The sequence below is a fragment of the Zingiber officinale genome, chromosome 9A, assembly GCF_018446385.1.
Source record: "Zingiber officinale cultivar Zhangliang chromosome 9A, Zo_v1.1, whole genome shotgun sequence".
In the NCBI taxonomy this organism is placed as follows: Eukaryota; Viridiplantae; Streptophyta; class Magnoliopsida; order Zingiberales; family Zingiberaceae; genus Zingiber; species Zingiber officinale.
The window spans coordinates 76,220,678-76,292,766 of NC_056002.1; the positions used below are offsets into that span (position 1 = coordinate 76,220,678).

General features: G+C 38.2%; 1 non-coding gene across 1 annotated transcript; it reads left to right on the forward strand.

Annotated features, from left to right (window-relative positions):
* The first annotated feature begins 8,773 nt into the window (after positions 1-8,773).
* LOC122022064 lies at positions 8,774-8,879 on the forward strand. The gene has a single exon (XR_006122810.1). It is a non-coding gene; the product is annotated as a small nucleolar RNA R71 (small nucleolar RNA).
* Positions 8,880-72,089: the final 63,210 nt, after the last annotated feature.

Consider the following 72,089-nt stretch of genomic DNA (forward strand, 5'->3'; position numbering starts at 1 on the left):
AGTGAGAGAGAGAGAGAGTGAGACAGAGAGAGAGAGAGAGAGATGATGTCAGTTAAGTGATGAATGTGGATTGTTGAAGGTTCCTCGGGAGTGGAGCAGACTCCCCTCTCTAATCCGAGCAAGAGAGGTGGAGATGACCTTGATAGATCGCATAGTCATGATACAATTTTAATTCAAATTAATTACTAACCTAACTATACTAATACAATATATGATAACTCAGATCATAATTCACAAGGAATGTAGTCGGTGATTTCTAATCTTAGGATCAAGTTATTTGTCAATGGGGATATGGGTTTTAAGTTGTGAATTCTTAAGGTGAACAATGAAAGAAACCCTAATCTAACCTAAATTATCATAGCAACAAATTAAAGAACTCAAGACATTTAACGAAACCTAGTATTATCTAATCTACATGCATTGAATTGAAAATAAAGGAAATTATAGTATAAATGAAAATGACTTATGACATTTGAAAAACACGACATCTAAACTATCCTAATCACTACAATCTAGGAAACAAACAAGAACAATAATGTTATAGAACACCTAGCTACAAATCAACAAAATTAAAACTCAAATAGGTTAAAATTCAAATGCATAAGAGATAAAACCAAGCATCCTATTAACAACTCAATTTCATGAAAAGGAGACTACACATTGCAAGAAAAGTGATCTCCAGATCAGAATTGAAAGCATACAGATCAAGCAACAATGATGAAGAAGAAGCTCAGATGGTTGAATGAGAGGTTAACAATGATTTGGTGAAGAGGGGAGGATGTTGTTATCCAATCAATCGAAGAAGGTAAACCCCTTTCCTCTCCTCAATGGATGAAAGCTATGGAAGATGAAACGCTGCCAAAAGGAACCAAGGTGTGGCTGAATTAGTAGAAGAAGGCCTAATCGGAGGGATTGACATTGAGAGGATTGAGGAATAAGGAATTGTGTTCATGATAGAGATGGGATTAGGTAAGGGAATCCCCTTGAACCTAGTGGAAGAATATCTTGGTGTCGCATAATGTGAATGAAGGTAGATTGTTGGAGTTCAGTGGTAGCACGCGAATTAAGTAGGATATCTTCTGAGCTTCTCGGGTGGTGGCTGAAGAATTGATGGACTAGAAAAAAAAATCTCTAGACCTCAGTGGATAAAGGAGATGAGATATAATGGCCAGTATCGATGGAGATGGTCGGAAAACTAAGGAGTTCAAGATACCTCAACCACGAACTCCTCTTGACTTCAGGTGGAAAGCTAAGGAGTTCAAGATATCTGAGTGAAGTGATGTACTTCCCTTGTTAAATCTCATTAATGATAGTAAATCTCTAACAACATGAGATAGTAACTGCGTGGCTTATAGTACCCAAACAAATTATTCCTTCACCATTAGTCTCGACGAATCTTAAAGATGGTTGGTTCGGGGGTTACAAGGTTACCACTCTTACTCAGTCATTGAGTATAGCGTTATAAGTGACCAATGAGTACATGTCACAAAGTATGTCAAATATCATCATTCTAGGTACTCAAATATCCACCATAAGGGAATGATAATCCAAAGTCTAAAGGGTCAAATAACCTCTTGACTGAGAGTCAACCCATTAAGAGGGCATCTCCATAACTCTCATATTCATGCTCGTAAATGTCCTCCGACAAATATCGACAAAAGGTTGACCACTCTGATCTAAGATATAGAGTTCAGGACCTTGGGTAAAAGATTAAGTAGTCAAGTTCTTGTGCTACTTGATGGAGATAATGTTAGTTGAGTTGACTAACCGTTGTCTTGTAACCCATCATACTATGATTGCTCCAGTTGAGGTTCAGGAACCTCTAGTGATGAGCCATGCACACAAGGGTAGAGGAGAACTATCATTATATAGCTTGTTGAAATAACTGTTAATCGACACTATGCCCCTCGATGATCATCATCTGTTATTTCCACTTAGTAACAGTTGGATTTTATTTGTGTTAATCAATTAAAACCACCTTCTCTACATCATTATGGGTCATATATCTCTATGTACCATCAAGGTTATCCAACCATATTCCATCAGTCCATGAGTTAGGATCTCCCATGGAATAGCGTTAGGCGAGTCGACTAATCATCGTCTTATTAACCATTATGCTTCTACTCCTTATTTCAGGTTCAAATACTCCTGACAATGGGGTATGCTAAAAGAGGTAAAGAAGTACTCTCTTTTAAACACACCTCAAAGTAATCACCAAGTGATTTCTTGTTCCCAAAAGTTGTCTTCTTCATTTTCCTTCACGTGGTGCCTAGTCACAAAAGAATAAGAAACAAACTTCATTTCTGCACCAGTACAAGTTATATATCCAAATATACTCCCCAAAATATACACCCTAGTAATATTTGTTGTATAATACTGCAGTAAAATAATAAATAAATAATAAGGTTATTTGAGAAATAATATTATTAGATTTTTCAGGATTTTTTACAAATTTTTTGGGATTTAAACGGAGTCCATATAACTCGTTTTGAGGGGATGAATCGGTGAGGCTAGGTGGAAGCCTGTTTGGAACACCATTTAAGTGGGAGTTGATTAAGGAGTAAACATAGACTTTAATTAAAGCTAACGTAAGGTTAGATTAATTATCCTAGATATAAAACCTAGCTTTCCCCTTTTCCACTATCATTTTCGCGATTCCTCATTGTAACGCCCTGCCCCTTCCTGCTTAAGCTGACGGGGGTTACTTATCTTTTCTTCTTAAAAACAACGGAAGTCTTATCTATAGTATATTTTTTTTCTTTAAACTTTTCCTTTACTTTATGGATAATAATAAACACATTTCTTTGATCAATTGTAATTTTGTAAAAAAAACTTATGTTTTCATTTAAATATTTCATAGTATTGATATTTTTTTTATTTATTATCATCAATATATTATTTTCATTATATCTAATTATTTAAATTATCAACTAAATATTAGGATTTTTATAGTCAAAAAGTTGAATAATTACAATTTAAAGCATATTTTATATTAAAATTAATAATTTTAGTAAAAAAAAAAGTGATGCTAGTTTTACACTAAATTATATGTAACAAATATTTTTATTATAAAAGGTGATTACGCTCATCTTATTAGCCCCTTACAATCGGTCCCTAAGTTATATAAAGGGAGGTAAATCACGAGTTTAATTTATAGCCTGCTGCCAAGTGGTTAGGGGGTGGAAGGGTTTTTTTTTCAAAAGGATATGCACCCTCGGAGAATTGGTCCTTTGCCCCGTACCTAGTCTACCCCCCTTTTGCCAAATGGGAATCTCGTGGGGACTATAATTAACAAATCTTGACACTTATAAGTATTGTTATAATTTGTTAATTGAATAGTTTCATATTTACTTGTTCATTGCATCTTTTATTATTGCTTTATTTTATTTAATATTAATATAAACTATAATATAGTTTAGTATTTTCTGAAGATTACTAATAAAAATTTCAATAATTTTTCAAATGATAAATTTATTTTTAATTTAAATGCTTTTATAGAATGTATATTCATTTTTGATAGACTCAATATTTCTATTAATTTTTTAAAAAATAATTCGAAGTATATTATCTCAGATCTCTTAAATATGATTCATGCACATACCTCAATTAGATATTTTTAAAAGTAGTTTATTTAAGATATATTTATTTCTTATAGATATGACTAATCATATTGTCTAGGGGGATCCAAGCAAAGCCAACAATGCATGTTACGATTTCCAATTAATTGATTCCTTGGGAAAAATATGTCTTGTCCTTTTTCTGCAATTTCAGCAAGTTGGTTAACTGCATATTAGTAAATAGAAATGAGTACTCTTAGTATTTGTAATTTGATAATCATACACACAAAAATAAATATTTTGTATAAAAACTTTGAGATTTTAATTTAGGAACAATAAAGATAAGGTGATTATCTAAATATGTAATGTCACTTAGTTTCATTGCATCTTTCACTCCAATGCCTTGAGATTTATGCTTTCAAACACTGTATAAAAATAATATTAATAACTTACATAATAATTCAAAAAATCAATTCCTATCGAAGATGATGTAGGAGCAAGCTCTCTAGATGTTGTCGGAATAATAAAAATGGATAACATAAAGAGGATTGCTAAGCTAATTTTCCTTGTGTCCATTATCATGTCTCTAATATTAAGATGGATGTGAAACACAAACAACTATTAAAGATGGATAAAATAAATGGATAGCTTTTAAATTTATTTGAATAATTGTTGAAGTTCCGCAAGTGTACGAAAATGTTGTAAGTAATAGTAAAAGATATCGTATCCATAGGGACTTGAATAAGCACTGAAGATGTTTCAATGCGAATTAGGCAAACTATTCAATTGGTTTTCAAAAGCTAAGTATGACTATGAAATGTAAACATGAAATGAAAGAATAAGAAACAAGAATAAGGGTGACGATAAAGGGAATGTACTAGGAGTTTTCGTTTCTTTGTATGGATTATTCCATGTAAATGATCTACCTAATCTTATTCCTCAATTGTCCATCATTTGTAGAAGGTTGACAGTTCTCTCTTGCAATAGACAACCGACCTAGGATTGAAATCTATACCTAAATGTGATCAATTAGGAATGAACTTATGTTGTCCTTACACGGGCTTGCCTGTCACATGCGTCCCTCGCATAATCAACATATGAATTCATCACTCATCAACCGAATCAAGATATAAAGATTACTGCACACAATCTATCCTACCTCCTTGAATTATCCTATTTCACCCCCAAGATCGTTCCTCAAACGTCCTTACACGAGCATATTCCTGTCAGGAACGTCCCTCGAAATATCGAATGAGATACAATATCTACAAGATCCACAAGATATCCAAACATCCAATCAAGCATGGTAATTAAGCCCTAATCACAACAATCCATACAAGATAGAGTGAATACAAACAGGGCAAAATCATAGAAATAGGAAATTGGCACATCCACAAGAGTTTTACATCAAATCATCCTTACAATTACTCCCTCCATCCTATAACAAGAAATCTACTCCATAAAATAAGGAAAGAAACCCGAAGAAAAGAAGATTACAAGCATTCTTAATCCCCTCAAATCCAAGAAAAGAGAGAAAGAAAACTTATCTACAAAGAAGAACATCTTCGGATCCAATCCTTGCTTTCCCGGAGTCGATTCGGTGAAGATCCTCCCTTAGATCGCCGGAAATCCCTCCAAGAATGGTAAGGAACGCCCCAAATCTTGTTTCCCCCCAAAAGGGGAAAGATCCCCTCTCAAATCATGAAGGAGGCTTTATATAGAGGTGAGATTTGGGCGCCACACGACCCCGAGGCACAGCCGTGTGAGGTTCACACGACCAAAGCCATTCCCTTCTCTGCCATCCTTACACGGCCATGTGTGGTACACGACCATGACATGCATCTTCAATGATCCCCCTTGCATGGCCATGTAGATCTACACGGTCTGGACTGTTTCTGCCTCTGGAAACCTGGCACGACAGTGTGGTGTACACGGCCAGAGCCCTCTTGCTCACTGGAAACCTTGCACGGCGCGTGTGGTGTACACGGCTAGGGCTTCCCTAGTCTCTGGAAATCTTACATGACCGTGTGGTGTACGCGGCCTGGCTCCATTTGGCTTCAAATCTTGGCACGACCGTGTGAGGTTCACACGACCGTGGCAATTTCCTCCTCTGCTGTAGCCACACGCCCAAGGATCTCCACACGACCTGGGCAACCCCCCATGGTAGGGCCGTGTGAGGTTAAGGAATGCCACCTTCCTCTCTAGTTTCGCTTGCAGATTTGGCCTCGAACATGAATCTTTCACCAAATTTGACTCCTGTGTACAGAAAATGCACAAAAGTAGATCTCCGAACAAAAAGAGTAAATATGCTAAAAGAAAAGCTGGAAGTACAAAAATACGTAGACAAAGCAAGTGCAAAGTATGTGAATGTGAGTCCAAACATGCATAAAAGGTGTATATAATCTACGCACATCACACCCCCAGACTTAAACCTTTGCTTGCCCTCAAGCAAAATGCCGCAATCATGATTCATGTATTCAACAATGTATCATAATCCTTAATGCACTCTCCTAACTCTATCCACAAGTTTCATTAATGAGCATGATCATAGAAATAAACCTAGTATAGCTTAAGCATAAGTCTCTTGTGCACAGTACAAATAAGTAACTCAAAACTCTTCAAGTTTCAATCTTTGTCCTAGTCAAGTCGTCATCCAATTTGAGTTCTTAATGTTTCCGGTGATAGACACTTACCTGCCACACACTTGGTTCATATTTCTCAATCAACCCAAGGTCTCAAAGGCGTGCTCGATATCAGGAGAACCATAGAAGTCATTTCCCAGTAACCTAACTAGGTCTCAAAGGGGTGACTTTCTAGTTTCCACTCACGACAACTATTTTTTAAACACATGAGAGTTTATAGGCACATAAGTTGGGATATTTTGATTTTTCCAAATGAGTTTTTCATGATTCGAGCCTCATCCAGTAACCAAAATGAAGTTTGAGAAATCACCATGGAAACCATGTACTAAACAAATAGGATGAATCATGACTATTTCAATGATATCAACTATTCAAGCATCAAGTCAAAGTGTAGTGAAAGTAAGATCCTTAAGGTTAGGCCAAGACTAAAACTTATTTCTAATTGATACTTAGCTCAAATCATGCTACTCAAGATAGAGAAAAGAAGTACACTAAAAATACTATCATCATTTACAATATCATGAATCAAGATAAAGAACGTGCTAACAATTTACTTTAAGACAAGAAAACATAAAAATGGAGTTTGATGTTCTCAAGATGTATGCCACAAAAAATCAAAACAAAATGCAAGACATAAGCAAAAACAAAAACAAACAAAGCAAATCAAATGCATCCCCCCAGACTTAAACTTTTCATTGTCCCAATGAAAACTAAAAACAATGTGGAGAAGATTTTAAGAGAAGTTACCAAGTGATGAGCTCCAAATGGTTGACATTCATGTTTTTAAAGATACTCCTCCATCCAATACTCACATTCCTCCACAACTTTGAATTCTACAACAATAAGATAGACAAGAAAAATTAAGTAGAGGATACATGTTTATTATAAAGAGAGAACTAAAGACATAAAGGAAAATAAGGAAAAAAACTTGGGTTGCCTCCCAAGAAGCACTTGTTTATGGTCATTAGCTATACCACCTCATTAAATGCATCTAAATCTTGCTCTTGGAGGGGTAAGATATTTCAACACCCTCCTACCAAGGGCTCTTATTATGGAGGGAGCTTTCAATATAGGAGTTAAAAAGTGAAGTATTACTCTCTCCATCTTTGTCTTCTTTAAAGTTCTTTCGGGTGGTCGAAGACGGTTCAGATTGAGCTTCCAATTATTAGCCCAAGTGAAATCTGCACATGCAAAGAAAATACAAATATCCCACAAACAAATTAGATAAGATAGAGCCATAACCTTATTAAGAAAAACAGAATAAGAAATAAAAACTAAATCACATCCAACAAAGTCAATGATAGGTACCTCTATAAAATTTTTCAAAAGATCACAAGAAATACTAACCTTACTTTGCTGAGAGATACCTGAAATTTCTAAACATGTAGAAGTGAATTCCTCTGAATCAAATGATGATTTTGGCTCTGGCTCAGGTGTTTGTGATATCAAAGATGGTGATTCTTGAGACTCAACCATATCTGCATGAGTCCCTACACATTGGTCCACAACATGCTCAATCCTTGCAAATCTTACAGCATCTAAGGATTGTGTGGGAAAAGGAGGTGATTCTTGAGATGCTGCTTCCACAACACAACTCCCTACACATTGTTCCATATCAACATCATCAACACAAACATTAAAAAACAAACCAACATCAATATCCTCAATAGGAGAATCAACTATAGGTGGATCAATAACTTCACTTGCAGTTTTAAGTTGATCTACCACATCACATTCATCATCTGAAAATTTAATTTCACAATTTCAAATAAAACCTGGAGGTAGATCTAAAAACTCATTATCCACTGCATTATCATCACAATCCTCATCTGAAGAGTCTTCAGGTACACACTATGAAATCTACACTCAACCTTACCAGTATCACAAAATTTTTTAAAGTCATTGTTCTCATTGACCCCCACTAACCTTTATGGAAAAGGAACCCTTAGCGAAGGTCTTGGGGAAGGTACTTCTAACTTCCCATATTCCCTTTTAGCTTGTGGAGGAGATTCAACTTGCTTATCTAGTGTTGGTATGATCAATCGTTGAGGAAAAGGTACTTGTGGCACTTGGGAACCTCCTGGAATAATGGAATTGAGTTCATGTGATTTTCTATTGTTCTTCTCCTCAATTATAAACATGTCCTTCTTCAGAAATTCTTCATGATTCTTGCCAATTCACAACTTAAGATCATTATCATTTTCACTAGATCTTGTCTGCGAAGGAGGGGAATCTTCTTTAAATCATTTTGAAACAATACTTTCAATCTTTGCCCCCAAATGTTTGAACTCCTCATTCTATGACTTGTGAATTTCAACATTCTTGGGTGGTTGAACTGCATTTTGTTTGACAGGCTCTCTTGTATTTATGACTTTCACTTCTTGAATATTTAAGGGAGATTCCATCCAACTTTTGCTCAACCATCCATGGAGGTTCAATGCCACTTGATCAATTAATATATAAGCTTCTTCTATACTTTTGTCCATAAAAGAACCTCCAACTGATGAATCTAACAAGCACTTATTTGAAAAAGAAATTCCCCTATAGAATATGTGTAAAATCAGCCATTTCTCCAAACCATGATGAGGGCACTGTCTTTGGAGACTCTTGAATTTGTCCTATGCTTCAAATAATGATTCTCCATATGCCTGAGCAAAATTCGTAAAGGAATTCCTCATATACACTATTCTGCTTGGAGGAAAAAAATGATTCAGAAATAGCTTCTCCAATTGTTCCCAACTTGTGATACTTTGAGAATAGAGAGAATATAACCATCCTTGCTTTATCCTTGATACTAAAAGGAAATGCCATCAATCGAACTACATCTGCTGACACTCTTTCACATTTCACCATATCACAAATCTCTAAAAATGTTTCAAGATGCAGATAAGGATTTTCTGATACTTCTCCTCCAAATTTGTGACCTTGTATCATGAAAATTTGTTAGGTCTAGTTGCAAAATCGCTTTAATTTGAGAACCCGAAACCCCATGCCACTGGATCTGTGCGAATATTAAAATTTTCATGTACGGGTTTTCTAATCCTAGATCTACTTTGGATCTACATGTTTAGGAGTTTATACCTTTGATGTGAAGCCCTTCACTTATCCCGCTCGTCCAAGAAGATGCCAGATCTCAAGGGTGTCAAGTGAACACCTCTCTATGTGTATCCACATGAACAATTAGGTGGAGAAGAAACCTTAGAGTGTGCTAGCACTCTTTGAGGGTTTCGGCCAAGGAGGAGGAGAGGGAGAGAAGAAGAAGCAAGGAGGAATAATGATGATCGATTATGAAAATAAGAGTAAAAAATGGCTTAAGTATTTTCATCTAATGAAAATACTTAATGCTCATTAACACCATTAATGAGCCTCATTAATGAGCCTTAATGAATATTTAATGAATATTCATTCTTCATTAAATGGACATTTTGAAACTAATTCAAAATTTGAATCTAAAATTCAAATTGAATTCCATTTATCATTGAATTCAAAAATCAATGAATATCATCATTAAGCCTCACTTGAGTCTAACTCAAGTCTAGCCTCACTTGAGTCTAACTCAATCAAGTCTTACTCAATTAATCTAATTTGTATTACTCTTAATCCAATTCGGTTCATCACATGAACCTAATCCTCTTGGTTCATCATATGGACCAAATCTTCATCTAATTGTCCTTTGTGTGTGACCCTATAGGTTATTGTAACGTTGACAATGCTCCTAAACTCATTTAGAAGTAATGAGTAGTATCTAGCAACACATCATTACTACCCAAGTTACAAGAATGTTGAGATCCAACATCACCTTATGACTACTAATTATGACTCTTCCCAATATATGACAATGTCCTTCTATCCTTGACATCTAGATTGATCAATGTGAGGCATAGACTGTGTCATCCTCTAATAAATCTAAATCTTGAACTCCAAGTAGACTCACTCTAATCAAATGAGCTCAATATCTCATATTGACTCATTTGGGCATGACCATGCACTTAGTGGTCTCACTCTATCAAGAATAAAGATGTCACTCCCGTCATATAGGAGGGATAGATCTCATCTACATCACTCATATCCCTCCGCATAATTTGTTACATACCCAGTAATCGCCTTTATAGTCCACCCAGTTACGGGTGACGTTTGACGAATCCAAAGTATGCAACTCCTTATGTAGAGAACCATGGTGACTTCAGGTCCAAGGACTCGTAGTCATACTAATAGCCATATGAGAAAGTATATCACACTCATATAATGATCCATGATACTTTCTCATGGCGAGTCATTCAGTATACATTCTCCAATGCATACTCATGTGTCAACTTGATATCTCTATATCCATGACTTGTGAGATCAAGTCATCGAGTTGACCTACATGCTAGTCTCATCGCATTAACATTGTCCCTGAATGTTAATACTTGACAAGGAATGATTAAGAATAGCGTTCCCTATATCATCTTACTATCGATTCAACCAATCGATTGACATAGGTAAGAACTTTCTAGTCAAAGACGCTATTATACTTAGTTATTTGGCACCAATACAAATAAGTATAATAAACAAAACAAAAGCCTTTATATATATAGGAATATGATACAATGAGTCCATACAATAATCATCATATGATTGGCACTAGGACTCTAAATAACAATCTCCCACTAGCACTAGTGCTAATCAGTGTAGGCTCTAAGGCCCAATGACCTAGTGTGACCATCATGTTTTCTCTATGCCAAAGCCTTGGTCAAGGGATCAGTGATGTTAGCCTCTATGGGTGTTAGTTAGAGCCCTAGAGCCAATCATTTGATGATTGTATTATGGACTTGTTGTATCATATTCTTATATAATTGAAAGGTATTTGTTTTTGGTTATTATACTTACTTGTATTGGTGCCAAATAAACTAAGTATAATAGCGTTCTTGAGTAGAAGGTTCTCACCTATATCAATCGGTTAGTTGAACCGATAGTGAGATGATATAGGGAACACTACTCTTAATCATTCCTAGTCGAGTATTAACATTTAGGGACAATGTTAATGCAATAAGACTAGCATGTAGGTCAACTCGATGACTTGATCTCACAAGTCATGGATATAGAGATATCAAGTTGACACATGGGTATGCATTGGAGAATGTATACTGAATGACCCGCCATGATAAAGTATCATGGATCGTTATATGAGTGTCATATACTTTCTCATGTGGCTATTAGTATGACTACTAGTCCTTAGACCTGAAGTCACCATGGATCCCTACATAAGGAGTTATGCACTTTGGTTTCGTCAAACGTCACCCGTAATTGGGTGGACTATAAAGGCGATTACTGGGTATGTAACGAATTATGCAGAGGGATGTGAGTGATGTAGATGAGATCTATCCCTCCTATATGACGTGAGCGACATCGATATTCTTGATAGAGTGAGACCACGAAGTGCATGACCATGCCCAAACGAGTCAATATGAGATATTGAGCTCATTTGATTTAGTGAATCTACTTGGAGTTCAAGATTTTGATTGATCAGAGGATGACACGGTCTATGCCTCACATTGATCAATTTAGATGTCTAGGATAAAAGGACACTTGTCATATTTTGTGAGGAGTCACAATTAGTAGTCACAAGGTGATGTTGGATCTCGACATTCTTGTAACTTGGGTAGTGATGATGTGTTGCTAGATACCGCTCATTACTTATGCTTCTAAATGGGTTTAGGGGCATTGCCAACGTTACAAGAACTTATAGGGTCACACACTAAGGACAATTAAATGGAGATTAGGTTCATATGATGAACCAAGAGGATTAGATTCATTTGATGAATCAAATTGGATTAAGAGTAATCCTAATTGGGCTAATTGAGTTGGACTCAAGTTGGTTCATGGGTTCAATGAGTCTAATTTAGATTATGACTCATCGAATCAATTTAATTAAATGAATTAGATTCATTATATAAAATTGGCTTGAATTAAATGGTTGGATTAGATCAACCATGAGAGAGATTAAGTCAAGTTTGACTTGACTTGAGAGGAAGATGAAGAGTCAAGTTTGACTTTACTTTATGCCACCTCATTGGTGAGTTGGCATTGAGTGGGCCAATGATGATGCTCCACATCATCATGGTTGCTTAAGTGGGATGCCACCTCATGGGAGTTACCAAGAGTTGTGACTCTTGGCATTCCATGGAGGTTACACATCCTCTTAATGTGGACGGCCACATCAATTGGAGGAATAAGTTTCATTTTGTGAGTTATTCTCATTCATTCCTTCATCTTCTTCCTTGCTCCAATTCTTCTCTCCCTCTCCTCTCCATTGTCGAGACCTTCTTGGAGTGCTAGCACACTCAAAGGTTCTCCCTCCATCGAGTTGTTCGTGTGGATACGCATAGAGAATTGTCTACCTTAACAACTTGAGATTCGACATCTCCTTGGACGAGCGGGATACGAAAAGGGCACGCATCGAAGGTATAAGCTCTTCTTCTTTGTAGATCTACTATAGATCGAGGTTTAGAAACTCGTACTCGTAAATTTTTCGAAAGTTTTTAATTCGCACGGATCCGTGGCTGGGGGTTTCGGGGCCAAAGCCTTGGTCAAGGGATCTGCGATGTTAACCTCTGTAAGTACTCTGCAAATCTTCACATCTCCTCTATCGATGATCTCTCGAATGAGATGGAAGCGCCGTAGTATGTGTTTGGTCTGCTGGGGTGAGAGAGGTTCCTTAGCCTGTGCAATTGCTCCATTGTTGTCACAATAGAGCTCTATCGGATCGGCTATGCTAGGAACCACCCCAAGCTCAGTAATGAACTTGCAGATCCAAACTGCCTCCTTTGCTGCTTCTGATGCAGCAATATACTCGGCCTCTTTTGTAGAATCAGCCACTGTGTCCTGATTCGAACACTTCCACCTCACAACACCACCATTTATTCAAGACACGAACTCAGACTACCATCGATAATCATCCTGGTCAGTTTGGAAGCTAGCATCATTGTAACCCTTTATAGCTAGCTCGTCATCGCCTCCATATATCAAGAAATATTCTTTAGTCTTTCTCAAGTACTTAAGAATATTCTTGACCGCTATCCAATGACTTTCACCAAGATCTGACTGGTATCTGCTCGTCATGCTCAAAGCATACGAGACATCAGGACGAGTACATAGCATGGCGTACATGATAGATCCTATGGCTGAAGCATAAGGATCTTATCCATGCGGTCTCTCTCCTCTCTAGAAGAGGGACTTTGAGTCTTCAAAAGACTCACACCATGTGACATCGGCAGAAATCCTTTCTTGGAATTCTGCATGGCAAACCGTAGTAATACCTTGTCAACATATGTACTCTGACTTAGGACAAGCAATCTCTTAGATTTATCTCTATAGATCTTTATGCCTAGAATACAGGCTACTTCACCTAAGTCCTTCAGTGAGAAACAATTCCCCAGCCAAGTCTTGACAGACTGCAGCAAAGGAATGTCATTCCCAATGAGTAGTATGTCATTCACATACAATACAAGGAAAACAACTGTGTTCTCAACAACATTCTCGTAGACACAAGGTTCATCTTCATTCTTGATGAAACCAAACTGTTTGATTGCATCATCGAATCGAAGATTCTAGCTCTGAGAAGCTTGCTTTATGTTGGATTTTTCGGGCCGCGAAAACCACTTTTCGCGTCGCGGAAACCCCGAATCACCCAAAGCCGTAGATCCGTGCAAGGAAAACCGAACGAAATACAAATACGAGTTTCAAAATCTTTAGATCTACTCCTAGATCTATGTGTTGAGAACTTTACCCTTGTTGCGTGCCCTTTCGCGTTCCCGCTCTTCCAAGGAGTTGCCAGATCTCAAGACCGTCAAGCGCCGGTCCTCTAGAAGTATCCACACGGACACGTAGGTGGAGAAACCTCACACAAAAGGTGTGCTAGCACCTTGGTGAGATTCGGCCAAGCAAAGAGTCGAGGGAGAGGGAGAGCTTGAGAGAAGAAGAAAGGAGTAAATGAGGAGTTGAATCAAAAATTCATTTCCTTCCCTTCACTAAAGTGGCCGGCCACATTTGGTTGTGTAACACCCATTTCCACTTAATTACAATTAAGTGGAGGCCATTAAGAGGTGTCTTGTAACTCCCATGAGGTGGCACACCATGAAGATGTGGACCATTACCATTGTTCCACCTCTTGCCACCTCACTAATGATGTGGCAAATGAGTAACCTACACTCATTTAATGTGGCCGGCCACATTAAATGCAATGGAGGCTTGTAACCTCCATGAGGTGGCAAACCATGATGATGTGGAGCAACACCATTGGTCCACATCTCGCCACCTCACTCATGATGTGGCAAAGAGTCAAGTCAAACTTGATTCTACTTCTTCCTCTCTAGTCAAGTCAAACTTGACTCAATCTCTCTCATGGTTGATCTAATCTAACCATTTGATTCAAGTCAACTTAATATAATAAATCTAATTCATTAAATTAAATTGATCTAATGAGTCATAATCTAAATTAGACTCATTAAATACATGAATCAACTTGAGTCTAACTCAATTAGCCCAATTTGGATTACTCTTAATCCAATTTGATTCATCAAATGAATCTAATCCTCTTGGTTCATCATATGAACCAAATCTCCATCTAAATGTCCTAAGTGTGTGACCCTATAGGTTCTTGTAACGTTGGCAATGCCCTAAACCCATTTAGGAGCATAAGTAATGAGCGGTATCTAGCAACACATCATTACTCCCCAAGTTACAAGAATGTCGAGATCCGACATCACCTTGTGACTACTAATTGTGACTCCTCACAATATATGACATTGTCCTTCTATCCTAGACATCTAGATTGATCAATATGAGGCATAGACTGTGTCATCCTCTAATCAATCTAAATCTTGAACTCCAAGTAGACTCACTCAATCAAATGAGCTCAACATCTCATGTTGACTCACTTGGGCATGGCCATGCACTTCGTGGTCTAACTCTATCAAGAATATTGATGTCGCTCCCGTCATATGGGAGGGATAGATCCCATCTACATCACTCACATCCCTCTGCATAATTTGTTACATACCCAGTAATCGCCTTTATAGTCCACCCTATTACGGGTGACGTTTGACGAAACCAAAGTACATAACTCCTTATGTAGGGATCCATGGTGACTTCAGGTCAAAGGACTAATAGTCATACTAATAGCCACATGAGAAAGTATATGACACTCATATAACGATCCATGATACTTTCTCATGGCGGGTCATTCAGTATACATTCTCTAATGCATACCCATGTGTCAGCTTGATATCTTTATATCCATGACTTGTGAGATCAAGTCATCGAGCTGATCTACATGCTAGTCTTATTGTATTAACATTGTCCCTGAATGTTAATACTCGACTAGGAATGATTTAGAGTAGTGTTCCCTATATCATCTCACTATCGGTTCAACCAATCGATTGATATAGGTAAGAACCTTCTACTCAAGGACGTTACTATACTTATTTTATCTGGCACTAATACAAATAAGCATAATAACCAAAAACCAAATGCCTTAATATATATACAAGAATATGATACAATGAGTCCAAACAATTATCAAATGATTGGCTCTTGGGCTCTAACTAACACTTTACTCCATAAATGGACCTATGCAGCTTGCATACTCTGTGAGTATGCTGTGGATCTACAAAACCCTCAGGTTGTGTCATGTACACATTCTCGAGCAGGTTTCCATTCAAAAACATGATTTTGACATCCATCTGCCAGATCTCATAATCGTGGTACGCTGCAATAGCAAGCATAATCCGAATGGACTTAAACATTGCTACTGGAGAAAAGGTTTCATCATAGTCAATACAAAGAATTTGCTTGAAACCTTTAGCTACCAGATGACCCTTATATATAAGTCCATCCATGTCAGTCTTTCTCTTAAAGACCCACTTACACCCAATGGGTTTCATCCTTTCAGGTGGATCAACCAAAGTCCATACTTTGTTGGTGTACATGGATTCCATTTCGGATCTCATGGCTTCTAGCCATGACTCAGAATCTGGTCTCATCACAGCTTCCTGATAAGAGGTAGGCTCATCCTCAATGATCACAACGTCATCATGGTCAGACAAGAGAAATGAATATCTCTCAGGCTGACGACGTACCCTATCAAACCTGCAAAGATGTAGGTCTACTTTAACTGGTTGCTATTCCTCAACTCCTTGTGGGACAACATCATCCACAACACTTTGTGGTTCCAGTTCAACTTCCATCGAGGCTTCTGTGCTATGGTCAATATCTTAAACTTCTTCAAGATCGAACGTACTCCCACTAGTTTTTCTAGAAACAAAATCCCTTTCTAGAAATACCCCAATCTTTGTCACAACTACCTTGTGTTGACTGGGAATGTAGAAGTAATATCCCTTAGTTCTTTGGGATATCCGATAAAATAACACTTATCGAATTTAGGTCCCAGTTTGTCTGAGACTTGACATCTAATGTAAGGCTCACAGCCCCAAATCCTCATAAAAGACACCTGAGTATCTCTCCCAGTCCATATCCTATATGGTGTCTTTATCACAGCCTTGGATAGAACACAGTTGAGTATAAAGGTTGTTGTGTCCAGAGCATAGCCCCAAAGAGATATTGGAAGATCTGTGTGACTCATCATAGACCGTACCATATCTAATATGGTACGATTCCTCATTTCGGATGCACCATTCCACTGTGGTGTTCCAGGAGGAGTGAGTTGGGATAGAATCCCACACTCAGCTAAATAGTCACAAAACTCATGACTAAGGTATTCACCACCTCGATCTGATCGAAGTATCTTAATACTCTTGCCAAGCTAGTTTTGCACTTCATTCTTGAATTCTTTAAACTTTTCAAAGGATTCAGACTTATGTGTCATCTGATACACATAACCATATCTACTAAGTTATCAGTAAATGTAATGAAGTACCTATAACCACCTCTAGCAGCGATATTGAAAGGTCCACATACATAACTATGTATAAGTCCTAACAAGTCAGTCACTCTCTCGCTGTGTCCACTAAAGGGAGTCGTGTTTATCTTGCCCAGTAGGCATGACTCATATGTCTCATATGATTCAAAATCAAATTAGTCCAGTAAACCATCTTATGGAGCTGGGATAAGCGTTTGTCATTTATATGACCTAAGCGACAGTGCCAGAGATAGATTTGGTTCATTTCATTTGATTTGAACCTTTTGGCATTTATGTTATAGATGGGGTTCTCTAAGTCTAGAATATAGAGTCTATTAATCAGAGGTGCACTACAATAGAACATATCATTTAAATAAATTTAACAACATTTGTTCTTTATTATAAATGAAAAGTATTTCTTGTCCAAACAAGAAACTAATATAATACTCTTAGTAAGAGCTGGCACATAACAACAATTATCTAATTTTAGTACAAGCCCAGAGGGCAGAGATAGAGAATAAGTCCCTACAGCAACAGCAGCAACTCGTGCTCCATTGCTTACGCGTAGGTCCACCTCGCCCTTCGTCAATGCTCTGCTATTTCTCAGCGCCTGCACATTAGTACAAATGTGAGAAGCACATCCAGTATCTAATACCCATGATGAATAAATAGATAGATTGACTTCTGTAACATATTTACCTAAAGTGGAAGTCTCACTTCTCTTTTTCTTAAGATCTTCCAAGTACACTTTGCAGTTCCTCTTCCAGTGCTCGGTCTGACTACAGTGGTAGCAAGTAGCATCCTTGGCAACCCCTCCTTTGGGTTTCAATGCCTTGCCTTTCCCCTTGGCTTGGGACTTTCCCATGCCTTTAGGCTTACCCTTGCCTTTGTGCCTTTGCTCCATCAGAATGGAGTTAGGCTTAACCTTCTTAAGGTTGAGCTCAACGGTTCTCAACATGCTAAGCAGCTCGGGCAGTGGCTTGTCAATTTCGTTCATGTTGTAATTCTTGACAAATTGACTGTAGCTCTCTGGCAAGGACTGCAAGATCAAGTCAGTGGCCAACTCTTGGCCAAGGGGAAATCCCAACCTTTGTAGGTTTTCTATGTACCCAATCATCTTGAGTACATATGGACGTACGGGAGTCCCATCTTGCATCTTGTACAGAAAAGTGCCTTAGAGATCTCGAATCTCTCGTGCCTTGCTTGTCCTTGATATAGTTGACGAAGATGTTCAACCATATCATAAGCACCCATCAGCTCGTGTTGCTTCTGAAGCTCAGAGTTCATGGTCGCGAGCATGAGACAGGACACATCTAATGCGTCATCTTGATGCTTCTTGGAAGCATCTCGGTCAACTCGCGTGGCAGTGGCAGGAGGTGCCTCAGGAATAGGCTACTCCAAGACGTACAGTTTTCGTTCCTGTGTAGGAATTATTCTCAGATTCCTATACCAGTCCAGGAAGTTAGCTCCATTGAGCTTGTCCTTATCGAGGATAGAACGCAGGGAGAAGGAGTTCGTGTTTGACGACATGACAATCTACAACAAAAAATGCTGTAAATAAATATCAAATTACAATTATCATTTAATTAGGCCTTTAATTAAACGATACTCCCACTGAATTATAGAACTTTAGTAGAATCAAGTCAGGGATGTGGTCAAACCACACTTACTAAAAGCCTAGCTTTTGTATAAACATTTATAAGAATCACATTGGTCATGTGTCTACATTTATATATACCAAATGTAGATGTTCAATTATTTTATATTGTAGATAACATAGTGTGTCGTGTCACACACAGAAGATCGTGTTATCGGTTCTTTATAAATTAAAAACAGTAGCTCACGACCAAGATGGAAAGGAACAAAACATTGGAAGGTCGTAGTGTAATTATTAGTTTATCTTAACTATATAATTACACTAGTACACTTAGAGTGTATTGAGCAGGACCATTTATGGGTCGTTTCTTCCTTAAAAGGTTTTGCCTAGGCGGTGGTAGTTGCTCCCATATCCAAGAAGGTTATGTGCCTCGCCATGCAGTCCTGGAAGCCAATTTTGAAAATTAATATTTATGGAATTAATAACTTAGGTAGATTTGAATCAATAGTGTTAAGTTCCGCTTGCGATTCAAATCTAAACCATTAAGAACAGATAAGTTAAATTTGGAATCAATGATGGTATGTTCCGTCTGTGATTCCTAATTTAATTTCTAAAGAACACAATAGGTTATTTAAGGAAAGGTTCGACACTTGCACAAAAAATTTTTGTATAGTGGAACCGGTACGTTTTCCTAGGACTAACCAACAATTGGCATCAGAGCTAGGGTTTGCCTCTATGTGTTTGGTTTTCAAATTAGGTTATGCACATGTCATACATAATTTAGGCAGGATAATAGTAGGATGTGCTAACTTTGTGGTTGCAGGCTCCAACTATTATGGCTTATAGATGTTGTGTGTGATTGGACCCTTGGACATGTCAAGGGCAATATTTTGTGTGTGCATGATTGTATATAACTAATACAGCAGGAGCTGTATTAGACCTAGGATTTTTAGAATTTTATTTTCGATCTAGATTACATGCACATTCCATCGTGGAATATAGGATCGATATATGTAAAATTTTATTTTTGTCGTGAATCGGATTCTTGCAAGGCGTGGTACTTTTGGAGCACTAGAGGCGCAGCGGAATAAGAAGCAAGATGGATGCGATGACTCGACCCGATGGCGGTGGCTAAAGAAGGAAGCAGCTAGGGTTGGAGCACACGGAAGACAGTGATATATAGAAAAGGCCATAATAGTTGGAAAAATAATTTCCATATTTATTACTGTTATTTATTGTGATGTGTGTGTGCATGTAATGTATGCTAGCATAGGTTAAAATTCCTCACTATAAATAACTAAGTGGGAGAGGGATTAGTATATAAATCCCACAGTCTCCATTACTGATTTGTAAGAGATGCAACAAGCTTGCGCGTTGGCTCTAAGTGCCTCCCTCCACAACGGATGGGTTTTTTTGCAGATCACTAGATCAAACTTCCTTTATGTATGGTTATAGGAAATTATTTAGGATGTCTGTGATCTTCTCCAACTGAAGGGGCACGATTCTATTTAATGGACTAAGTATCAAGTAATGGTATACACTTAGACACATTTAATAGTATCCTCCCCAACGGAGTCACTGCTATTGTAACGCCCCGCCCCTCCTACTAAGGCCACGGGGGTTACTTTACCATACTTACTTACTAATTACAGCGGAAGTCTTATTCGTAAAATTTTAAAACTTTTCTTTAGCTTTTAAATTCACCATGACAAATCATCTAACATATAAACCACACAGCATACTTAACATATTTTTGAAACATGATACTCAAATACATAATAAAATGTCATGGAGTTATGAAGTAGTGACATAAAGCTAGGCATAATTCTTATTTTTTTATGAAAGCAGGACTTTTCTTTTTCGTTAGCCAAATCACTGTCACACACATCCTTCTAGCCCCTCCTGCTGCTCCCCTAGTTCATCCATCCCTTGCCCTTATCTGTAGTACAAGAAAGTAAGCTGTGAGCACTCATGGCTCAGTAAGTTCCTTTCCTACTCACAAAAACCGTATAGCATATTAAGAACACAAGTCATATCATATGGAGTTAATTTCATCATATCCTGTAGCATATCATGACATGATCACAACATAAACATAAGATTTCATGGTATCACACAACATAAACATCATACATGTCATAAGCATCATCATAAATATCATGGCATCATCTTGTCATAAACATAAGGTATCATGGCATCACCTAAGGTGTATGCAAGGTGAACTCTTAAACATGCATCATGAAAACATATGCAACATGTCTTTTAAAACTTATAACATACATACTTAAACATAATCTCAACATGATTAGGGCCCCGGCTTGTACCACATACATAAATGCGCGTGTCCTATGTAGGTCCAAGGTATCAAGTCTTGAACCCTACAAGGCATACATACTAGGCCCGTTTCTTAGTCCATCGACCTAGGGGCACTTAGGAGCCCATCCCTAACGAGGCCCGTTTCTTAGTCCATCGACCCCGGGGCGCTTATGGAGCCCACCCTTGGTACAAGCCTTAAAAATAAAGTAGCATGTCATAATAATATAATTCTTAGCATAACTTTCATGTCATATTCATATCATGAAGAGTGCTCTTGATCCCACTTGTAGGGAGGCAACTCTTAGGCATACTTAAAGCATGTGAAATTGAGCACATAGCATATCATGAATTTGGGCACACAGCATATCATGATCACATGCATAATTAAGCGCACAACACATCATGAATTTGAGCACACAGCATATCATGATCATAAGCATATTTAAGCACACAATATATCATAATCATAAGCATAATTAAGCACACAACACATCATAAATTTGAGCACACAGCATATCATGAATTTGAGCACACAGCATATCATGGTCATAAGCATAATTAAGCACACATCACATCATAAATTTGAGCACACAACATATCATGAATTTAGGCATATAGCACATTGTTACTCATAAGTCCTAATCACATAAATGAGTATAGATACATAGCATATTCTTATCATGTCATAAAGCATTGCATGTGAGGCACATAAAAGATCATAATTAGGTTTCTACCCTAATACCATGTGATGGCCGAAACATGCTAATTTGTGACCTAGTTTAGTAAGCAACATGAAAGCATATGAACCCCAAGCCTTTATCATATCTTACATCATAAGGAATACTTTGAACATGTTTGGTTTGGGTTCTTAGATTCCTAGGTCTCTACTTTCATCATAGCCGAAACTTGTAGGACTTGATGCTAGGGTTCAAGTGTCCTAAAAGCATGAGAACCTTAAACAACTTTCATAGCAAACATTCCAAGGAATAACATGAGCATAGTTGAGTTAGGTTCTAGGGTTCCTAGGCCCTTAAACAAGATGTGGCCGAATGGTATAGGTCTTAAAACCAAGGTTCAAGTGTCCTAAAAGCATGAGAACCTTAAACATATTTCATAGCAAACCTTTTAAGGACTAACATGAGCATAGTTGAGTTAGGTTCTAGGTTTCCTAGGCCCTTAAACATGATATGGCCGAATGGTGTAGGACTCAAAACCAAAGTTCAAGTGTCCTAAAAAGCATGAGAACCTACACAATTTCATGGTATCATTTATACGGAAATAACATAAGCAATTTGGTTCAAGTTCTAATCATCCTAGGTCTTGGAACCTTAAGTGGCCGAAGGTTATAGACATGTAATCATCATTCTATGCAACAAATAAGCATAAAAGCAACAAGTCAACTTCATATCATTTCATCAAGAAGGTCATGAGCATCTTAGACTTGTTATAAATTTTCCCTAGGCTTCACATCTTAATATGGCCGAATCTTCTTGCATATGAAATAGGGTTTATATTTTCATACAATCATGGCACATCATAATTACCCTATCTTAGAGAAACATAGCATGCTTAGTTTTAGATTTAAAGCCCTCCTAGGCTTTTAGTTTTATCATGGCTAAATACCCATGTGAATGAAAATTAAGTTAAATCAACATACAATTGGGAACAAATATGTTAACCACACTATTATCATAGAGCACATATTATGAGTACAAGAGATCATGCTTAATTTAGTTTTGAAGCTCTTCTAGTTCTTTTGTTCATGCTTGGCTGAAATATTAAGTTCATTAACCTATAACCCTTTTAGCGTAAAAACATAAGGATAAACTCCAACCATAATATACATGTCACAAGAAGTATATTGAGCACATCTATTTAGGTCTTTAAACTTAGATTCTTTCTTTTGAACTTGGTTAAAAAAAACTTGGATTTTCATGAAACAATACCTAGGTTGCTAAGCAAATCTATTTACATGAAAATTCCCTATAAGCTATTGTACCACAGGTGAGGGGAACTTACATCCTTTCGCATGTGGTTTCTCTTAGAGAAAAAATGTTCTAGTTGCTAAAGAAAGGAAGAAGTTTCTTCTTCTTGTGCCTCCTTTGGTTTCCTTTGCTTGGAAGGGCTAGAACTTGAAGATTTCTTCTCGGAAATTAGCTTTCTTGGAGAAGAACTTAACTTAGTGTTCGGATCAAGGAGAGGGAAGACCCCTTGCTCTCGGTGGAGAAGAGAGAAGGGAGAAGGAGGAGGAAGAAGGAGAAAAAATGAGAGATTTCTTTTCTCATTCTCTATTTATTCATCATGAGGGGAATTTATGCCTTCATTAATCCTTCCCTTAATTCATGTTGGGTTTTTCGGGCCGCGAAAACCGCTTTTCGCGTCGCGGAAATCCCGAATCACCCAAAGCCGTAGATCCGTGCAAGGAAAAACCGAATGAAATACAAGTACGAGTTTCAAAACTTTAGATCTACTCCTAGATCTACATGTTAAGAATTTTACCCTTGAAGCGTGCCCTCGCAAATCCCGCTCATCCAACGGTACGCCGGATCTCGAGAGTGTCAACGTAGACACTCCTCTAATGATATCCACACGAACAAGGAGTGTCTCTCACACTCAAAGGATGGAGAAGAGAGCCCCAAGTGTGCTAGCACTTCCTAGAGCTCTCGGATGGGATTTGAAAGGAAGAAATAGAGAGGATGCAAAAAAATCTCTTACACTCAAGAAGTAGTATCCTCCTTTGTGACCTTCACCCTTCCTTTGTATTGGAACCCACTCAACCACCTTCTCTTTTCATCAAAAGCTCTCGGCAACCACAAGAGAAGAGAAGGAAGAAGCAAGGAAGAAGATGAAAAACAATTACCACACATCAATACACACTAAATGAAAACCATTTCACCCTTTGGTGTGGCCGGCCACACACATAACTCCCTCATTTAATGTGGCCGGCCACATTAAATCGAATGGGGGGTGTTGTAACCTCCATGAGGTGGCACACCTCATGAGGTGGAGATGATGTGGCAAGGTTAGTCATGCCATGTAGGATGATTCAACCTTCATGATGTGGCAATGCATCAAGTCAAACTTGATGTTTCAACTTCCATTTGGTCAAGTCATATTGACCAATTCTCTTCCTTGTTGAGTCAAATCCAACCTTTGATTCAAGTCCATTCCAATTTAATGAATCTCAATTCATTAATATAAATTGACTTAATGAATCAAATTTAAATTAGACTCATTCAACAATTGAATCTAATTGAGTCTAACTCAATAAGTCTAATTTGAATTAATTCGATTCTAATCCTTGGTGCATCATATGAACCTAATCTCCATCCACTTGTTCTTTGTGTGTGACCCAATAGGTTCTTGTAACGTTGGCAATGTTTCTAAAATCCTTTAAAAACATAAGCAATGAGCGGCATCTAGCAATACATCATTGCTACCCAAGTTACAAGAATGTTGAGATCCAACATCACCTTGTGACTATTAATTGTGACTTCTCACAATATATGACAAGTGTCCTTCTATCCTAGATATTTAGATTGATCAATGTGAGGCATAGACCGTGTCATCCTCTGACCAATCTAAATCTTGAACTCCAAGTAGACTCACTCAATCAAATGAGCTCAATATCTCATATTGACTCATTTGGGTATGGCCATACACTTCGTGGTCTTACTCTATCAAGAATATCGATGTCACTCCTGTCATATAGGAGGGATAGATCTCATCTACATCACTCACATCCCTCTGCATAATTCGTTGCATACCCAGTAATCGCCTTTATAGTCCACCCAGTTACGGGTGATGTTTGACGAAAGCAAAGTACATAACTCCTTATGTAGGGATCCATGGTGACTTTAGGTCTAAGGACTAATAGTCATACTAATAGCCACATGAGAAAGTATATGACACTCATATAACGATCCATGATACTTTCTCATGGCGGGTCATTCAGTATACATTCTCCAATGCATACCCATGTGTCAACTTGATATCTCCATATCCATGACTTGTGAGATTAAGTCATCGAGTTGACCTACATGCTAGTCTTTTTGCATTAACATTGTCCCTGAACGTTAATACTCGACTAGGAATGATTTAGAGTAGTGTTCCCTATATCATCTCACTATCGGTTCAACTAACTGATTGATATAGGTGAGAACCATCTACTCAAGGACATTATTATACTTAGTTTATTTGGCACCAATACAAGTAAGTATAATAACCAAAATCCAAATGCTTTATTTATATAGAATATGATACAATACGTCCAAAATACAATCATCAAATGATTGACTCTAGGGCTTTAGCTAACTATCTCCCACTAGCACTAGTGCCAATCAGTGCAGGCTCTAAGCCCAAATGACCTAGTGTGACCATCATGCTTCTTCTGTGCCAAAGCCTTGGTCAAGGGATCTGCGATGTTAGCCTCTGTAGGTACTCTGCAAATCTTCACATCTCCTCTCTCGATGATCTCTCAAATGAGATGGAAGCGCCGTAGTATGTGTTTGGTCCGCTGGTGTGAGCGAGGTTCCTTCGCCTGTGCTATAGCTCCATTGTTGTCACAATAGAGCTCAATAGGGACAGCAATGCTAGGAACCACCCCAAGTTCAGTGATGAACTTGCGGATCGAAACTGCCTCCTTTGCTGCCTCTGATGCAACAATGTACTCGGCTTCTGTTGTACAATCAGCTATTGTATCCTGCTTCGAACTCTTCCAGCTGACAGCACCACCATTAATGCAAAATACGAACCCCGACTGCGATCTATAGTCATCTTGGTCTGTCTGGAAGCTAGCATCACTGTAACCCTTTACAGCTAGCTCATCACTGCCTCCATATATCAAGAAATATTATTTAGTCCTTCTTAAGTACTTAAGAATATTCTTGACCGCTATCCAGTGACTTTCACCTGGATCTGACTGGTGTCTGCTCGTCATGCTCAAAGCATACGAGACATCAGGTCGAGTACATAGCATGGCGTACATGATTGATACTATGGCTGAGGCATATGGGATCTGATCCATGCGGTCTCTCTCCTCTCTAGAAGAGGGACCTTGAGTCTTCGAAAGACTCACGCCATGTGACATCAGCAAAAATCCCTTCTTGGAGTTCTGCATGGCAAACCGTAGGAGTACCTTGTCAATGTATGTACTCTGACATAAGCCAAGCAATCTCTTAGATATATCTTTATAGATCTGTATCCCTAGAATACGAGATGCCTCACCTAAGTCCTTCATTGAGAAGCAACTCCTTAGCCAGGTCTTGACAGACTGAAACATAGGGATGTCCTTCCCAATGAGTAGTATGTCATCCACATACAATATGAGGAAGACAACTATATCCCCTACAACCTTCTTGTAGACACAAGGCTCATCTTCATTCTTGATGAAACCAAATTGTTTGATTGCATCATCGAAACGAAGATTCCAGCTCCAAGAAGCTTGCTTTAGTCGATAAATGGACCTATGCAGCTTGCATACTCTGCTAGTATGCTGTGGATCTACAAAACCCTCAGGTTGTGTCATGTACACATCCTCGAGCAGGTTTCCATTCAGAAATGTGGTTTTGACATCCATCTGCCATATCTCATAGTCATGGTAGGCTGGAATAGCAAGCATGATCCGAATGGACTTAAACATCGCTACTGGAGAAAAGGTTTCATTATAGTCAATACCATGGATCTGCTTGAAACCTTTAGCTACCAAGCGACCCTTATAGATAAGTCCATCCATGTCAGTCTTTCTCTTAAATACCCACTTGCACCCTATGGGTTTTACCCCTTCAGGTGGATCAATCAAAGTCCATACTTGGTTGGTGTACATGGATTCCATCTCGGATCTCATGGCCTCTAGCCATTTCTCGAAATCTGGTCTCATCACAGCTTCCTGATAGGTGGTAGGCTCATCCTCTATGAGCACAATCTCATCATGGTCAGACAAGAGAAATGAGTATCTCTCAGGCTGACGACGTACCCTATCAGACCTGCGAAGAGGTATGTCTACTTGAACCGGTTGTTGTTCCTCAACTCCTTGTAAAACAACATCTTCCACAACACTTTGTGTTTCTAGTTCAACTTCCATCGAGGCATCAGTGCTATTGTTCGCATCTTGAACTTCTTCAAGATCGAACGCGCTCCCACTAGTCTTTCAAGAAACAAAGTCCCTTTCTAGAAAAACCCCAGTCTTTGCCACAACTACCTTGTGCTGACTGGGAATGTAGAAGTAATATCCCTTAGTTTCCTTGGGATATCCAATGAAAAAGCACTTGTCGGATTTGAGTCCTAATTTGTCTGAGACTTGACGTCGTACGTAAGCCTCACAACCCCAAATCCTCATGAAAGACACCTGGGCATCTCTCCCAGTCCATATCCTATATGGTGTCTTTATCATGGCCTTTGATGGAACTCGGTTGAGTATGAAAGCTACCGTGTCTAGAGCATATCTCCATAGATATGTCGGAAGATCTGTGTGACTCATCATAGATCGTACCATATCTAATAAGGTACGATTCCTCCGTTCGGAGACACCATTCCACTGTGGTGTTCCAAGAGGAGTGAGTTGGGATAGAATCCCACATTCAGCTAGATAGTCACGGAACTCATGGCTAAGGTATTCTCCACCTTGATCGGATCGAAGTATCTTAATACTCTTGCCAAGCTGGTTCTGTACTTCATTCTTGAATTCTTTAAACTTTTCAAAGGATTTAGACTTATGTGTCATTAAGTACACAAAACCGTATCTACTGAAATCATTAGTAAATGTGATGAAGTACCTATAACCGCCTCTAGCAGCAACATTGAAAGGGCCACATACATCACTATGTATGAGTCCTAACAAATCAGTTGCTCTCTCGCTGTGCCCACTAAAGGGAGTCTTGGTCATCTTGCCTCGTAGCCATGACTCGCATACCTCATATGATTCAAAATCAAATGAGTCCAGCAAACCATCCTTATGGAGCTGGGATAAGCGCTTGTCATTTATATGACCTAAGCGACAGTGCCAGAGATAGGTGTGGTTCATATCGTTCGATTTGAACCTCTTGGTACTAACGTTATAGATAGAGCTCTCAAGGTCTAGAATATAGAGTCCGTTCATCAGAGGTGCACTACAATAGAACATATCATTTAAATAGACAGAACAACATTTGTTCTTTATTATAAATGAGAATCCTTTCTTGTCCAAACAAGAAACTGATATAATGTTCTTAGTCAATGCAGGCACATAACAACATTCGTCTAACTCAAGTATAAGCCCAGAGGGCAGAGATAGAAAATAAGTCCCTACAGCAATAGCAGCAACCTGTGCTCCATTGCCTACTCGTAGGTCTATCTCGCCCTTTGTCAATGCTCTGCTATTTCTCAGTGCTTGTACATTAGTACAAATGTGCGAAGCACATCCGGTATCTAATACCCACGATGAAGAAATAGAGAGGTTGACTTCTATAACATTTATACCTGAAGTAGAAATCTTATTTCTCTTCTTGTTAAGATCTTCCAGGTATCCTATGAAGTTCCTCTTCCAGTGCCCTGCTTGTCCTTGATATAGTTGACGAAGATGTTCAACCATATCGTAAGCACACATCAACTCATGTTGCTTCTGAAGCTCAGAGTTCATGGTTGCGAGCATTAGACAGGACACATCTAATGCGTCATCTTGATGCTTCTTGTAAGCATCCCGGTCAGCTCGCGTGGCAGGAGGAGCCTCCGGAATGGGCTGCTCCAGAACGTACAGTTTACGTTCCTGAGTGAGAACTATTCTCAGGTTCCTGTACCAGTCCAGGAAATTTGCTCCGTTGAGCTTGTCCTTCTTAAGGACAGAACGCAGGGAGAAAGAGTTCGTATTCGACGTCATGGTTATCTACAACAGAAAATTTGTAGAAATAAATATCATATTCTTTTAAAATCATTTAATTTGGCCTTTAATTAAATGATGATCCCACTGAATTATATAATTCTTGTGGGACAAGATCCACATCATACTAACCCTTGAGTTAGCTTTGGCTAATACGCCCAAGGCTTAGTATGATCGGTAGGTAACGATTACCAATTACATCTCTATGCAACTCTTGTTTATAAAATCAATATCCGCATTTATATTAAAACTCGAGTTAGCTTTGGCTAATACGCCCGAGAGATAATATAGATGTGATTTTGACCTATCTTTTCTAACCGTTGGAGGAATGCCTATAGTTGACTCGATCTAACCGAGTAACTAGGAATACTCAATCTAATTGAGTTTGTATTCACCCATGCGTTGATAGGCGGGACCAAGATTGTCCCTCCGTACCCTACCAAGATAATATGTATTGCTCTGCTTTGGCAGATTCAACAATACATGTGATCGAGGTAGTGATAGGTATCACGACACGGTTAGGAGATGTGCGTAGATTATATACTCTTTTATGCATGTTTTTATGCACATTTACATACTTTGAGCATGCTTGATCTATGCACTTTTATACTTTCAGCTTTCCTTTTAGCATATTTACTCTTTTGGTTTGGAGATCTGCTTTTTGTGCATTTTCTGTACACAGGAGTCAAAATTGGTGAAGATTATGTGTCCTCGGGCAAGCTTGGAAGGAATTGAAGGGAGATAGCACCAGGCCGTGTACCACACACGGCCGTGTAGTCTTAACAGGAAGGGAAGAGGACATGGCCGTGTGAATCTCACACGGTCGTGTCTTGATTTGAAGAAATTAGAGCAGATGCCTTACATGGCCGTGTAGATCTACACGACCGTGTGAGGTTTCTAGAGGCCAAGCAGGTGGTGGCCGTGTGCACCACAAGACCGTGTGACATTTCTAGAGAACAGAAGGGTCCTGGCCGTGTGAGTCACACAGCCGTGCAGCTTTGGCAGAGAAGGAACTGGACATGGCCGTGTGAATCTCACACGGCCGTGTCATGGGGTTGTGTGGCGCCCGATTTCCTCCTCTATTTAAACCCTCCTTCATGAATTGAAAGGGGATCTCTCCCCCTTTGGGAGAAGGCAAGATTTGGTGGTATCCTCCCATTCTTGGGAGGATTTCTAGGCGATTCGAAGGGAGTTCTTGACGATTTCGACTCCGGAGCGAGGATTGGATCCGAAGACGAGGCTTCTTCGTAGATAAGTTTTCTCTTTCCCTCTTTTCTTGGTTTCTTGGATTGGGGATTTAAGAAATGCTTGTAATCTTTATTTCTTCGGGTATTCTTCCTCGATTCATGGAGTAGATCTTGTATTCTAGGATTAAGGGAGTATTTGTATGATGGATTGATGTAATCTCTTATGGATTTGCCAATTTCTTATTTCAATGACATTGTCTTGCTTGTATCAATTGGATCTTGAATGATTAATGGTGATTTGTGCTTAATTCTCATTCTTGATTGATTGTTTGGATTTCTTGTGGACTTTGTAAAGATAAACTCTCACTCGATCATCCGAGGGATCCATGTGACAGGTGCAAGCCCGTGTAAGGACGTTTGAGAGATAATCTTGAAGAGGAAATAGGAATATTCAAGAGAGTAGGATGGATCTTGTGATTAGTTTCTTGTATCTTAATAGATTAATAAGTTGTGGGTTTCTATGTTGATATCCGAGGAAGGCATAGTAATAGGTGCGCTTCTGTGTAAGGACAACGTAGGTTCACGTCTAATTGATCATATTTAGATACATTTCTCAGTCCTTAGCCGGTTATCTATTGCAAAAAAGAACCGGCAACTTTCTACAAGTGTTTGGCAATTGAGGGATAAGAATTGGTGAACCATTTACATTCAAGAAATCTTACAAAGAAACTGAAACTCCTAGAATCTTCCTTTATCATAACCCAAAACACTAAACTCTTGTTTGTTGATCTTTAATATTAGATTTGTTTACCTTCACTTTGCATTTGAAACAATTGGATAGTTGTTTAGCTAATTCACATTGAGACATTTCTAGTGCTTATTCCAGTCCCTGTGGATACGATAATCTTTTATATTACTTGCGACATTTCCGTACACTTGCGGAGCGTAACAAGTTTTTAGCGCCGTTGCCGGGGATTGCGCTATAATATTAGGAATTATCAATTGAGTTAGACTAAACATAACATTTATTTTCCTTTCACATTGCATAGTTGTAACTAATCATTAGATTTCTGTTTTTACTTTCTTGTATAACTTTTACTTCTTGTTAATTCTTTTTGTACAAATTCAATTATGCATTTTTGATTCTTTTATTTTTCTTTTTCTATTGAATTGTCATTTGCTATCTTGTTCTTGTGTATGCGAAAATCTAACTTTGCAGGGGAATTCTTTCATTTTGACCCTGAGATTGACAGAACTTTCCATAAAAGAAGAATTCTGCAATGGCAAATAGAAGAACAAGAATATCTAAACATGGTGTGCAAGTCACTAGGAGATTATGGAGCTCCGAAGTCTGCAAAACAAATGGGAGCAATTGTTTACCCTAACATACAAGCAAGAAATTTTATACTCAAACCATCTTTTGTTTCCATGGTTCAGAAAACTTAGTTTGGAGGATTGGAGATTGAGAACCCTTATTCCCATTTGATGGAGTTTTATAGATATTGTTATACTTTGAAATATGAAGAAGTTTCATCCGATATTGTTCAGCTGCTTGCTTTTCCTTTTAGTCTGAAGGATGCTACAAAAAGATGATATAATTCTCTAAAGTCTCAAAGTATCAAAACATGGGATGAGTTAGAGCAAAAATTCCTTGACCAATATTTCCCTCCAAGGAAAACTACTTATTTGAGAAGTCAAATTTTAAATTTTAAGCAATTGGATGGAGAAAAATTATACCAAGCCTGGGAAAGATATTCTTCTCTTCTGCAGTTATGTCCACATCATGGAATTGAGAAATGGTTAATTATGCATTTGTTCTATGTTGGGCTTTCTTTCTCAAATAAGAATCAACTGGATTTAGCATTTGGAGGATCATTTTTGAAAAAAAAGTCTAGAAGAAACTTATAAGATAGTTGGCAGAATTACGCAAAATTCCAATTATTGGGCAGAGCAAGATAGCTCATTCTTAACAATGGATATCATTAGAGAAAAGGATGATGTTGAAAAAGGGCTTATCTTGAATCAAAACGATTTCCAAACATTATTTCCTTGGTGCTGTGAATCATTATCAAAAATGTTTGGTGAAAAAGCATTTTCAACAGAAAAGGGGGTATGTCTTGGTGATCATAAGGAGGATGATCTGTCTTTAGATAATGAAGAGTTTTTAGAATAAAGCTTGGCTAAGGAGGAGACTATGTTGATAGAACAAGAGCCAGTTTTACCAGAAATAGTACCACCTCAACTTGAATTTAAACCATTACCACCAAATCTTAAGTATGAATTTCTTGGGCCGAATTCTACTTATCCAGTTATAATTAATGCTCATTTAAATGAGTTTGAAACAAAGAGACTGTTGGATGAGTTAAGGTTGCATAGAAATGCCATTGGATATACAATTGATGATATAAAAGGGATTAGTCCATCTCTCTGTATGCATAGAATTTTACTTGAAGAGGGGTACAAGAACTCAATTGAGCATCAAAGGAGACTAAATCCAAATTTAAAAGAGGTAGTAAAGAAGGAAGTGATTAAACTTCTTGATGCAGGGATTATTTACCCAATTTCGGATAGTGAATGGGTGAGTCCAGTCCACGTGGTTCCAAAGAAAGGAGGAATGACTGTTATCAAGAATAAAGAAGTTAAGATAATTTCAACACGAACAGTAACAGGGTGGCGAATGTGCATTGATTATCGGAAGTTGAATAAAGAAACAAGGAAGGATCATTTCCCTTTACCATTTATTGATGAAATGCTTGAAAGATTAGCTAAACATTCCTACTTTTGTTACTTGGACGGATATTCTGGATTTTTTCAAATTCCAATTCATCCTCAAGACCAGGAGAAGACTACTTTTACTTGTCCTTATGGTACCTTTGCTTTTCGTTGGATGCCATTTGGGTTTTGTTATGCTCCAGCCACTTTTCAGAGATGCATGATGGCAATTTTTTCAGATTTAATAGAAAAAATTATGGAGGTTTTCATGGATGACTTCTCAGTTTATGGAAATGACTTTGATTCTTGTTTGTCAAATCTTTCTACTATTCTAAAAAGGTGTGAAGATACAAACCTAGTGTTGAACTGGGAAAAATGTCACTTTATGGTTAAGGAAGGAATAGTTTTGGGGCATAAAATTTCAGAGCATGGTATTGAGGTAGATCAAGCAAAAGTGGAGGTAATAGACTTTCATGGATGACTTCTCATGGATGACTTCTCAGTTTATGGAAATGACTTTGATTCTTGTTTGTCAAATCTTTCTACTATTCTAAAAAGGTGTGAAGATACAAACCTAGTGTTGAACTGGGAAAAATGTCACTTTATGGTTAAGGAAGGAATAGTTTTGGGGCATAAAATTTCATGGATGACTTCTCAGTTTATGGAAATGACTTTGATTCTTGTTTGTCAAATCTTTCTACTATTCTAAAAAGGTGTGATGATACAAACCTAGTGTTGAACTGGGAAAAATGTCACTTTATGGTTAAGGAAGGAATATTTTTGGGGCATAAAATTTCAGAGCATGGTATTGAGGTAGATCAAGCAAAAGTGGAGGTAATAGACAAATTCCCCCACCCATCAATGTAAAAGGAGTTAGGAGTTTTTTAGGACATGCTGGTTTCTATAGACGTTTTATTAAGGACTTTTCAAAGATTTCCATGCCATTAACTAATCTGTTGATTAAAGATGTTGAGTTTTGTTTTGATAGCGAATGTATTGAAGCGTTCAATAAAATCAAGAGTGCTCTTACAATAGCTCCAGTCATTCAAGCACCTGATTGGGATCTTCCTTTTGAAATAATGTGTGATGCTAGTGATTTTGCTGTAGGAGCAGTTTTGGGACAACGAAGAAATAAGATTTTACATGCGATCCATTATGCAAGTAAAACACTTGATGCAGCCCAAGTAAACTATTCTACTATAGAAAAAGAATTATTGGCAGTGGTATTTGCTATTGATAAATTTAGATCCTATCTAGTAGGATCAAGAGTAATAGTATATACTGATCATGCAGCTATTCGGTGTCTACTTGGAAAGAAAGACGCTAAACCTAGGTTAATCAGGTGGATTTTACTTTTGCAAGAGTTCAACCTTGAGATTAGGGATAAGAAAGGAGTTGAAAATGTAGTAGCGGATCATTTGTCTAGAATATCTCAAAAGTCAGAAAATGAGGTGGATTTTGATTTACCTATTGATGACATATTCTCGGATGAACACTTATTAGCTTTATCAAGTGTGAAAACTCCTTGGTACGCAGATTTTGTGAATTTCCTTGCTAGTGGAGTGTTACCTCCGGATTTTTCTCATCAACAAAGGAAATAGTTTTTTTTCAGAAGTTAAGAATTATGATTGGGATGAACCTCTCCTGTATAAGAAGTGCAATGATGTGATTTATCGAAGATGTATACCTGAAGAAAAAGTTAGAGATATCTTGTTTCATTGCCATTCTTCGTCCTATGGAGGACATTTGGGTAGTTCAAAAACGATTACGAAAATTCTTCAAGCAGGATTTTATTGGCCAACCTTATTCAGGGATGCTAAGTTGTTTGTTCAGTCTTGTGATCAATGTCAGAGAACTGGGAATATAACTAAAAGAAAAGCAACGATGTTAAATTACATTCTTGAGGTTGAGTTATTTGATGTTTGGGGAATTGATTTCATGGGACCTTTCCCTCTTTCATATGGGAATAGGTATATTCTTGTGGCGGTAGATTATGTGTCCAAATGGGTAGAAGTTGTGGCATCTCCTACGTGTGATGCGAAAACAGTTATCAAATTATTTAGGAGTATTATCTTTCCAAGATTTGGGGTGCCAAAGGCAATCATTAGTGATGGAGGATCACATTTGATAGAGAAACAGTTTGAAAACTTACTTAGAAGATATGGAGTGAAGCATAAAGTAGCAACACCTTATCATCCTCAAACTAATGGGCAAGCTGAGATATCTAACCGGGAAATTAAGTCCATATTGGAAAAGACTGTATCCACTTCAAGAAAGGATTGGGCATTGAAATTAGATGATGCTTTATGGGCATATCGAACTGCTTATAAAACTCCTATTGGGATGACCCCATTTCGATTAGTTTATAGTAAGCCTTGCCATCTTACAGTTGAACTAGAACATAAGGCTTATTGGGCAATTGCAAATTTGAATATGGATTTAAAGGAAGCAGGGGAGAAAAGGAAGCTTCAGTTGAACGAACTTGATGAATTAAGGATGGATGCATATGAGCATGCTAAATCTTACAAAGAAAGGACGAAAAAATGGCACGATCAACACATTCTTCGTAAAGACTTTAATGTAGGAGATTTGGTTTTGTTGTTCAATTCAAAATTAAAACTTTTTCCTAGGAAGCTTAAGTCAAGGTGGACGGGTCCATATGAGGTAAAGAAGGTTTATCCTTTTGGAGCTGTAGATATTTGGAATAAAGATTTTGGGATAATTAAGGTAAATGGTCAACGTTTGAAAAAATATATTCATGGTACGAAAATAGAAGAGGTATAAAGGTTGTATTTTTCTGAACCTCGCCCTCCGGATTGAATTCTTTTAGCTAGTATAAATTCATTTTGTTGGTTTTTACTTGTTTTTAATTTTGTTTTCCGGTTAAGCCATGACATTCAAGGGAGGTGTTTGGGCCGTGTCATCTATGTTGGAGAATCGGTGGCCGGCTTGAAGGGGGGTTGGATAGACGGCACCCCCAAATCGTTAGCTTCCTACACTATTGTTAGCTTGCGCAGTGGAAATACAAATACTAAAGCAATGAATACGAAAGCTAAAGAAAGAAAAGAACTAGCAAACCAATACACGTTCGTTTAACGTGGTTCGGAGATGATGCTCCTACTCCACGGCTGTACGTAAGGTGGACGATCCCGATCCTTCGGTGGATTAGCCCCCGGAAACTCCGGCTATCACAAGTCACTCCTTGTGGGTGGAGAAACCTCACCACAACACACCAAGACCTCTTGGATTCCACAAACACTTGAGCACTTGTAGACTACTAATTAGACCTTAACCAAGTCTAATTTCGTCGCCTTGGCCGGCCATACCAAGCTCCTTCTTATAGAGCTTGGAACAAATCAGAACCTGATTTGCCCGTTACCAGTCGACTGGTCCTTGCACCAGTCGACTGATGCCAGCCCAACGGCTATCTCAACGGCTCTCTGCTACAGTGCATCAGTCGACTGGTCCATACACCAGTCGACTGCTACAGTACGCTACAGTAACTGCTACAGTACCGCTACAGTAAACCCTAAAACTAGGATTTTACTCCGAGTACAATCTCTCATGCACTCGTACCCTCACAACTCATTTGACTCTTCTTTGCAGCCTTGACCTCTTGCCTTCAAGCCTACTTCCTTTGGCTCTCGTCCCTCGGATGCATCCAAGCCCGCGGCTCGTCCGCAATGCCATCCTTCGCGTATGCCTCGAAGTCGCTTCCCTCGGCCCTTGTCCTTGCTGCCTTGTCCATGGTCCCTCGGATGCTCCATCCTTCACCGGACCCGAAGCCGTCAACCTGAGTCATATGTGTCACCTGCAGTCCTGCACAACTCAAGTACACATATCAAATAACAAGGGTAAACCTAACTTAAACCCTTTGCCCAAACACCAAAACACATGGTCCCGCGGACCATTGGGATTGCTCCAACAATCTCCCCCTTTTTGGTGTTTGGCAATACGTTTAAGTTAGGGAAAACAAATAGCAAATAAACATGCTAATACAATGGACTTACGATGCCAAGGCTACACACTTGGACTTACTCCGCCGAATGGACTTACATTGCCAAGGCTACACACTTGGTAACCGCCGAATCAATGCACCAAGCATTGGAACCTATCACAAGGCTCCCCCTACACCTACGCTCCCCATTGAGCTAGGATTTTACCACGGGCTTTTTAAGAACCTATCCCAAGGCTCCCCCTGCACCTAAACTCCCACAATGAGCTAGGATTTTACCACGGGCTTTTTTAAGAACCTATCCCAAGGCTCCCCCTATACAAAGGCACTTAAGGTTTTCCCTATTTAAACCTTACTTCTCCCCCTTTGCCTAACATCCAAAAAGTTCTCCAACAATATCCCAATTGTTGAAAACTTATCATCTAACTGACCCTAAACTCATGTATTAATCCCCCTTGGATCCCATACATCTAGGTGAGTTGACATGGTCAAGAACAGCGCTGAAAAATACTTTCAGGCTGGTATCAGTCGACTGCCCCAAGTGCCAGTCGACTGCCCCCTTCGACACAACCTTACAGAACCATTCTGTGGTCGAAAAACACTGTTACCAGTCGACTGGTATCGACAAAATGAGCTTACAGAGACATTCTGTGCTCAAAAACACTGTTACCAGTCGACTGGTATCTGTACCAGTCGACTGGCACCCTATTTCTGAAAAAATCAGCCTTTTCAGGCCAACTTCAGAAATGCACCAGAAATTCCCTAGACCTCCAAAAATTCCCAAATTTTGTGGAGAGGTCTATTGTACCCTTGTATACTTGGGAAAAATACATTACAAAATGTATCTATTACCAATCCCAAGATTGACACAAAATCCAAAACTAACTAAATGGTTCAATTGAACCTTGACCTAAAGTCCTAGTTTTGGCTTCCTTTTGATGTATTTGCCCATACCAACCCACAATGCATTCCTAGCATTGGTTTATATGGAATCTATACATCCAAAACCAATTATCATGCTATATGACCCCAAATGTCATATTTCTTGCATGAAACACAAACCATGTGTGCCAAATCCCTAAGTTTGAGACTCAAATCCATCTCCAAACCTTTTGGCACACTCCATAGCTCCTCTAGACTCCCAAGTAGTACCCACCTGAGATCCATTGGCCATGAGTCCCAAATTGACTCTTAGAGCTCCCCCTAGAGCTCTTAGCCTTAGCCACCTCCCTAGGTGACTCATCTATTGTGACTAGGCCACATCGGTGCACCTCCGGTGACACTTGGCCTACAAACGTAACTTTCTTAACCTTGGACACCTTGTCCTTGGTTAATTTCTTCTTACCATTAAATGACTTTCCCTTGCCATTTATTGACTTCTCCTTGCTATAGTCATATGCAACCCTAGCATAAGACTTTCCCTTAGCTTTGGAGGACTCTCCCTTGCCATGATCATGTGCCACCCTAGCACATGGTCTCCTTTTGACCTTGGAGACACTAGATCGGTATCCCAAACCCGATCTATCATTGTTGGGTTTTTGACTCCCCAAAACCATACTTAATCCCTTAGATCCAATAGTGAATCTCTTAAGGAATTTCTCTAAACCATCAAGCTTTGCCTTCAAAGCTTGATTCTCCCTTTCTAGGTTCCTAACCCTAGAGTCAACATGTCCACCTTGGGCATTCCTAGACCTACCCTTTCTAGGCATATGTCTCCCCTTCTTGGGATTAATGCCTTGGGTCTCCTTAGGTCTACCATTTCTAAATTTATCATGCATAGATTTCCTAGGGTTATGATCCACATTTACCCTACTCTTATCATGATATCTAAATCCAAAATTCTTCATTGCTATATAATGATAATCATTATTTTTCCTAGCATGCATGGGAACATAAGAATTTTTTCTAACATGCATGGAGGAGTTTAAATTTGAATTAAACTTCAAGTTAGGATATACCTCCCTTACCCTTGAAGCTCCCCCTTGATTTGAGCTCCTCTTCTTCTTCTCCCATTTCTTTAAATGTGCAAGCTTCTTAAGCTCCTTCTTCTTTGGGCATTTGGTGTGGAAGTGACCCTTCATTCCACATGTGAAGCATACAATGTGCATCCTCTTCTTTTGGGTTTCTTCATTCCTACCACCCATGTTAGCATTTAAAATAACTTGATTGGGTTTAGGAATTACCTTCTTCTTACCCAATGGACACCTACTCTTGTAGTGTCCCTTCTCATTGCACCCGAAACAAATGATGTGATCTTTTGCCTTTGCTTCGGTGGAGGTGCTCACTAGGTTGACTTCTTCCAAGATTTCTTCTTCTTCTTCTTCACTTGTCTTGGATTCTTCTTCAACCATTGAGGATGTAGATGCTATATCTTCCTCATCCACACTTGTGGATGACCTTTCTTCATCCTTTTCCTCAAATGTGACCAAATTTACTTCCTCTTCTTCTTTTGATGTTGAATTGGTCTCCACATCTGATTGGTCCTTCTTCTCCTCTTGGACCACTTCATCACTTTCTTCGAATTTTCTTTCTTCTTGTGTAGGCATGAATTCCTCCCATGGAAACTTCTTCACTTTGCTCCATAACTCATGGGCGTTCTCGTATTTACCTACACCACTTATCACATTAGGAGGCAATAAATCAATTAAAATTGCTATTACCTTTGAGTTTGCCTCCGATCGTGAGGTTTGCTCCTTCGTCCAATGTCGTGTTCGAAGCTTCTTTCCTTTCTTGTCCTTTGGGACTTTGAACGGTTCATTTACCACCATCATGGTGTCCCAATCCGTGTTGAAGAAGATCTCCATCTTCTTCATCCAATAGGTGATGTCCCCAAGGCTTCCTCCTTCAAATTTTGGAGGGACAATCAACCCGGCCATCTTATGCTTCCTTGGCGGTTAGTCCAACGGAGAGCGTCCTCGCTCTGATACCACTTGTTGGAGAATCGGTGGCCGGCTTGAAGGGGGGTTGGATAGACGGCACCCCCAAATCGTTAGCTTCCTACACTATTGTTAGCTTGCGCAGCGGAAATACAAATACTAAAGCAATGAATACGAAAGCTAAAGAAAGAAAAGAACTAGCAAACCAATACACGTTCGTTTAACGTGGTTCGGAGATGATGCTCCTACTCCACGGCTGTCCGTAAGGTGGACGATCCCGATCCTTCGGTGGATTAGCCCCCGGAAACTCCGGCTATCACAAGTCACTCCTTGTGGGTGGAGAAACCTCACCACAACACACCAAGACCTCTTGGATTCCACAAACACTTGAGCACTTGTAGACTACTAATTAGACCTTAACCAAGTCTAATTTCGTCACCTTGGCCGGCCATACCAAGCTCCTTCTTATAGAGCTTGGAACAAATCAGAACCTGATTTGCCCGTTACCAGTCGACTGGTCCTTGCACCAGTCGACTGATGCCAGCCCAACGGCTATCTCAACGGCTCTCTGCTACAGTGCATCAGTCGACTGGTCCATACACCAGTCGACTGCTACAGTACGCTACAGTAAAACCCTAAAACTAGGATTTTACTCCGAGTACAATCTCTCATGCACTCGTACCCTCACAACTCATTTGACTCTTCTTTGCAGCCTTGACCTCTTGCCTTCAAGCCTACTTCCTTTGGCTCTCGTCCCTCGGATGCATCCAAGCCCGCGGCTCGTCCCCAATGCCATCCTTCGCGTATGCCTCGAAGTCGCTTCCCTCGGCCCTTGTCCTTGCTGCCTTGTCCATGGTCCCTCGAATGCTCCATCCTTCACCGGACCCGAAGCCGTCAACCTGAGTCATATGTGTCACCTGCAGTCCTGCACAACTCAAGTACACATATCAAATAACAAGGGTAAACCTAACTTAAACCCTTTGCCCAAACACCAAAACACATGGTCCCGCGGACCATTGGGATTGCTCCAACAATCTAGACACGGCCATGTAAGATATCCCGAGGAGAAAATGGTCTAGGCCGTGTCCTAGACACGGCCGTGCAAAGAAACCCGTGAAAGAAGAGGTTTAGGCCGTGTCCCGGACACGGCCCGTGTCTGGAATCCAGAGAAGAAAGAGAAGGGGGCCGTGTCACAGACACGGCCGTGCGATGAGAAATGAATATGGACGTGTGATATCACACTGCCTGATCCACATCTTTTTAGGGAATTAGGGCACGGGGTGTGGGCGGCACACGACCGTGTACCGTCGCTCATTCCTCTTTCCTATTTTCTCATTTCTAAAGGTTTAAACTACTTCTTCTAATTTTTCTTTCTCATTCTTCTTAAGGAGATTTGATTTTCTTCCATGGAAAACGTGATTGAGGATATTTCGGCCATAAGAAAAGGGAAGGAGAAGGTGGTTGCAAGAAAGGAGAGGAATGTTTGCTTTAAAGGTATTTCTAATGACTTTGGTATTGTTTTCTCTGGTGATGAGCAACGGTATAGATATTCTTCTTTATGTAAACGACCTCTTTTAGGCACTAGGTTTCTTGATGTTGAAACTTTAGAAACTTTGGGGTTTAAGGATGATTTAGTTTGGTTATTTGAAAGGATAGGATGTAGTGGTTTAGTGAACATAAAAATATCCTACTTATCCTAGAATTGTTTTTGAATTTTTAAGCTCAATAGAGGTTGATAATGTTCAAGGTGGTGGGAAGGTTAAATTTCGTTTGTTTAATGAAAGTTATGAATGGACGTTGGGAGATTTTAATACTTGTTATGAATTGCCAAAGAATGATGTGTGTGTGATTTTGCCCTAATTTGAGAATTCACATTTTTGGCGACAAATTTCTGAACAACCGCTATTTGATCCTCATAATTCTAGAGTTTTCCAAATTATCAATCCTATTTTTAAATATGCTTACTTATTCATGAAAAACACTATATTTGGAAGGGAGGACAAAGAGGGATCAGTAAGACTTATGGATTTGTATTGTTTGTGGGCAATGGTCGAAAATGTTCAAATTAATTATGGTTATTTCTTTCTTAAACATTTGGCAAAATTAGGGAAATCGAATTCTACCACACCTATTATTTTGGGGGGATTACTTACTCAATTGACCTTAGTATTAGGATGTGATTTGAGTGAATTAGAGGTGGTGGAGAGTTCTTGTACATTGGATTTGAATTCATGTTTAGCAATGAAAATGATTAAGCATGAAGAGCATGGATTTAGTTTATTCATTAAAAATGGTTTCCCTTTAAAATTGCCCAATTATGATTTCATTACAATTCATAATAAAGAGAATTGGTGTTTAGAGTTAGCTAGGCAACAATCTAGAGCTTTGTCATCTTCTACTCCAAGAAATGTTTCTAAGGGTAACCAAGAGATTCATAGTTTTATGTTTCAAGAACTTAATTCTGCTTTAAAGAATATTCATAGTGATTTAGATTCAACTAATGAATTTCTTGAGAATAAGAAGCTTATGGAGGAGGAACTATTTAAAAAGCTACAAGATTGTTTTAAGAGTGAAAGAGAATTGTGTGATAAGATTTCTAAAATGATGAATGCTTATAAGGCTAAAATGGAATTTCATGAAGATCTTAGAGGTTTTATGAGATTTGTGCAGGATGATATTGATAAATTGCTTGAGTATCATAATTTTTTCAGAAACGAAGTTAAATGGTTTGTTAAAGATTTTGCATTTTTCTTCCCTGATTTTTTTGATTTTCCACCTCCTCCACCATATTGATTTCATCGGGACGATGAAAAGTTTAAATCTGGGGGGGTGTCATGTACTATTTAGTTTGGTTTTCAATTTTTAGTTTTTGTTAGTTTTTCATGTTGGTTCTTATTTTCATTGCTTGTTGCTTTATTTTGCTTGTTTTTGAAATAATCATGGCAAAAAAAAAAAAAAAATTGAGAACATCAAATCTTCACTTATATGCTTTCTTGGATTCAAGTGAAATGTTAGCACGATTATTATCTTGATTCATGATGTTCGAATGATGCTAGTAGTAAACTTTTTGTAGTTCTTTTTTCTATCTTGGGAAGCATTAATAAGCTAAAAATCTTATGGTGATGAGTTTTAGTTTTGGTTCAACCTTAAGGATTTTATCTTCACTACACTTGTGCTTGATGCTTGAATAGTTGATGTCATTGAAATAGTCATGATTCATCTTGTTTGCTTAGTACTTGGTTTCCATGGTGATTTCTCAACTTTCATTTTGGTTACTGGATGAGGCTCAAATCATTAAAGCTCATTTGGAAAAATCAAAATATCCCAACATGTGTGCTAAAAGTACATTTGTGAATAAGTTTTGCACAATGCAAACACTTATAAAAAATAAAAAATAAAAAATAAAAAAAAAATAAGGGAATCTAGCAAGTCACCCCTTTGAGACCGAATTAGGTTACTGGGGAAATGACTGCTTAGATTCCCTTGAGATTGAGCACACCTTTGAGACCTTGGGTTAGTTGAGAAATATGAACCAAGTGAATGGTGAGTAAGTGCCTATCACTGGTTACTTGTCTTTCACTGGAAACACTAGGAATTCAAATTTGATGACGACTTGACTAGGACATGAATTGAAACTTGAAGGGTGTTGAGTTACTTTTACACTGTGCACAAGATTCTTATGCTTGAACCATACTTTACTTGTTTCCATGATCACGCTTGTTAATGAAACTTTTTGATAGAGTTAGGAAAGTGCACTAGGTTTTATGAATGTGTTGTAGAGCATATGAATTTAGACTGTAGCATTTTGCTTGAAGACAAGCAAAGGTTTAAGTCTGGGGGTGTGATGTGCGTAGATTATATACTCTTTTATGCATGTTTTTACGCACATTTACATACTTTGAGCATGCTTGATCTATGCACTTTTATACTTTCAGCTTTCCTTTTAGCATATTTACTCTTTTGGTTCGGAGATCTGCTTTTTGTGCATTTTCTGTACACAGGAGTCGAAATTGGTGAAGATTATGCGTCCTCGGGCAAGCTTGGAAGGAATTGAAGGGGGAGAGCATCAGGCCGTGTACCACACACGGTCGTGTAGTCTTAACAGGAAGGGAAGAGGACATGGCCGTGTGAATCTCACACGGCCGTGTCTTGATTTGAAGAAATTAGAGCAGATGCCTTACATGGCCGTGTAGATCTACACGACCGTGTGAGGTTTCCAGAGGCCAAGCAGGTGGTGGCCGTGTGCACCACACGGCCGTGTAGTATTTCCAGAGAACAGAAGCATCCTGGCCGTGTGAGTCACACGGCCGTGCAGCTTTGGCAGAGAAGGAACTGGACATGGCCGTGTGAATCACACACGGCCGTGTAATGGGGCCGTCTGGCGCCCGATTTCCTCCTCTATTTAAACCCTCCTTCATGAATTGAAAGGGGATCTCTCCCCCTTTGGGAGAAGGCAAGATTTGGTGGTATCCTCCCATTCTTGGGAGGATTTCTGGGCGATTCGAGGGGAGTTCTTGACGATTTCGACTCCGGAGTGAGGATTGGATCCGAAGACGAGGCTTCTTCGTAGATAAGTTTTCTCTTTCCCCCTTTTCATGGTTTCTTGGATTGGGGATTTAAGAAATGCTTGTAATCTTTATTTCTTCGGGTATTCTTCCTCGATTCATGGAGTAGATCTTGTATTCTAGGATTAAGGGAGTATTTGTATTATGAATTGATGTAATCTCTTATGGATTTGCCAATTTCTTGTTTCAATTACATTGTCTTGCTTGTATCAATTGGATCTAGAATGATTAATGGTGATTTGTGCTTAATTCTCATTCTTGATTGATTGTTTGGATTTCTTATGGACTTTGTAAAGATAAACTCTCACTCGATCATCCGAGGGATCCACGTGACAGGTGCAAGCCCGTGTAAGGACGTTTGAGAGATAATCTTGAAGAGGAAATAGGAATATTCAAGAGAGTAGGATGGATCTTGTGATTAGTTTCTTGTATCTTGATAGATTAATAAGTTGTGGGCTTCTATGTTGATATCCGAGGAAGGCATAGTAATAGGTGCGCTTCTGTGTAAGGACAACGTAGGTTCACATCTAATTGATCATATTTAGATACATTTCTCAGTCCTTAGCTGATTATCTATTGCAAGAGAGAACCGGCAACTTTCTACAAGTGTTTGGCAATTGAGGGATAAGAATTGGTGAACCATTTACATTCAAGAAATCTTACAAAGAAACCGAAACTCCTAGAATCTCCCTTTATCATAACCCAAAACACTAAACTCTTGTTTGTTGATCTTTAATATTAGATTTGTTTACCTTCACTTTGCATTTGAAACAATTGGATAGTTGTTTAGCTAATTCGCATTGAGACATTTCTAGTGCTTATTTCAGTCCCTGCGGATACGATAATTTTTTATATTACTTGCGACATTTCCGTACACTTGCGGAGCGTAACATTAGGCATTTAGAGTTGGTTCGATCGAGATCTAATCTAATCGAAAAGGATGCATCTTATGCACGACTTAGATCTAATCTAATCGCAAGGGTGCATCATGTGCAGGACTTAGATCTAATCTAATCGTAAGGCACTAATTAATTAATTACTTATTAAACATGCATCATATACATAAGCAATTAACTAATTAATCTATTTGTGATTTAGTCATGGCCCTACTATGATCTTCTCAAGCCAATGAGAAGATCGAATGGTCAACCTAGGGTCAACAGCTTCTCCAAGCTCCTCCCTTTGACCACCTTTTGTTTCTCGTGCCCGCCTCGGAACTCCGTCTCGTGTGGACCCTCCACCGCTCCAATTTGTACATTACAATTTGAAACTCGAGTTACATTCGAGTCTAAATCTAATTTACAACCATAATATATGAGAAAGGCACGACGCGCAGGTCGCGGAAAAATAAAACATACAACACGCGCAAACACATAACGGCACGCAGGCCGTATTATGAATTACAACACAATCCAATCATATTGGGTTTTTTTGGGCCATGACTATCACAAAATTAATATATAATTCAAAATTATATATTTTCATAATTTTCTATAATTTTAAAATTAATTTTTATAATTTTTACGAGTAAAATTTTCCGGCGGTCCCGTTTAGCGGTTTCGGGGGCAATCGCGGCCCCTACCCGCGATCTAACCATCGCGAGGGTTCCTTTGAGATCCTATAGCTCCTTAGCCCGCTGTCCCAAAACAATTTGAGAATAATTTTCCCGGCGGTCCCGATTAGCAGAACCTTTCTACTCTAGGATGTTACTATACTTATTTTATCTGGCACTAATACAAATAAGCATAATAACCAAAAACCATATGCCTTAATATTTATACATGAATATGATATACATGAGTCCATACAATCATCAAATGATTGGCTCTAGGGCTCTAACTAACACTGGAGCCCTTGCAATGAATTGTAGACATGATAGTGGCTCCCGTATCTACTCACCAGGTACCGGTAGATAACACCACTAAACATGTTTCAACAACTAATGAACCAAATACACCTATATTGTTCTTAGTTCTAAGAGGATAGTCTACCTTAATGTCCAAATCTTATTTCCAATCATAATAATTGGGACAACTAAGTCTATTCTATAGTATAACAACTAGGGGATTGACTAACATTTGAAAACCTAAGAATCACAAAAAATATTTGGTCAAGACCAACATCTCAAAATCCCCATGAATTTTGTATGCCACGATAGTGTGAAGGTATACAAATTATAAAAGGAGATTTTATTTATTAATTTTATTATCTTGTCAACATATGACAAATAAAATTAATAGTTAGTCTGTCATTGATCAAATATTTGGTCAAGACTCTAAATTTAAAATAATATTGATTTCTCAAACAATACTATTTAAATTTACCAACACCTCAAAACACCGTGAATTTTACATGTCACGTTAGTGTGGATGTATACGAAATCAACATTTGTAAGAGGGTTTTACACATTAACTATCTTATCAACCTAACTTTACGACAAATAAAATTATCTCAAACACCGTTAATTTTGTATGCCATGTTAGTGTGGACGTATACAAAATCAATCATTTGTAAGAGGGGTTTTAACCAATTAATTTTATTATCTTGTCACCCTAGTTTTATGACAAATTAATAATTGATTTCCCTTTGGTCACACAAGTAATAGCTGTAACACCCACGAAATTTTTAGATAAATATATGAGCATTAATCTCTTTAGAGCATGAAAGTAAGAGGAATCAAAGAAATAAATAATAGAAATAAAAAAAAAAAGGTCAAGCTTTGAACCTTGGACCTCCCACAAATAATGAAGATAAATTGATGCATGACAACCACTAGGATAATGATTTACATATGGATAGGAAAGAATGGAATCTTAGTTAAAGGTGAGAAGAAAAATAAAAGAAAACTAAGCAAAAGAGCAAGAGAGTACCAAGTGACTTACCTCCTCTTCCTCTTGGTTAAGAGAAGGAACAAGAAGAAGGCAAGTTGCCTTCCTCACCCTTCCCTCTCCTCATTTTCGTGGGAATCAAGAGAGGAGTGATGGATGAATTGTTAGCTAAAGCCCTAGAGACAATCATTTGATGATTGTATTTTGGACTTATTGTTTCATATTCAATATAAATAAAGGCATTTGGATTTTGGTTATTATACTTACTTGTATTGGTGCCAAATAAACTAAGTATAATAATTTCCTTGAGTAGATGGTTCTTACCTATATCAATCGGTTAGTTGAACCGATAGTGAGATGATATAGGGAACACTACTCTAAATCATTCCTAGTCGAGTATTAACGTTCAGGGACAATGTTAATACAAAAAGACTAGCATGTAGGTCAACTCGATGACTTGATCTCACAAGTCATTGATATGGAGATATCAAGTTGACACATGGGTATGCATTGGAGAATATATACTGAATGACCCGCCATGAGAAAGTATCATGGATCATTATATAAGTGTCATATACTTTCTCATGTGGATATTAGTATGACTATTAGTCCTTAGACCTGAAGTCACCATGTATCCCTACATAAGGAGTTATGTACTTTGGTTTCGTCAAACGTCACCCGTAACTGGGTGGACTATAAAGACGATTACTAGGTATGTAACGAATTATGCAGTGGGATGTGAGTGATGTAGATGGGATCTATCCCTCCTATATGACGGGAGTGACATCGATATTCTTGATAGAGTAAGACCACGAAGTGTATGGCCATACCTAAATGAGTCAATATGAGATATTGAGCTCATTTGATTGAGTGAGTCTACTTGGAGTTCAAGATTTTGATTGATTAGAGGATGACACGGTCTATGCCTCATATTGATCAATCTAGATGTCTAGGATAGAAGGCCAATGTCTCATATTTTGTGAGGAGTCACAATTGGTAGACACAAGGTGATGTCGGATCTCGACATTCTTGTAACTTGGGTAGTAATGATGTGTTGCTAGATACCGCTCATTACTTATGCTCCTAAATGGGTTTAGGGCATTGCCAACGTTACAAGAACCTATAGGGTCACACACTAAGGACAATTAGATGGAGATTTGGTTCATATGATGAACCATGAGGATTAGATTCATTTGATGAATCATATTGGATTAAGAGTAATCCAAATTGGGCTAATTGAGTTGGACTCAAGTTGATTCATGTATTCAATGAGTCTAATTTAGATTATGACTCATTAAATCAACTTAATTTAATGAATTAGATTCATTATATTAAGTTGACTTGAATCATATGGTTGGATTAGATCAACCATGAGAGAGATTTGATCAAGTTTGACTTGATTTGAGAGGAAGAGAAAAAGTCATGTTTGACTTGACTTTTTGCCACATCACTAGTGAGTTGGCAAGATGTGGACCAATAGGATTGCTCCACATCATCAATGTGTGCCACCTCATGGAGGTTACAAGCCTCCATAGCATTTAATGTGGCCGGCCCACATTAAATGAGGAGGTTACACTTGTTTCCATGTCATTTAGTGAGGTGGCAAGATGTGAACCAATAGTGTTGATCCACATCATCCTAGAGTGCCACCTCATGGGGGTTACAACTCTTAATGGTCTCCACATTAATTGGAATTAATGTGGGGGTTACACCTCCTAGAGTGGCCGACCACTTGATGGCTAATGGGTTGTTTGAATTTCCTCTCATTGATTTGATTCACTCTTCTTCTCCCTTGGGTGCTCTCTCTTTTCCTTCTCCCATTCCTTGGCCGAACACTCCATTGATGCTAGCACACCTTGTGTTTTGGTCATCTCCTTCTAATTGTGTCCATGTGGATACATATAGAGGTTGTCTACTTTGACAACTAGAGATCCGGCGACATCTTGGACAAGCGGGAACGCGAAGGGCTTCGCTACAAGGGTAATGATCTTAACTTTAGTGTAGATCTAAAGTTTTTACAAACTCGTACAAGAAAAAGGTTTTTCGAAAAATTTTGTTTACGAATCTTTGCACGAGATCCATGGCTTTGGGTGACTCGGGGTTTCCGCGACGCGAAAAAGCGGTTTTCGCAGCCCGACGAACCCAACATCCAGGAAACCCGACAACTATATGAAGAGAAATCACCGTCTATATGGGCACTATTGCAAAAGTAGCAGCTGTTGCAGTGGGAGATATTAATCCTATGATAGGAATAAAATTGAATTTTGAGAAATTGTCTATATATACCAAGTTTAGAAAGAATTCGATTTCAGTTTCTAAACTATCAAAGAATAGATATTCTGTCTATTTTGATAACAAACTTGTTATCAAGAAAAATAGGAAAATTATCTGTTCCGGTATATTGGTTGACAATTTATAAATCCAATAACACCCACGATGCAATAAATAACACATCTTCTAACTTTAAGAGAAAGCAACCTTCGGAAATGAACCAATTATATTTTTGGCATCTAAGGCTAGGTTATATTAACTTGAGTAGGTTTCATTGGTAATCAATGAACTCTTGGGTTCATTGATAGTGGAAATCTTTCCAACCCGAGAGTCTTACTTGGAAGGAAAAATAATCGAGAAGATTTTAAGTCTATGGGATATGGAGCCAAAGATATAATGGAATTGGTTCATTCTGATTTGTGTGGTCCTATGACTATCCAGATAAGAGGTAGTTTCGAATAGTTTGTTTATTTTATAGATAACTATTTGAGACACAGATAGATTTACTTGATACACCGTAAGTCTAAGTGCTTGATTAGTTCAAAGAGTACAAGGCTGATGCGGAGAAATGTCAAAGTAAAATATCGAGACACTACGGTGTGATCGTAGTAGCAAATACCTCTTGGGAGAATTTAGGAGTCACTTATCAGAAGTAGGGATTCAATCTCAACTAACTGCACTTGGTACATCCCAACAGAATGATGTAGTAGAAAGAAGGTATAAGGCTCTTCTGGAATAATTAGAATAATGATGAGTTATTACCAAATTCGTTTTAAGGATATACACTGAAAACGGAAGTGAACATAGTACCTTCTAAGTCAGAACTCTCTACTCCCACAGAATTGCAGAATGGGCGTAAGCTTAGTCTGAAGCATATTCGGATTTGGGTAGTCTAGCACGTGAGAGACACTGAAAAGTTGGACATGAGTTCACTTGTTTGTGAGTTATCCTTGAAAAATGAAAAGACGTTTGTAGTCCTTAAAATCGGAAGGTCAATGTTGGCACCAATGCCCGATTTTAGAAAAGGACTATACTATGAACCATAAGCCCATAAGTAAATTTGTTCTTAAGAAAATAATAAAGGATATGTCTAATCTAGTACCAACTGTACAAGATGAAATATCACAATAAACTGCAACACGTATCACAATTGATACACAAATAGTGCCTCATCGTAGTGGGAGGGTTGTGAGGCAACTTGAGAGATTCATGTTTTTGGGAGAATCTTCGGACTTGATCCCGAGTAAATATGAACCTGATCCCCAGACATATGACGAAGAACTCCAAGATAAAGATGCAGCATCTTTGCAAAAAGTAATGAATATAGAATTAGAATATATGTATTCTAATAAAGTCTGGGAGCTTGTAGAATCACCAAATGGTGTAAAAGTCATTAAGTGAAAATATGTCAACAATAGGAAAAGAGGGACAGACAGGAAGATAGAAACTTTCAAAGCAAAGCTTGTTGGAAAAAGGAAACTTTTTACCGGTAGCCATGCTTAAGTCTATCCGGATTCTTTTATCTATTATGAGATTTGGCAAGTGGATGACAAGACAACTTTCCTTTATAGAAGTCTTGAAGAATGCATCCATATAAAGCAACCAGAAAGGTTCATTGCAAAGGGAAAAGAGCATCTAGTATGTAAGCTCAATCAGTCTATGGACTGAAGTAAAGCTTCAAGGTCTTGGAACATTCGATTTAATCCGGACCTATGAATTTATTTAATAATCGAATGAGTCTTGTGTATACAAGAAGTGTGATGGAAATGTGGTGGTATTTCTTGTACTATACGTAGATAACATTTTTGGTAGATGGAAACAATATCAAAGGGTTGTCAGAAGTAAGGGTATGGTTGTCCAAACAATTTGATATGAAGAACTTAGGAGAATGTGCACACATTCTTGGGATCAAAGACATAAGGGAATGCAAGAAAAGAATGTTGTGCTTATCCCAAGCTTCATACAATTCTTGCTCGTTGAGCATGCAGAACTCCAAGAAATGTTTCTTACCTTTTAGGCATGAAGTAGCTTTATCTAAAGAGATGTCTTCGAAGACATCAAAGGAAATAAAGGACATGAAGGTAGTTCCTTATGCTTCGGCTGTAGGAAGTCTAATGTATGCAATGCTGTGTACGGGACTAGATATCTATTTTGCCGTGAGCATGGTTAGCAGATATCAAAATAACTCTGGACAAGGACATTGGTCTGTGGTAAAGCATATATTGAAGTACCTTAGAGGCACTAGAGATTATATGCTAGCTTACAGGGCAGATAATTTGGTCCCTGCAGGTTGCATGGATTTTGACCTCCAATCAGATAGGGATAATAGTAAGTCGACCTCGGGGTTTTGTGCTTACTTTAGGAGGTAAAGTCATAACTATGGAAGAATGATAAGCAAAAGTGTTTTTTCGGACTCAACCATAGAAGTTGAGTAAGTGGTAGCCTCTAAGGCAGTCATAGAAGCTAAATGACTCAGTAACCTCAAGATGGACTTTGATATGATTTCTGGTTTGTCCAAAGATTATTACAATTTATTGTAATAATGGTGGTGCAGTAGCAAACTCGAAGAAACCATGAGTCTATAAGGCAAGTAAACACAAAAGAGCGTTAGTACCACCCAATACGAGAAATCGTATAAACAAGGAGAAGTTGTTGCCACCTAGATTGCATCAAATGATGACCTATAGATCTTTTCACTAAGGCCCTTAAGGCAAGAGCTTTTGATGGGCATGTTGAATGGATGAGAATCAGATGTATGGCCGCATTTATGGCAGCATAGTCTTTTAGTATAAGTGGGATATTGTTGGAGTGTATACTAAAAGCCTAGCTTTTGTATAAACATTTATAAGAATCACATTGGTCAAGTGTCTATATTTATATATACCAAATGTAGATGTTCAATTAATTTATATTGTAGATAACATAGTGTGTGGTGTCACACACAGAAGATCGTGTTATCGATTTTTTATAAATTAAAAACAGTAGCTCACGACCAAGATGGAAAGGAACAAACCATTAGAAGGTCGTAGTGTAATTAGGTATTAGTTTATCTTAACTATATAATTACACTAGTACACTTAGAGTGTATTGAGCAGGATCATTTAGGGGTTGTTTCTTTTATAATAACTTTATAAAGGAACAAAGACCTCAATTATTATGGAAGTGTGTGCTCTTAATCCTAATATAATAACAAGCACATATATTTGATATTTATTTCTTTAATTTATCAATGGATGAGATTTAGTTTGATAAATCAATAAGCCCGATAAGTTGGAAAATGATATCACTTATAGTGTGTGTAGTTGATTATAGAAGGAAATTGTGTCCTAGTGAACTAGGTTGATAATGTCCCCAAGAGGAGCTCATAAGGATTGTCATGTTAAACCCTGCAGGTGGACTTAGTCCGACATGATGATAAGGTTGAGTGGTACTACTCTTGGACTAAGATATTAATTAAATGAGTTGTCAGTAACTCACTTAATTAGTGGACATTCGACATCTTAAACACAGGGAGACTAACACACTCATAATAAGGAGCCCAAAAATGTAATTTGAGATTGGTGCGGTAGTTCAATAATAGTTCTTTAGTGGAATGAATTATTATTGATGGAATTAAGTTGTGTGTTCGGGGCGAACACGGGAATCTTAATTTCATCAGGAGACCAAAATCAATTCCTCCTCTCGGTCCCTATCGTAGCCTCTTGTATATAGAGATTTATACCCATCACATACCCACCTTCTTACCCAACCTATAGGGCCTCGGCCAAGCTAACTTGGAACCCAAGCTAGGGCCGGCCAAGACCCAAAGGTTGAGCCAAGTTGGTGGCCTCCCAATGCTTGGAGTCGAAGCATGATGTGGCCACATCATATTAAAAATGATTTTATTTATAAATTTTCTTATGTGGATTCCATAGTTTTAAAAGAGAGTTTAAAATTTAAATCTTTCCTTTTATAGCTTTCTACAAAAGATTAAGAAAAGATTTGAAATCTTTCCTTATTTGTAGATTGAAAGGTAGATTTTAATTTTTGAGAAAACATTCCTTTTTTAACCATGTTCATGATTTAAAAGAGAGTTTAAAAATTAAATATTCTCTTTTATAATTTTCTACAAAAGATTAAGAAAAGATTTGATATCTTTCCTTATTTGTAGATTGAAAGGAGATTTTAATTTTTAGAGATAACTTTCCTTTTTGGAAATCATCCACATGTTTAAAAGAAAGATTTTAATTTATAAAATTTCGTTTTTATAATCCACCATGAAGGGAAAAATTATTGGAGAATTTTTTTATAAATTTCCGGAAACAAATTAGGAAGTTTTAATTTTTGTTTTAATTAAAACTCTCCTTGTTTTGGGGAAATAAGTGGTCGACCATTGAAATTGAAAAAAGGAATTTAATTTTAATTAAATAAAATTTTATTTTTTATGGCAAAAGAATTAAGAAGTTTTTATTTAAATTTCCTAATTTTCCAAGACCAATGATTATAAAAGAAGGGGTAGAGGTGCCTTCGTGGTGAATAGTTATTCTTATTCTTCCTCTCTTTTTCTTCCTTCGGGTGGCCAACCCTATTAGTTTTCTCTTCTTCCTTTTCTTTCTTCTTCATTGGCCGGATCTTGTAAACTCATGGAGCTTGAAGATGGCCGGATTTTAGCATGGAGAAGAAGGAGAGAAAGGAAGCATCCCTTGGAGCTTGGTGATGGTGACCGAACCACATCTATTTTGGAATATTTGTGGTGGCCGAATCTAGCTTGGAGAAGAAGGAGCTTGGTGGTTCTCATCTTGGAAGATCGTTGCTCACACAACGTCCGAGATAAGAAGAGAAATACAGTAGAAGATCAAGAGGTTATTTTTGTTTACAAAGAAAGATATAACTAGTAATTGTTTTCCGCATCAAACTAGTTTTCTTTGTATAGTTATTTATGGAAATACTAAACACAAGAGGCATATGATTCTAGAGTTTTCGAAATAGTTTTTTTTTTTCGAGTTTGTGTTTTCTTCTTTTTCAAATTTGTGATTCGATTGTTCTTTTTGGTTAACCTAGAGTTATTTAAGGAAATAAATATTAGCTTTCCTTAAAAGGCTTTGCCTAGGCGGTGGTGGTTGCTCCCATATCCAAGAAGGCCATGCGCCTCGCCATGTAGTCCTGGAAGCCAATTTTAGAAATTAATATTTATGGAATTAATAACTTAGGTAGATTTGAATCAATAGTGTTAAGTTCCGCTTGCGATTCAAATCTAAACCATTAAGAACAGATAAGTTAAATTTGGAATCAATGATGTTAAGTTCCGTCTGCGATTCCTAATTTAACTTCTAAAGAACACAATAGGTTATTTAAGGAAAGGTTCGACACTTGTACAAAAAATTTTTGTACAGTGGAACCGGTACGTTTTCCTAGGACTAACCAACAGTAAATAAATATCATATTCCAATTATAATTTAATTAGGCCTTTAATTAAACGATACTCCCATTGAATTATAGAACTTTTGTAGAATCAGGTCAGGGATGTGGTCAAACCACACTTACTAGATTCTAACCAACTAACTATAATTTTGTGGGACAAGATCCACATCATACAATGCCTTGAGTTAGCTTTGGCTAAATCGCCCAAGACTTAGTATGATTGGTAGGTACCAATTACATCTCTATGCAACTCTTGTTTATAGGATTAAGATCCGCATGTATATTAAAACTTGAGTTATCTTTAGATAAATCTCCCAAGATTTAATATAAATGTGTTTTTGTCCTATCTTCCAACTATTGGATAATGCCTACTGTTAAATCCGATTTAACTAGTTATATTCAGTCTAATTGAGTTTGTCGTCACCCATGCGTTGATAGGCGGGACCAAGATTGTCCCTCCGCACCCTACCAAGATAATATGCGTTGCTCTGCTTTGGCAGATTCAACAACAACATGTGATCGAGGTAGTGATGGGTATCACGACATGGTAGGCATTTTGAGTTGACATGATTTAGATCTAATCTAATCGTTAATATATATCATATACGCAATTTAGATCTAATCTAATCGTGGTTCATCATATATGCGATTTAGATCTAATCTAATCGTTAAAACACTAATTAATTACTCTACTCTAGCATACATCACATATACACACACAAGTAATTAATTAAATTGTGATTAGTCATGGCCCTACTACGGTCATCTCAAGCCAATGAGAAGATCGGATGGTCAACCTAGGGTCAACAACTTCTCCAAGCTCCTCCCTTTGACCACCATGTGTTGCTCGCACCCTCCTTGTAACTCCTCCTCGAGTTGACCTTCCACCGCTTCAATTTTTGTACATTACAAATTTGAAACTTGAGTTACATTCGAGTCTAAATTATTTACAACTGGAATATAAAATAAAGGAAGGCACGACGCGCAGGTCGCGATCATATACAACACGCACAAACACACAAAATGGCACGCAGACCATATTATGAATTACAACACATTTTGTCCAATCTTATTGGGTATTTGGGCGGGCCATGACCATCACAAAAAATTATACATAATTCTAAATTATGTAATTTCCATAGTTTCTGTAATTTTACTACTGGTTTTTACGATTTTACGAGTCGCAACTTCCCGACGGTTCCGTATAGCGATTTTCAGGCACGATCGCTGGACAATGCCCCTTGTGAGGTTTGGAGCAGTGCCCCTTCTCGCGATATGAGCCTCACGAGTGTCCTATGATGATCTTACAGCACCTTGACCTTGCCGTTTCAGAAGGTGTTTCTCGAAAGGTGTTCAAACACTTGTTGCTTCATTTCTACGAGAAAAATACCCATAAAATTCATAAAATTCATAAATTTATAGAAACTTACAGATCTGTAATTTTTCATAAGAATTAAAATAAAAATAAGTACATGTTCGCACATGGCTCTGATACTACTGTTAGGTCTTTCGGGGTGCAAAAATCACATTTTGCGTTGCGGAAACCCCGAAATCACATGCCACCGGATCCGTGCGAATATTAAAATTTTCATGTACATGTTTTCTAATCCTAGATCTATTTTAGATCTACATGTTTAGGAGTTTATACCTTTGATGCGAAGCCCTTCACTTATCCCACTCGTCCAAGAAGATGCCGGATCTCAAGGGTGTCAAATGAACACCTCTCTATGTGTATCCACACGAACAATTAGGTGGAGAAGAAACCTTAGAGTGTGCTAGCACTCTTTGAGGGTTTCAGCCAAGGAGGAGGAGAGGGAGAGAAGAAGAAGCGAGGAATAATGATGATCGATTATGAAAATAAGAGTAAAAAATAGCTTAAGTATTTTCATCTAATGAAAATACTTAATGCTCATTAACACCATTAATGAGCCTCATTAATGAGCCTTAATGAATATTTAATGAATATTCATTCTTCATTAAATGGCCATTTTGAAACTAATTCGAAATTTGAATCTAAAATTCAAATTGAATTCCATTTATCAATGAGTTCAAAATTCAATGAATATCATCATTAAGCCTCACTTAAGTCTAACTCAAGTCTAGCCTCACTTGAGTCTAACTCAAGTCTAACTCAATCGAGTCTTACTCAATGAATCTAATTTGGATTACTCTTAATCCAATTCAGTTTATCACATGAACCTAATCCTCTTTGTTCATCATATGGACCGAATCTCCATCTAATTGTCCTTTGTGTGTGACCCTATAGGTTCTTGTAACGTTGACAATGCTCCTAAACTCATTTAGAAGTAATGAGTGGTCCTTGTGACTACTAATTGTTGAGATCCAACATCATCTTGTGACTACTAATTATGACTCTTCACAATATATGACAATGCCCTTCTATCCTTGACATCTAGATTAATCAATGTGAGGCATAGACCATGTCATCCTCTAATCAATCTAAATCTTGAACTCCAAGTAGACGCACTCTAATCAAATGAGCTCAATATCTCATATTGACTCGTTTGGGCATGGCCATGCACTTAGTGGTCTCACTCTATCTAGAATAATGATGTCACTTCCATCATATAGGAGGGATAGATCCCATCTACATCACTCATATCCCTCCGCATAATTTGTTACATACCCAGTAATCACCATTATAGTCCACCCAATTACGGGTGACATTTGACGAAGCCAAAGTATGCAACTCCATATGTAGGGAACCATGGTGACTTCAGGTCCAAGGACTAGTAGTCATACTAATAGCCACATGAGAAAGTATATGACATTCATATAAAGATCCATGATACTTTCTCATGGTGGGTCATTCAATATACATTCTCCAATGCATATCCATGTGTCAACTTGATATCTCTATATCCATGACTTGTGAGATCAAGTCATAGTTAACCTACATGCTAGTCTCATTGCATTAACATTCTCCCTGAATGTTAATACTTGACTAGGAATGATTAAGATTAGCGTTCCCTATATCATCTCACTATCGATTCAACCAATCGATTGATATAGGTAAGAACCTTCTACTCAAGGACGCTATTATACTTAGTTATTTGGCACCAACACAAGTAAGTATAATAACCAAAACAAAAGCCTTTATATATATAGGAATATGATACAATGAGTCCATACAATAATCATCATATGATTGGCTCTAGGGCTCTAACAAACAAAATTAACTCTGGGTCTAGTTGAAACTTTAAGATACCATAAAAATTAAATAATAAATGATCTTGGATGAAAAATCTTATAGGATTTTTCTAGAATTTGTAGAAATTTTTCAGGATTTAAACGGAGTCCGTATGACCCGCTTTGAGGGGATGGATTCAGGGTACAGTGGAGATCAGTTTGGAATACCCAATTAAAATGAGAATTGATTGAGGATTTAATTTAGGTGTAATTAATTTAAACCCTAAGTTTTCTTTCTTTTTCCCTTTTCTTTTCTCCAGACTTCTTCTCCTCCACGAATTCGTCGGTTCATTTCCCCTCCCCCCCGGCAACACCTCTCTGCTTGATCCCTTCGTCCCCGACGCCAACGCCATAAGGAAGCTGATCGCCGGCAAGTGAGCATTCTTTCTCCATCTGGCGGTTGTCTTCTTCTTGAGTTGTTGCCTCATATGGATAGATCTTCGAGCAAAAGGGGGAGAAGGCCAAACCCTAGCATCAATCTTCTCTCGCGATCGATCCACCGTCGAATATCAAATTCGAGCGGGGTGGCGGCGATTTGGATCAAGGAGGTCCAGTGCTTCTTCCTCACCAGATCTTGGATAGAGGGGTTCAACATCGTCTTTGTCTCCCTTCATCGGGGGCCAATTCGTCGCCGGCGAATCCCCCCCCTCGGCCCCACCTGATGACTTTCGCTCGCAATCCCGGTCTTTGGAGTCAAATCAGGATTATCGCCGGAGCTGATTCATATCCACCACCGTTGTCATCACACTAGTTGTCATGAGGCCAACCAATGATTTGTGGCTTTCTCCTCACTATAGGTTTGGCTTGAGCTCTCTCTCCCCCGTGCATTACCTTCCTTCTCTCCGGATCATATTGCTTGACGCCACTGCCACTAACAACACCTCACAGCCCAGTCGATCCCTTTCCACCTCTCTGTTTTGTTAGAGTGCCAGTTCCAGGGGGTGAACATTCAAGGTATTCTCACCTAGATCTTTAGGGATTCATGGAAGTAGTGTGGTGAGTTTTCTTTGATTTCTTTTCTCTGATTTAGATTAATGAAAGACATATGTGCTGTGGATTTTGTTGAATCGAGCATGCATTCATCAGCGCATTCTATTGTTGGGGATTCAGTGGGAGAAGAGGTGGCTATTATTGGAGGTAAGTTGTTAGTTAAATGCTATGAATTAAGAATTAAGTTGAATTCTTGGTTGTGGTTGTATTGATATTGAATTGGGGCATTTGGGTTGAAAGGGGTAGCAGTTTTACCTACTTAAAAGTAGCAATACTAGTAGTAGTTTTCTCTGGTTGTGATCATCAATTGAAGCTTCATACTTGGGTGAGTGTTAGGGGGAAATTTATGAATAAACCTAATCAATTTAGGATGTGGTATGGTTAAGGTTAATTTGGGTAAAAATTCATAACCATGGTTGATTAGAGTTACTCTAATTTGGTGGGGGAGTTATTTAGTTATTTATTTTCCATGTAATTAGCTAAATACACTATGTGATCACAGGACTTGGGTTCGGGACGAGCGACTTGACGTGGGATTGATTTATCAGGGGTCGACCGATTTAAGGCGGGTATTTCTTCCTTGGCTCTATGTAGATTTTTATTGAGCTTAGTTCGTGGTTTTTTGTGATGGATTAGGTTGTTGTACCTTATATCGTGTTTGTTTGTTACTTTCCTGCTTGATACTTATGCTTGATCTTTGAGGTTTTCTAGTTATATCATATACAGTCTCTACTCTTGATATCTACTCTGCTATGTTCACACGTGTAGAGTATGTATTGTAGAGATTGTCGGATTGTTTGTATTATCATGCTGATTGTGCATAAGATGGGGATTGTACGTAGGATGGTATGTGCTATAGGAGTCATCATGTTGACCTTGTATTTACATGTATGTACGCACGTATTTGTTATGTACTTTGGAGGAGTTGTGTTGATTGTTTGTCTGTGGTTTATACACGTGTCTGATGTGTTTTTACTGGAGGATATATGTTGATTGTACATGTGGGGTTGTGTATGTGTGTCTGGTAGGGTTATTGGAGATTTTTGGTTGACTATACATGTGTAGTTATATACATATGTTTGGTGGGATATATGGAGGTATCATGACGATTATACCCGTGTTGTGGGGCACTTTGGTGGAGTAAAAGTTTGCATGGATGATGACGGTGTCTATATCATGATTATATATATATATATCATGTTCATCATTCATGTCATATTGGCGACTATCATCTCCCTTGTAGTTGAGTGGGTTGCCAGTCTTTTATAGCTATCCATTCAACCACTGATGGAGAGTGGTATCTTGGAGTGGAGCTAGTCCTGTCGCGCTTAGTCAATCACTTAGTGTTCTGTCAGCCTCGACCACTCTGGAGTAGTGACTCTTAAGGGTACAGTAGTCAGAGGGTAAGAGATGTGACTGGTCAGGGACCCATAGCTATGTAATTGGATAACTACTTAACTGACCGCCCGCTTTGGCCGCCTATAGCGGTGCATGTACTGGAGGCTAGTACGGTTTGTCACGGACCCAAGTTACTGACAGCTTCGATCTTGGTTGGGTGTACCATTACCCCATCCCTAGAGATAACATGACCCAAAAATGATACTTGGTTGAGCCAAAATTCGCATTTGGAGAATTTCGCATACAATTGCTTTTCCTGAAGAATTTGTAATACTATTTCCAGGTGTTTGGCATGCTCTTCCTGGGTTCTCGAATAAATGAGAATATCATCGATAAAAATAATCACAAATTTGTCGAGATATATTGAGAATACCCGGTTCATCAGGTCCATAAATAGAGCAGGAGCATTTGTCACTCAGAAGGGCATTACTACGAACTCATAATGTCCGTATCTTGTTCGGAAGGTCGTTTTCGGTATATCATCTTGTTTCACCTTCACTTGATGATAGCCAGATCTCAAGTCAATCTTGGAGAAAACAGTGGCCCCCTTCAACTGGTCGAACAAATCGTCAATCCGTGGTAAGGGATATCTGTTCTTGATTGTAACTTTATTCAGTGCTCGATAATCTATACACATTCGCATAGACCCATCCTTCTATTTAACAAACAGTACCGGAGCCCCCCATGGTGAGTGACTAGGGAGGATATGTCCCTTGTCGAGCAACTCCCATAGCTGTTTTTGAAGTTCCTCCAATTCGGCCGGTGACATACAGTAAGGTGCTTTAGAGATCGGCCTTGTACCAGGAACTAATTCAATCTCGAACTCAATTTCCCGGTCAGGTGCTAACCCTAGTAGTTCATCTGGAAATACCTCTGGGTAATTGCATACGACTTTGACATCTTCTGGCTTCAGTTCCCTTTCCTGATTTATATCAATTACATGCGCTAGAAACCCAGTGCATCCACTGTCTAACATCTTCTGTGCCTTTAAAGCTGATAAAAACATTTTAACTTCTTTCTTGTTTTCTCCAATGAATTTGAAGGTTGGTTCCGCTTTAGGCCGGAAAATTACTCTTCTTTTTCCGCACTCTATCGAAGCTCCGTATTTACTCAGGAAATCCATGCCCAGTATAATATCGTAATCCTGCATGTCCAGCACTATCAGATTACAGTAGAGTTCTCTGTCTGCAATTCTGACGGGTGCGGCTCACAGTATATGTGTGGATGGCATCACATCTCCCGATGGTAACGTCATTAAAAATTTGCAGTCTAAGGTTTATGGTGGCATGTCTATCTTTCCCGTGAAAGGTGTAGAAATAAACGAGTGTGTTGCCCCAGTGTCAAACAACACAGTAGCATACTGATTAAAGACAATTATCTGACCTGTGACGACCGTGGAAGCATTGGCCGCATCCTCCTTGGTTATGGAGAAAATCCTGGCATCCGTCGCTACTGGCGGAGCTTCCAATCTCCCTTGGCTTATCTGCGGGCCTTCTATTGCAGCTTGCATCATGTGTAGCTGTGGAAGTACACCTTTGTTCAGAACCTGCGGAGGGATCGGTGTCTGGATCTGAGTAGGACAATTCCGAGCCATATGTCCTTCCATCCCACAGTTGTAGCATCTGTTTGTACCTATACGACATACCCCCGAGTGCTTCTTTCCGCAAGTAGTACATTGAGGGAACATGAGTTGCTTGCTAGCTGGACCACTCTTGGAATCACTCCATTGCTTCCTCTTGCCATTGTGATTTCCTTTCCAGCTGGTTCGGTTACTTTCTGATTTCTGTCCCCCTAACTGAGTCTGATTCTTGCCCTCATTCATTGCCTTCTGATAGTGTTCCGTGATTAGGGCGATGCTGATTAATTCTTCGGCGGTCTGCGGTATATTAACTCCACCGGCCACGTTCAGGGCTATCTCAGGTCTGAGTATCTTCAACATCAGTCTGACTCTTTCTCTCTCTGTACTGACCAACTCTGGGCACAGGCGTGCTAGGCGGTTGAATTTCTTAATAGCTTCATTGACGGATAGATCACCTTGCCGGAACTCGGTGAATTCATCATAGTGTTTATTTGTGACTCGCATATGGAAAAATTCTTCAAAAAATTCTGTCTCGAAGTCTGCCCACGTCATCTGATTTACTTGTCTTTTTGCCTTTACTCTGTCCCACCACATTCTGGCATCTCCAATAAGGCAGAATGATGCACATTTAACTTTCTCGTGTTCCGGCGAATCTAGTAACTCCACTATGCTCTCCACCGTCTTGAACCAGGCCTGTGCATCCCATGGTTCACAGTTTCCGGAGAAAGTCTCTGGCTTCAGTCTCTGCCACTGTATCAGATATGCCTCCTGACAAACCACTAGAGCTGGGACTACCGGTGGGGCAGGTGCCGGTGGTACTGGAACAGCTGTAGGTATTACTGGTACTACATTCTGGTGTCCTGGCGGGGTAACAGGATTCCCTTGTTGATTCAGCAGAGCAGTGACTACATGCATCAGATCAGGTGGAGGTGCTGTTTCCTCTGCTCTGGTATTACGTCTTCTAGCCATCCTTATCTTCATTAATGACAATAGAGCTAGCGTAAGTTATTATCATTCCTAACCAGACTAACGAAAGGTTAATGTCATTTCTATCTATTTGTAAATTTGTTTTGTTATCATCCCTAACCTACCATCATGCAACCTAAACTAAAACTGTGACTTAAAAGAATAAAGTAAGCATGTATACTACTAAAGCATCATATATAAAATGAATAAACTGAGCATAAGCAAAATAAATAAACTGAGCATAAGCATCATAATGAAAATAAATAAATAAACTGAGCATAAACATCATAAATAACATAAATAAATAAACTGAGCATAAGCATCATAAAAGAAATATACTAAGCATTAAAAAAATATAATTTCTTACTTGGAGCGGCAGAAAGAGACTCGATGTGAGTGCAGTGGGAAGGCTAACTTGGCTCTGATACCAATCTGTAATGCCCGCCCTCCCTGCTACTCAAAGGGACGGGGCTACTGGCTTACTTAACTATTCCAGGATACATACATATTCAAAATTTCTTTCTTATAACATAATGCAGCGGAAATGTCATAGAGTTATACTGGAATGTAACATAAATACAATGGTTCATGTCAAACATAACAAAACATTATAGCAGGTCTTATTTGTCTTAGCCGAGCCACTGCCACACACACTTCCTTGCCTCTCCTGCAGCTCCCTTAGGTCATCCATCCCTTGCCTTTATCTGTGGTACAAGGAAGTAAGCTATGAGCACACGCGCTCAGTAAGATTCTTTCCTACTCACAAAATCCGTATCTCAAGCATAATCATACAAGTATATCCTCAATGAAAACATAATCATCAATATGTGAGCATAGTTTCTTATTGTAACATATCCTTATGAATCATGTTTCTAACATATCATAAACAAAGGAATCATATGAGGTGAATTATGAGAAGCATAACATATCATCAGATTACATGGAACATAGAAAGAAACATATCATATATAAATGGGTACATGATGCAAAATGTCCTTTTAAAACATATGTCATGTCGAGTGCAAGATGTCTTTATACATATATTTTAATACTTGAACATAATATCATCATCATGAGGGCCCGGCTTGTACCACATACATACATAAATGCGTGCAATCCCTAGGACAGGGTAGCTAGCCCCGAACCTACTAAGGATCTAGACCCGTTCATAGTCCGTCGGTCTAGGGGCGTACTAAGGAGCCCATCCCTTTTTACTTGACCCGTTCATAGTCCGTCGGTCTAGGGGCGCTTATGGAGTCCACCCTTGGTACAAGCCATACAAAGTAAAGTACAAGTCATGCTTATCATATAATTGTCATATCATATCATCATAAATGTCATGCTCTTGTCTTAACATGAAGAGTGCTCTTAATCCCAACTTAAGGGAAGCAACTCTTTACCATTTTCTTATCATATCATAAGGCATACATTCTTGGCATATGGCCATCATATAAAACCATTATCATGCTTGGTTCATAATCTTACATAGATGAGCATGCAACATATTGACAACATACATGCTTGAGTACATAGTCATCATAAGAATCATATCATGCATAATTCATAACATACATAATCAACATGTTACTGATCTTATCATAAAACATGCGTACTTAAACATAAAACATATCATAAGGGTCATCATCATGCATAATTCATGAGTATCCTTAATTAAGTACATGAATTATCGTAGGCAACCATAATCATACATGGAAAACATATACTAGCATCTCCTAGTTCATATTCTAGTATGTGAGACACTTAGTAAGGTCATGATTGGGTCTCTAACCCTAGTTATATATGGTAGCCGAGAGTCACCATGCTAAGTTTAAGTTACAACTACATATAAGCATGTGAACTTTAAATCAATTTCATGTCATTAGCTAATAAGAATGTCATGAGCATAGGTAGTAGGTTCTAAGCTTCTTAACCCCTTTTAACTTAGTTGTGGCCGAACCCCTAAGAGTATTAAGTTCTACATAAGCATAAAATAGCAACTACCTTCATATCATATCACAAGGAAAATTCATGGCTTGCTAAGTTTAAGTTTAAACTTTCTTGAATCCTAGGTTATATTCATGGCCGAGAGTTCATAACAAAAGAATACTCCTAAGCAACATAGAACATGAATACTTAGCAAATTTCATAACATATCATAAGAAGTCTATGAACATACTAAATTAGGTTTTGAGTTTCATGAACCCTAACACCTTATCATAGCCGAAACATCATATAACAAGGAGTAAACTTCTAAGCGACATATGAACACAAATACTTAGCCAAATTGATAACATATCATAAGGAAGTCCATGAGCATGCTAGATTGGGTTTTAAGCTTTATGAAACCCTAAAATCTTACCATGGCCGAAACTTCATAAGCCAAGAATACAAACTTCTAAACAACATGTAACATGAACACCTAGCTAATTCCATCATATATCATAAAGAAGTCTATGAGCATACTAAATTAGGTTTGGAGCTTCATGAACCCTAAGGACTCATCATGGCCAAAACTTCATCAAGTAGGAAATGAACTTCTAAGCAACATATAAGTATAAGTTTCTATCCCATTTTATAACATATCATAAAGAAGCCTATGAGCATACTAACTTAGGTTTTGAGCTTCACGAACCCTAAAAAGTTATCATGGCCGAAACATCATGCAACAAGAAGTAGACTTCTAAGTAACCTTTTAACATGAATACCTAGCCAATTTGTTAACATATCACAAGGAAGCCTATGAACATACTAAATTAAGTTTGGAGCTTTATGAAACCCTAAATCTCTATCATGGCCGAAACTTCATAAACTAATAAGTAAACTTATGAGCAACATGTAAACATAAATCTCTTAGTTAATTTCATAACATATCACATGGAGGTATATGAGCATACTAATTAAGGTTTTGAGTTTCATGAACCCTAATATTTCCATCATGGCCGAAACTTTCTCAAGTAAGAACATAACTTCTAAACAACATATGAACATGAATCTCTAGACAATTTCATAACACATCAATAATAAATCCATGAGCATGTTAGATTAAGTTTTAAGCCTCATGAACTCTAAATCTTCCTCATGGCCGAAACTTTCTCAAGCAAGAACATAACTTCTAAACAACATATGAACATGAATCTCTAGCCAATTTCATAACACATCATAAATAAATCCATGAGCATGTTAGATTAAGTTTTAGGCCTCATGAACTCTAAATCTTCATCATGGCCGAAACTTATAAAAAGAAAAGAAGGTCAATAAACATCTTAATAAGAAGATTAAGCTTAACATAACACACATAATTTCTTTTCTAACTAAATTCCTACTAAGATTCATGAGCATGGTTTCTTCTCTTCTTTTTATTTTTATTTCCAAGAGTTCTAATCTTTCAAAAACCGTAAGCAACTTGTACCACAGGTGAGGGAATACTTACATCCTTATTTGCTTAAGGAAAAGGGATCTTGCTTGTGGAGCCTTCCTAGAGAGGAGTCTTCTTTGTTTTTGTATTTCGGCAAGGAGAGGTGGGGGAGGGTTCTTGGTCACGGTGAGGAGAAGGAGGGATGAGGAAGAGGAGAAAATGAGTTTTCCTTTTAATTTTCCTTTTATTCATCATGAGGGAAGGAAGGGAAAATGTTTTTTTCCTTCTCCTTTCTTTTATTTCTCCTTAAAGAAAAGAGGAAGCAAGAATCCTCTTTTCTTTTGAGAGGGAGAAGGCAACTCTAACTTCTCTTTCTCAATGAAAAAGCTCTTCTCTTACTCTTAACTATATTGTTACTTCTCTCTTTAATAATAACTTCTCTTGGTCTATTGGTTAACACGTGCCTATATCTAGTAAGAGATCCAAGGTTCAAGCCTTGGTCATCTCTCTTTTTGGTTCTATTTTATTTTTATTATTTTTGCAATTTCCACATAAGGCCTATTTTTTTTATTCATGATAAAAATATCTAAAATCTTACTAAGTACTCTATGGGTGTTATAACTAATCCCACTTAGGAGCATATGTAATGAGCGGTATCTAGCAACACATTATTACTACCCAAGTTACAAGAATGTTGAGATCCAACATCACCTTGTGACTACTAATTGTGACTCCTCACAATATATGACAAGTGTCCTTCTATCCTAGACATCTAGATTGATCAATGTGAGGCATAGACCGTGTCATCCTCTAATCAATCTAAATCTTGAACTCCAAGTAGACTAACTAAATCAAATGAGCTCAATATCTCATATTGACTCATTTGGGCATGGCCATGCACTTCGTGGTCTCACTCTATCAAGAATATCGATTTCGCTCCCGTCATATAGGAGGGATAGATCCCATCTACATCACTCATATCCCTCTGCATAATTTGTTATATACCCAGTAATCACCTTTATAGTCTACCCAGTTACGGGTGACGTTTGACGAAACCAAAGTACATAACTCCTTATGTAGGGACTTATGGTGACTTCAGGTCCAAGGACTAGTAGTCATACTAATAGCCACATGAGAAAGTATATGACACTCATATAACGATCCATGATACTTTCTCATGGCGGGTCATTCAGTATACATTCTCCAATGCATACCCATGTGTCAACTTGATATCTCTATATCCATGACTTGTGAGATCAAGTCATCGAGTTGACCTACATGCTAGTTTTATTGCATTAACATTGTCCCTAAATGTTTATACTGGACTAGGGATGATTAAGAGTAGTGTTCCCTATATCATCTCACTATCGGTTCAACTAACCGATTGATATAGGTGAGAACCTTCCACTCAAGGATGCTATTATACTTAGTTTATTTGGCACCAATACAAGTAAGTATAATAACCAAAAACAAATACCTTTCAATTATATAAAAATATGATACAACAAGTCCATAATACAATCATCAAATGATTGGCTCTAGGGCTCTAACTAAAAGAACAGGTGTCATGAGTGGGTTTGTTGCAGATTCGGCGAGTCTACTGATCCTTGTACCATGTGTCATTTTTAGATTGGGTATGTGTTTATCATTTTGTTAGTTGTAGTATGTGCAGTTTTTAGTATGTCAGTTATGACCGTTATACTATGTGAGATAGACTAATACTGGTTGTTGTGTTTCTTGGATATGTTAGTATGATCATGTTCTTTATTCTCTACTGAGACTGTGTACTTTGATCTCCATGTTTATTTTTGGACCATGCACTATTGTGTCTATTACCCGCTGAGTTATCTATACTCACCACCGCAGTTGTACCTTTATCTTTTCAGGTAGCAGGTAGATGGTTGGTATGTCGCTTGGAGTATCTTGTCTGCCGGGTCCTACGTCACATCCGAAGACTGTTTCAGGTTTTGTATATGTTTTATTTGTATTTGGTATTTGCTGTATTTGGTGTGTTGTTGTATTTGTTGTTGTGGTTGTTGTATAAAGCCTAGCCGGCTAGTAGTGTGCTAATTTGTGTTGTATTGGGCTTTCCGTTATCATTTTTTTGCTATGTTTATTTTTAATGCAGTCAAGTGGACTGTTCATTGTATATATATATAAATGTGTGGTTGTGTTTTATTATGTTCCAGTCGAGTGGGTTGAATATAAACTGTGTGGTTGAGTATATATTCCAGTCGCATGTGGCTGATGTATATTTTGTATGTTTTTATGCTTTAGATTATTACCGGTACAGGGAAGATGCTGCCGGATTTTTGTCTGGCAGAGACTCCTCTAGGGGCGTGACAATTAGTTGTATCAGAGCAGGTTTACGATGCCTATTTTACGTGTTTTGGGATTTCGTGTTTCGATTTTCTTGACGTGACTTTTCGAGTTTTGGGACCAGGCAGCAGCAGGACATCTCCAGGCTATTGGAGGTATGTTTTCATATAGTTATCATGCATTCCTGTTGGTATATGTATTATTATCCATGATAGTTTTGTTATGACATGTGTTAGTATCCTTTTGTTAGTACTTGTCTAGTTGATTGTAGCATGCATTTCATGTGTTGGGTCAATCACTGATCACGGTTGACCCTACTGGAGATCAAGGATTACAGTCTCAGGGGATTTGTCATATCATACTACCTGTAGTTTTAGTGTCTGCTACTACTAGTTGGTTGAGAGTTAGAGTCATATACCGGCCTTTGTTATTATTAGCTGGGTAGTGGAGGGTATCTGTATACTCATGTTGACTCAGTTAGTAGAGTACCGGTTTGCTCCTGTTGTTCAGTCAGTTTAGGATTGATTTACCTGGTTGACTTAGGTAGTTGTGTATTGATTTACCTTAGCTAGGTTCATCAGTGGATGATTGATTATTCTTATTGGATCAGTTAGTAGATGATCGACTTATTTTGTTGATTCGACTAGTAGGGAGCCAACAAACTCTATGTTATAGGGTTTCTGATCATTGGGTTACACGTACTTGGTTAGATATTTTGGGAGACATATTTGAGTACATGACTTGTACCATCATGGAAAGAACTGATTTAGCCGTATACCATTGTCGGTTTAGCCAGTCTATAGAGGATTGATGTATCCTATTCCATGGGGACTTTGATCATGGGTTGTCTATACTTGGTTGGAGGACGTAGAAGGTACATTCAGATAGGATACCCCACGGTGAGAAAAAGTGTAAAGCTACTTGCTTAACACTTATGAGATACAGTCATTATTAGGGTATACGACTTAGAGAGTACATTTGGGCATATGATTTGTACTGATGTGAGAGAACTAAAGTTAGCTGCTTAACCTTTACGTGACCCGGTACCACGTCAAGGAAGAAGCAGAGAATACTTTTTGGAGATCAGGTCATCACTTAGTGATTTCCTTGAGGTGTTTGGAGAGAGAGTAGTTCTCTACTTCTTTCGTTAGCATGATGGATTTTAAGGCGATGACTAGTACACTCGTCTAACGTTGCTCCTTGGAGACCCTGACTCCTGGACCTATCGGATGTTAGTTAGATATCCTTGATGTACCTAGTGATCAACGACCTATAATGATACGAAGGAAGTGGTATTAGTTGAGTAATACCTAGGAGTTTCGACCGTAACTAGGTATGGTTTCAGATGATGATCTCGATGGGTAGAGCGTCGATTGACAGATATTTTGATCAGCTATTTAGTTACAGTGTCCCTCTATCTTTGAGTTCATTGCTCGATACTAGAGGTTATTGAACCTCAAATGGAGCAATCACAGTAAGATGGGGTACAAGACAATGGTTAGACGACTCATCTAACATTGTCTCTATCAAGTAACTCAAGACCTTGACCACATGATCATTTTACCATGTCTTGTAGTCTATATTTCATATTAGAGGGTTTGACCTTTTATCGATATTTGTCGAAGGACATATATAGGATAAGTATGAGAGTGGTGGAGATATCTTCTTGATGGGTAGACTTTCAGTCAGTAAGTTCTGTGAATCTTTTGACTTGGGATTGGCCTTCTTTTACTATGAATATTCAAGTATCTAAGAGGATGGGATGATGAGATTGGGCAGACTTTTTGGATACATCTAGTTATTGGCAGTGAGTGTTAAAGGTTGGATGATTTCCTTTTTCGCTATCATTGTACATAAAGTCATCAGGTTTGATTGATGTTGAGGATGATTTTTTATTTATGGATATTGGGAGATCAGGTGTGATAATATGTTATTTGTTGATGATCTATTAGTGTATATTTGACTTGATGATCTATCATTTAGTGTTTGATGTTGATAGTGACATGGAGTGTAATATGTTTGGGATATATATGGATTTGTTGATTTGTAGTTGGGGATCAGACTTAAGGTTGAGTGAGCCTGTTGTACGTACATTATGAGTCCTTGGTTTTTCTAGGGTCTTTCGGGTCGCAACAACTGCTTTTTGCATTGCGGAAACCTCGAAATCCCATGCCACCGGATCCGTACGAATACTAAATTTTTCATGTACGTATTTTCTAATCCTAGATCTACTTTAGATCTACAGGTTTAGGAGTTAATACCTTTGATGCGAAGCCCTTAACTTATCCTGCTTGTCCAAGAAGATGCCGAATCTCAAGGGTGTCAAGTGAACACCCCTCTATGTGTATCCACACGAACAATTAGGTGGAGAGGAAACCTTAGAGTGTGCTAGCACTCTTTGAGGATTTCGGCCAAGGAGGAGAGAGGGAGAGAAGAAGAAGCAAGGAGGAATAATAATGATCGATTATCAAAATAAGAGTAAAAAAATGGCTTAAGTATTTTCATCTAATGAAAATACTTAATGCTCATTAACACCATTAATGAGCCTTATTAATGAGCCTTAATGAATATTTAATGAATATTCATTCTTCATTAAATGGCCAATTTGAAACTCATTCGAAATTTGAATCTAAAATTCAAATTGAATTCCATTTATCATTGAATTCAAAATTCAATGAATATTATCATTAAGCCTCACTTGAGTCTAACTCAAGTCTAGCCTCACTTGAGTCTAACTCAAGTCTAACTCAATCGAGTCTTACTCAATTAATCTAATTTGGATTACTCTTAATCCAATTTGGTTCATCACATGAACCTAATCTCCATCTAATTATCCTTTGTGTGTGACCCTATTGGTTCTTGTAATGTTGGCAATGCTCCTAAACTCATTTAGAAGCATAAGTAATGAGCGGCGTCTAGCAACAGATCATTACTACCCAAGTTACAAGAATGTTGAGATCCAACATCACCTTGTAACTACTAATTGTGACTCTTCACAATATATGACAATGTCCTTCTATCCTTGACATCTAGATTGATCAATGTGAGGCATAGACTGTGTCATCCTCTAATCAATCTAAATCTTGAACTCCAAGTAGACTCACTCTAATCAAATGGGCTCAATATCTCATATTAACTCATTTGTGCATGGCCATGCACTTAGTGGTCTCACTCTATCAAGAATCATGATGTCACTCCCATCATATAGGAGAGATAGATCCCATCTACATCACTCATATCCCTCCGCATAATTTGTTACATACCCAGTAATCGCCTTTATAGACCACCCAGTTACGGGTGACGTTGGACAAAGCCAAAGTATGCAACTCCTTATGTAGGGAACCTTGGTGACTTCAGGTCTAAGGACTAGTAGTCATACTAATAGCCACATGAGAAAATATATGTGTAAAATATCGAAAAATAGAGAATAATGATAAGGGGATTTTCTGAAATTTTTCAGAGCTCGTATGGACGAGTTAATGGGGATAAAAATGGGGCCCGGGAAAGCCTATTTAGGTCACCCCGTTTTAGTGAGGAAATGTTTATTTTCTAAATTCTTTTTCTTTTCTATTTCTTTTTCTTTATTTTCTTTTCTTTTTATTCCTTCGTTTCCTTCC